Below are 72,089 nucleotides of genomic sequence, written 5' to 3'. Positions count from 1 at the left end.
ATAATTTTCGGAAAAAAAATTGACATACTTCACTTTATTATGAAAATAAATCCTACTACTTCTGTTCTTGGAATTTTTATGCTTGAAAAGAAAATTTGGGGCATATTTCTCAAATCATCGGTTCAGTACTAGATGTAGTCTTTCCCACGGACAAGATACCTAATATTTACAACGCCTTAATAGTTAAGAGTCGAGATACCGCAGGTCAACTCTTAAATAATATAGAAAACAATGGATCAATGGATGATTAGCAATTGAGGGGAGGCTCTATTTATAATTGAGTTCCTCTAAATCCAACGTTGTAGCTAAATTTACATCGATGGACGAGACGAAGCTTATCCCTACAATGAATGATTTACAAGATTTACATAATCAAATCAAATTTAATCTTATTAGATATTATTCCCCTCAATCTTCTAATATTAGTTTTCTTAATTATCAAGGTAGCCTACTTTTTTATATCTACTTTATTAGGCTACACAGGCTTCTCCATAAGTTCTTTGAATCAAGTCAATTCTCGTAAGTCAAATGATCATTATTTAACTGAAAGACCTTTATGGGATACATTTTGTATGATGATCACGAGCTTTAAACTACTACCCACGATATAACAACATGATTAATTTATATCATCCTATTTTAACAATGTTACAAAAGGGAATCAAAATGTATGATTCGGGTACCCATTTTTTTTAAAAAAATACTAATAAAAAATATATATTCAGCGTATTCTTAACTCTTAACAAAAACTTTCAAATTAGCTTCGCATCACATGAATGCGATTTTTATTTTTAAAATTTTGACGGATGAAAAATAAGGTAAGATGGCATGTTTGATGTAAGATTTTACAAGATATTCTAGATTTTATTATGGTAATGCAGACAATTAGAAAAGTATTATAGATTTGTAATTTATTATTTAATTTATGAATGGGGTTTTCTCACTTTCTCCTCTATTTTCTTTTTATAGTGAAATAAATATTAAAATTATACATAAATTTTGATTTAATATTTAATTTAATACATGAATTTTAATTTTGTAATTGTATATATTAGACTTTTCTTTTTATTTAATTATATATATTTAAATAAATGAATATATCAATTTTTTATATTTAATAAGTATAATTATTAATGTAAGTAGTATATAAACTTAAAATGAAATTATATCATTAACGATGTTAGTTGTTTATAAAAATTAAATCAAATCAAAATGTCAATATTATGCATTTAGGAAAATTTATATATTATCCCTTATATATATATGTATATATATAAATTTTAAATATTTTATATGAATTTTAAAAATTTCTAAATAATTTTTTACTAATTTTTAAGTTTTTTTTATTTTAGATGTTTTAGATAATTGTAAATAATTTTAATTATTTTTCACCTGTTCAAAAAGGGTCAACGCTAGAAATACCAAAATTGATCCCTAATTGCCAATAAAAACAATCATTTAATTGGGAAATAAAAGAGTATGAGAAAACATAACAAAAAAATCAATCAAACAATAAAAACAAATAAGCAAGAGAAAGAAAACACCTCACATTACGATGCACCTCTCACCATTTGCTTTTGATTAGGCCTCTCTTGGTGTGCTCATTGGACACGTGTCAATGGTCAACATTAGGATTATAAAGCTGATTACAGTTGATATTAATGAAGACCTTTGACCCCTCTACGTTTTCTTTATGCAAAATATCTTGACTTGGGTCTACGGGCCCACTCAAGATACCCAATCTAGAAAACCATATTATATAAGACGTAAATAGTGATGAAACCCAATACACTCTAGAAACCCTTACGTATGAACTAATTTATTTGGGGTTAATACACTCTAGAAACCCTTACGTATGAACTTCTTTATTTGGGTTTAATTTCTACTTTTCTCCTTCAATTTCTCTAAAATTATTTACTTAATACCTAAACTTATATTTCATCACCCAAAGGTTGGTATCTCCACACTAACATCATTATTTTGTGCTGATGTCATACTGATAGCCAATCTGATTGACACATCGTAGCCTCTCAGTATGCCACATACAAACATAAATTTAAAAATATATTAAAAAGATCTTTTTCACATTAAAAAATTGAACTTGAACAAATGGTTGTCTAGATACATTTGGATCTGGACACCTATTTTATCTAGATTCATTATAGGTGTATTTTCTAATTTGTTTATAAAATATTAGTTTTAGGTTATTATTTTAAATATATGTAAAATATAAATTTATAAAAATATAAAAAATATACAATTAAAAATATATAAAAATCTTTTAGTATTTTGAAAAATATAAAATATATAAATTAATAAAAAATTATAAAATTATAACAAATATAAATATATGAAAGAAGTAAAAGCACGTCTACAATAAATCGGACAAATAGTTGTCCAGATACATTTAAATCTAGACAACTTTCATCGGGTTCATTCTATATGTAAAAACTTTTTATATTTTTATTAATTTTCATATTTTTTAAAATTTCATAATAATAATATAAATAACTTGGTATTTTACAAATAATAAAACATATAAACTTGCTACAAAAATTACATCTGGAATGACTCTGGATAAATTGATGTCCAAATTTAAATATATTTGGACAACCATTTGCCCATGTTCAATTTTTTATGTGAAAAAATTCTATTTTTTATTAATTTATATATTTTTAAAGTTTTTTAAATTTATTTTTGCCATGTATACTAAAAGGCTACCACCTCACACCATCATATTGACTATTAGTGCCACATTACTATGAATTAGCGATGTTAGTGCGAATATACCAACTTGGGTGACAAAATACAAGTTCAGATACCAACTAGGTCCCAAAAAAAGTTCAAGTACCAACTAAGTTCTTCTGGACAAGTTCATGAGACAAACTATATATTAACTCATTTATCTTCACTCATTATGTGAAGTGAAAAAGAATTATTTTGTAAAAATTATAATAAAAATAATTATGTAAAAAATTAATAGAATTTTGGTTGAAATGATAAAGTTGAGATTTTACAGAAATTAATGTACTAAGTTTAAATCTTGTTTTTGAGTTTTTTTTAATACAATGCTTACGAAGGAAAAATATGCTTAGACTCGTTTGAACCCACATCCTCTTATTTGTTGCAATAATAACAATGTCAATTGAGTGAAAATTCAATCGATAACTTTTTAGACTTATTTCGAGTTTAAATTTTTTTTAATTATATAAAAGAAAGGGTTGAATATAAAATTAGTACCTGAACTTGTCCACTTATCTCAGATTAGTACTTATGGTTTTTTTTGTCCCAGATTGGTACTTTAACTTTTGTTCCGTCAACTAAATCGGTACCTAAGTTTAACATCCAAAGTTTAGGACACATGCAAAAATAATATTCTGACATGTGGCATTAATAACATCATGGTTATGTCATCATTAAAAAAATTAACAAATAAACCTTTTTTTTTTTTTACTTTTCTCCTCCCTTATTTTTTTGACATTCCTTTTTTTGTTTTTTTCCTTTTTTCTTCCTCCCTCAACCCAAGTTGTTCCTTTTGTTGTCGGTAGCGGTTAGCCTCTTTTTTGGCCTGAAAATGGCACCTGAGTGATAGTCAACAATTTTTTGACTTCTTATAAATCAACTGCAGAATCTGTCATCTTTTATTCACCTTTGGTTCTCATGTTCGTTTCGTCTTATCTACTTGCAAAAATAGTTTGGGTTTAGAAATCATCCTCTGATTCTTAGAGAATCTATCTTAAACTAGTAAGCCTATTTTGTATCCAATCCCATTAAGATTCTATACCTCGGTCTTCTTTCTGGGCTTGTGAAACTAATTTTATTCAATCTACAAGGTTTTGCATTGTGACCTTCTCGACCCAATTTCAAGGTTTTTATCTTCTGCCATGTTGCAATGGCTTGTGGATTTCTTTTTCTTTAGTGATAAATCAATGGCAATAAATCATATTTTATTGGATAAATCAATGATGTTGCTGGAAGGGGGAGATTTTACTGGATGGTCTTGTGGGTTTCTTTTTCTTTAAGTGTTTTGTTGAATGATGCAGTGCAAAGTTTTTTTAAGTTAGGTTGAATCATATTCGATCTCTCTATATATATTTATGAAAAAGAAGGTTGTAGTTTGGGAACTAAGAAAAAAAAATCGTAGATGTTTAGATTCTACCACTCTTCCCTTATATATGCAATTGCAGTGGGTGATTTTGAGAAACTGAACCAAAGGCCTATGTTAAGGTTTGCTAAACTTCATGAGATAAATCAACAGCACAAGAAAAGATTTCTTCTGCTAAATTAATCATCTACAAGAACTATCTCAACATTTGAACTGAACATGTACCCATTAATGAATTGAACAGTCAACTTCAAGAGTATCAACAGAAAAGAAAAATTGAAAATTTGGGTTTTTTTTTCTTGTGAAACAAATAGAAAAAAATAAATAGAAGAGAAGGGTTTTAAGGTTGAGGAAGGAAAAGAGTGGTGGAAAAAAATGTTGACTGTCACTGTCAAACAAGAAGAAGAAACTTTGGTTGACGGGAACAAAAAAAAAGAACGTTAAAATATTTTGGGTAGAAAAGTCAAAAATATATATTTTTAATTTTTTAAATTATGACAACACCATGATGTCATTTATACCACATGTAACAATATTATTTTTCCATGTGTCCTAAACTAAAAAACGTTAGACTTAAATGCCAGTTTAGTTGACGGAACAAAAGCTCGGGTACTAATCTGGGAAAAAAAATCATAAGTACCAATCTGAGAGAAGTGGAAAAGTTCAGGTACTAATTTTATATTTAACTCAAATTTTAATAAACTATAGGATTCACTCATTGTTGCTTGAGCTACCTTTGGGTTTCAATTCTTTATAACTTATGGGAAAAAAATTAAAAAATGTTTTCTCCAAGCAAACATCAAGAAATTGATTTGATGAAACTGAAAAATATTTTTCCTTTTTTATTACCCCAATTATAATTTCCTAAAGAATAGTTTTTATCTTCTTTTTTTTTGTTAATTTGCTTTCAATTTTTATTGGCTCATTCATTGGATTGATTTCACTAAGATGATGGGTGATTGCAAGGTGGAGATGATAAATGATGGCATGCAAGAATTTTATGTTGAGTTAGATGGACCAAAAGACAGTAAATATTGTTTATTTTCTCTTCTTCATTTTCAATTCATTTCTATGATGTATCTTTATAGTTCTGCTCAAAACTTCATTTTCTTTCTGGGTTTTCTCGTTCTCTAAGAACTTATTGGATTCAAGTGTTTGACTATTTTGTCCAATTAATTATTCTTATCTAAGCTGCCAGTTTTTTCTTGTTTGTTTATTTAGTTCATTGTATTTTTTGGATAAGATGGGATTTGCTTCTGGACATTTTTAGACTAAGATTCAAATGAAGATGAGTACTCTTTTCTCACTGATTATCCAATATTGGATGCGCAAAGGTCCTTACAATGGTGGTGTGTGGAAGATAAGAGTGGAACTCCCATCTGCTTATCCGTATAAATCTCTACAGTTGGCTTTGTAAACAAGATCCACCATCACAATGTTGATGAAATGTAAGTTTTGTGAATGCCTTAAAGTTCTAAATTTAGCTTATTTGGCTTTGATTTAATGGTGGGATTAACTTGCATGAGATAAAAAAAGAATGATTAATTATTAGTTAAATTATTAGTTTGTTTAGATGTCAACAATCAGACTTGGAGCCCCATGTTGGGTAAACCTTGCACATTCTTTGTTTGCTTCATTCATTCCTGTTTTGAAGTTGCTGTTATTACTCTCAGAACATGGTAATCAATCTCGTGATTTTTAATTTTAGATATGGTGAATGTGTTTGAAGTGTTTCTTTCGCAACTTCTTCTATATCCTAACCTACGAGACCTATTGAATAGAGAAGCTGCTTCGTGCAACTTATGAACAACAAGTGAATAAGCATAAGCTTTTATGTTCCATATTTATGCGTATCTTTGCCTTTAGAATGCCCTGCCGAGGTAATTTTCAGTCAATGGAGTTAGACCTACTTGGCCCATTTTTATGGCCAAACAATTTCACCTACTTCCTATATTCTCTAATATAGTTTTTTTGATGGACTCAGCTTACTAGTAATATGTTGTGGCAAATCATTTATCACATCCTTTGTATGATGTGATTCTTATTCTTTGAAAGTATGATATATGATTTGCAAAATCATGCATTGCTTTTCTTCCATTATTTGTAATTTTAAGGATTCAATCATTACAATATTATGACTTTTTCTTTTTCCATTTCCCAGCATATTACGAGAAATATGCCAAATCAAAAGATGTCGTAGAAGTCCAATGATGACGAACAGAGTAAAAATGGATACATTCCATCTGAAGACGAGGAAATTGTCGAAAAACCTGATCCTTATTCACACTATATGTCTACCTTGGAAATTCTATGTATTGTACATTGATATTCGCAGCTCCAGGAAAATTTGAAACTTGACAAAATTAGGGGCATGGCGAAAAATTCCTGCCCCTCTTTTTATTTTCCATGGAGGTTAAGTAAATTAACTGACTGTTCTTTATATATTTCAAGTATTCATCCATTATTGATACTAAATGGCAATTTTCATATGTTCTTTATCTACATATATCAATTAAACTTATTTCAAGTCTTTTACAATTTACTTTTAAAGATGCTAGAAAAACCATATACATGGAATATAATTTTTCTTGAAATTATATTTTTTGTTTACACTTTTCATTATCACAAGAAAATCAAGTTCGATAATAAAAATTCAAGAGAAATTGAAAATTGAAAAATCAATTCCTACTACAAAATAACATCTTAGACTTATACAATATTTCTCTTTAAAAGATAAACAAAACAAAACAAAAGTTAAACCCCTCTTTAACCACTATATTACCAAAAAAAAAAATGAAGTTACTGAGTGGGAGCTCTATTTAGAATAAAAAAGTTGAATCTTGAGTTATTGATGTCCCAATAAAAGCCAATTTCATCGCCCAATTTCAGATCCCTTTTCTTCACAAAATATGTAGTCTAATATTTTATGAGCACATTGGCCCCTTTGTTCCATCGCTTGAGTTTCATGTAATGTTAGCTATTGGTATCACAATCCTAAACCAATACCGGTAATCCTTGTTGAATTTGGGCTAATTGATCGGCATTCCAGTGCGACAAAAACATGAGATTCCACCAACTCCGATGGCAATATCAGCCTTGACAGGTTTCTGAGCTCACTTTTGTAAAGTTGCTTCTTGATGTACCATAGATCATCATGGGCATGATACCTCAGTTCAATATCAATCTCGACTCTATTTCTCTTGTTTTTATCGGTCAAAAATTCTGAGTTCCCCATTGTTTGTCGCTTGTTGAACAATGTCAAAGTAAGCTCTCAATTGATCTTCTTATTCAGGCTGTTTAAGTTATGGCGGTCGTTACATTCACTGACTCCATACAAAAGTGAAAGAGATAACTCTAATGAAATATCATCACTAGTGTTGGCTTCCATCGGTTCTGATGAAAAAGCATCGCTACTATTCTCCATGCACGTCATATTTCATACATCTAATTTCCTTATATCTTGAATTAGAAATTTTCCTTTATCAGTTGGAGTAGTTCCAGTGGGCATATTATCAATAGAAGGAGAAGATTGTAATGATAGTTCGGTATCGGCATCCCTAGATTCCAACAGAAAATCTTTGAAAATGTTTATCCACATAGGTTCTAATTTCTCGTAATGAATTTATTATCTTTTGATACTAGTTGATATTATTGACGCAGACAACGAAAGTGACAACTCCAATGAAATAATGTTATCTTCACAATCTAGGTTTTTTTCTTTGGCCTTATTGGTGTCATCCACATCCATGGAATTCAAAACAATGAAAGGATTGTTGTCTTCCATGGATGAAGCATGTAACAGCCCGATTTAGACCCTAATCGGAACGGTGGTTTCGAGACCACGAATTCGAGTCAGAAAAATATTTAAAAATTATTTTCTGTGTTTATTTTGTGTGTTTTTATATGTGAAATTTTCGTAATTTAATTTTGTCGTTTAGGTGTCTGATTAAATAAAAGAACTTAATCGCGTAAAATAAAAATTTAGTGGTTAAATGTGAAAGTGCCTAATTGTTGTTGTCTTTGTTAGTGGTGGTACTTATAATGCAAATAAACCTTTGAAATTTTGCATGGACACATTCGTTTAAGAGTGGGTGAATTATAAATAGTTTATATTAAGGTTAAATTAGTAACTTATGAATAAAATGTTATAATATAAGATATATTATAAAATAATAAGACAAAACATAATGCGTTTATATTTCCTCATTGCCGAATATCAAAATAACCAAAGAAAAGAAAAGAACAGAAACCTAGGTTCGACCATATTCAAGCTTAATCAAGGTATGTATCTAGCTCGGTTTTTGATAATTTCTACGTTTTTGAGATCGTTGCTTAGTAACCTTCAAAACCCATGCTTTAATTTTTGATTTTGATGAATATTTTGAGTTGTGCCATTGTTGATAGCTTGTGATTTTTGTTGTTTGATGATGAAATATGAAATACATGTTTTAGATTAACATATTTTGTATTGGAGTTTTTGATGATTTTGAGTAATTAGGACTTAATTGCAAAAAAATAATAATTTGAGGGACTAAAATGTGAAATAAATGAAATATATGGGCTTGTCTGAACACTAGGAATATTCGGCCAAATATGGGTACCTTGAAATTTTGCATATTTTATATTTTGTGCAATAGGGATTAAATTATAAAAATTGTAAATATCAGGGGTAAAATGGTAATTTGTCCATTTATGTGTTTTTGGACTAAATTGAATGAAAATATAGTTGAATGAGCTTGATTTGAATATGTTTAGATCAAGAACCAAAGAAACCAGATTTGGACTAGGGAAAAACGAAAGTTGTCAACTAGTAGCCCTGTCCCGTTTCACGACGTCCGAGGTAAGTTTATAAGCAAATAGACGTGTTAAATTGTAGTTATATGTAAATATTATATGCTGTTTTGTAATGTAAAAATATGCATAAGCTATAGCCGAATATACATAAGCTTGATTATCACATTTCTGAATTGGTTTTGACTAAGTTACGTCGTCCGTAAGCCCCGAATGAACCTTAGGAATAGTTAGGATGTCATGACATAGGATTCTGATATGTGTGTGCGAGTAAGACCATGGTATTGATATGTGACTTTGATATGTGTTTACGAGTAAGACCCTGTCTGGGACAGTGGTAACGATTTGCGGCTACATGTAAGACCACGTCTGGGACATTGGCATTGTACAATTTATGTGATTATCCGAGTGTCCTATCCAATTTCGAATGGTTCATCGGGTAAAGATAAGTCTAGTTCGAATATGTAAACTGAGCTAAATTGCCAAGTATGAGTTAGTTTGATATATGTTAAAGTTAAGGTAAGTGTGTTTTGCCTATTGCACATTATTGAATGAGATTTAATTTTATGCAAATGTGTTTATGTGTATTCGGCCAAATGACTAATATATGTGTACATGAGACTATATTATAACCTTTTAGTTTATATATTTACGAGCATGTGAATTAGGTATTTAATGAATATTCGGTCTTGAGGGTTGGATAATAATTTGTTAAGTTTTGGCTATAAAAGCACTCGGTTAGAGTGATAATGAAATTGTATATACATGTATATGATTTATGTGTATGCAACATGAATTCACAGGTGCCTGAATTTAATATGAATTGATTTAATAATCCAGTTTAATTTAGTTAAGTTGAATTAGCCATTGAGTTGTTTAATTGCTTATGACTTACTAAGCTTTGGTAGCTTACTCTTTGTGTTATGTTTATTCTATTTTATAGATTTTGAAGTCAAGCTACAAGCTCGGGAATCGTCAGTCAAGTTCATCACACTATCTACTGCTTTGGTACCATAAGCTAAACTTAAAATTATGGCATGTAATAGCTGGTTTTGGAGTTGGTTATTTTGGGAATGAATATATATTCAAGCCATGTGAAAATGGCTAAATGATTAAGTTGGTTTTGGAATGTGTGTTGGTTGTGATAATTTCTCCACTTGAATTCGGTTTTGTATGTGTAGGGTATGAGCTCAATAGGGCTTATATGTTGTGAATGAATGAACTTTAGTTCAGCTGTTGTGTGATATGTGCGTTAAAATAGTTGATGGCTCAGGTAGTATCTATAGGTGATTCGGTCATGGTTTTGCATGAGTATAAAATATATATATATATATATATATGGAAATAGTTATTATGTTTTATTAAGGTGCTATTATATGTATTGGAAATGGGGATTGGGTTGATTTTGTTACATGTATTATAAGTTATGTTCGGCTATGATGGTATATTAAAGTATAATTAATCCGTTTTGATAGTATTATATAAAGTGATAAATAATAATGAGTGGAAGTGTATTGGTTAAATAAATATGATTATTAAGTGACAAATGCCGTATGTGGTTTGTGATTAGTTTTAATGACTAAACAATGTGTTTGTATCATTAAGGTTAAGTATGTCTTTGGTATATGAGTAAGTGTATATCATATATGCATATGTATTGTTTTGGCTGAATAAAATGGTAAATTTTATATTAAGCTTATATTAAGGATGCAATCATAATATACACATTTATCATGAATACATGTACATTCGGTCATATATTTTTTTTTATGTATGTCACTAAGTTAATATGAATTATGGTATTTACATTAAGACATGCGCACTTGACCTTTGTATTTGTTTAATTTTGTATGTTACTATGTGTCTTGAATGTGTGCAAGGTGTTTACACCTGTGAGTGTTACTTATCCTGTTATGTGGCTAAATAAATATACTAACTAAGTGCAAGTTGAGAACGTGTATAATGATTTACATGTATTAACCGATAAAACTAAGAAATTAAGTGAGTTGGTTTATAACCTTGTAATTGTTTCAAATAGAAATAAATTGTAAATCATATGGGATAGGAACAAATTTCATGATGATGTCACAGATAGGAAATTGGTGGTGCAAGTTATATATATTTTATACTGTTACTTGTGAATGTTTACCTATTTATTTTTACATTTGATATAAAATGACTAAATTTAAAAGTTATATTAATTTATGGAAATGATTAGAGTTAACTCTTATGACTTGACCGAATGAATAATTATATACTTATGTATTTAATTGATGGGATTATATTTATTTCTATAATGTTTTATGACTTTATTCCGGCGACGGATACGAGTTAAGGGTGTTACAAAGCAGCTAAGCACCGAACAATTAACTTATTTTGTTTTAAGTAACCGTTAAAACCCTTGTTTAATGAGAAATTTATAAAATAAAATAAAAACAATAAAAAATTTCTCTCATCAATCCCAACTCTAGAATCTAAACTCTTTACCTCTTATTCTCACTTTCTTAAAAAAATATGAATTTATATAATTAAACAGGATGGAATCTTTTTCCTACTAGGAAAGTAATTTGGCCTCCAAGTTTAATGTTGTCGCCACTCTTAATTTTTTTTTTCACTAATGAAACTATTATTTTAGGTTTGAAGGGTTTTATTAATTGTTAGAATTAATTCTCAATAATAATAAGCTAAGTTTGCAATGATAGAAAACAAAAATTTTGATATTCATTCTAACGCCTTTAAATATGATTTTTCGTACAATGTTGATGGATCCAAAACTCAGTACCATGGATAATGTAAGATCCTATCATTACGAATTAAAGGAGCCGATAAATTTGGCTGGTCCTCAAAGAGCCAAGCTCATCGATTTTGTTTACGACATCTTTAGGAAAGAAGCCGAGAATTGTGATTGCTTGCAAGTTAATTTTTCATTTTATTGTGCTATAATATAATAATTTAAAGGTTTCTTTAGTTGTTAAGCGTTAGGTTTCGTTAATCTTAAAATGGTATTGTTTGGTTACAGTGTTTCACGTTTGTCTACCGGTTAGAACACGATTGATATCCAAGATAAGGAAGGGAGCCAAGATATTGCTATTAAGCAAACCTTAATAATTACGATGCAACACTCTCAGTTTACCAGCTAGTGGAAAATTCCTATGATTATCTAGTTTTCGAGAATGAACCTCTCTATCATATCAACTTTCGTACCCTCAAGTTCACCACTCCAAGTTGTAAGTATTTTTTGGTTTTCTAAACCGAAGTTTCTTTTGAATTTGGTTGATTGGAACTTACACTATTATTCTTGGAACTTAGACAATCTGAGTGTTTTTTTTTTTCACAATCTCAACAACATGATCAATCTCATTGAATAATGAGTAACTTCATTTTACTCATTGATAATATTACCACTATAATCATATTCAATAATAACAAATTTACAAGACCTATCCATCACTTAAAAAAGTTACATGCCTTGTAACCATGAAGGCATTAATCCTACAGCCAAACCAACATCAAGTTGGCTTTCTAATAAGATTTGCAATCACAGTTTCATTATCACGAAGATGATCATAGAATAGTACTACAATTGAACAATCTGAAAACATTAAAAGAAATAAAGAAAGAAAGAAACAATCTAATAACACAATATCAACTTAGCCTCCTCTAAACAGAAAAAAAAAGGATAATATAGTAAAAATTACTGATAAAGCATTGAAGCTCGGTTAAGAACGGAAAAGTTGAACCTTGAGTTAGCAATGTCCCAGCAAATACTAATTTCATCCTTTTATTTTAGTTCTTTCCTTTTCACAAACTGTGTTATCCAATTCTTGATAAGCACGTTTGCCCCATTGTTCCATCTTTTGAACTTTATCTCATGTTCGGTGTGTGTATTGCAATCTAAAATCAATACGGGTAAGCCCTCTTCAATTTGGGCTAGCTGATCAATGTTCCAATGCGACAAAATATAAGACTCCACCAACTCTAATGGCAATATCAGCCTTGACATGTTTCTGAGATCATTTTTGTCAAGCTTCTTTTTGATGCACCATGGATCACCATGAAGCCTCACTTTAGTAACTATCTCAACTTTGTTTCTATTGTTCCTATTGGTCGGTTTCCCCATTGTTTGTTTCTTCTTGGATGTAAAATTATCACTCGTAGTTGCTAAAGTAAGGGCGTCATTGATCTTTAATTTATGATTATTGCTACATCCACCGGTTTCAACCCCAAGGGGTTTATTCATTGAAAAAGACAATTCAACAAGATATAAGCATCGGTTGCAATATCGCTCTTCTCCAAACACATCATGTCTAATTTTCTTGTATATTGATCACTGCTTTCTTTGTAGCAAAACACTAGTTTTCTCTCATCTGTTTTGGTGGATATATTACCAACGGTAAGAGACAACTCTAACGACATAAAATCTCTACTAGTCTTCTCCATCCTATTTTCTAATTTATAGTAATGAATTTCTTGTTTTCCCACATCAACTGATGATGTTACACACGACCACGATGAAAGAAAAAATTCAAATGAAACATTGCTCTATTCACAATCGGGGACATCCATGAAATTGAAAAGAATGCAGAGCTTTTCATCTACCATGGTTTAAGCACCGACTCATTTGTTTTTGTTTCCGATTACTACTAAAAACCTTGTTGAATTGAAATTTATAGAAAAGAAAACAGCAAAAGGCTATTTCTTGTTGGTCAATCTCAACTCTAAAATTTAGCTCTTATTGTTAACTTTCTTGAAGATGTATTTAAGTTTATATAAAGATTTCAGAATAATTTTGAAATCCTCTTTCACAAGTAATTCTTTATTTACTGCCGTGTTTCACTTCTAATTTCAAGAGAAAAGAGTTTTATTAATTAAAATTATTTTCTTTGGGTAATATATTGGTGGATATGCTATTTTTTTTGGTGGATTTGATGTATATAAAAAATTTGAAATTAAAGAAACATTTAGTATCTGGGTATTACTTCGTTATAATGCACATGTGAAATAATTCTTAATAAAATTAATTCATAAAATAAATTTTAATTGAAATTTTGGAGTTATTAAATACCTAGCATTATCTATACGTTCAATAAATTTAAAATAGTTATTTTTTAATATAATATTGAAGATAAAAGATGAAGATTACATAATTTATAATTTTACATATTATAATGACACTTCATTAAAAGTTTGTTAACAAACTAAAATCTTAAAAGTAATTACAAATAATCAAATTTTTAATAAACGACGGGATTCACTCATTGTTGGTTGAACCACCTTTGGGTTTCGATTCTTTATAACTTTTGAGATGCACTCGTTTTTCCTTTTTCTTTTCTCTATCAAACACCCCTCTCCAAAAGGAATTTTTTTTTTAAATGTCTTCTCCAAGCAAACACCGATAAATTGATTTGATGAAATTGCAAATTCTTTTCCCTTTTTTATTACCCAAATTATAATTTTCTGAAAAAAAAGTTTTTATCTTTTTTTTTTTGTTTATTTGCTTCCAATGTTTATTAGCTCATTCATTGGATTGATTTTCACTAGGATGATGGGTGATTAAAAGGTTGAGATTATCAATGATGGCTTGCAATGATTTTATGCTGAGTTCAATGGGCCAAAAGACAATAACTATTGTTTCTTTTCTCTTCTTCATTTTTCATTCAATTTTATGATGTATCTCTTTAATTCTACTTAAAACTTTATTTTCATTCTGGGGTTTTCTCATTCTTCTAAGAAGTTATTGGGTTCAAGTAGTTTGTCCATTTGGTAATTGTTGTTAGGTTTTCTCTTTTGAAGGTTTTGATACTTGAAAATTAGAATATATATCGATCTATATGAGTGTATTTTGTCCAATTAATTCTTCTTATTTGAGTTGGTATTTTTTATTTGTTAGTTTATTTATATTATAACATTTTTTGGACAAGGATGAGATTTGTTTTGGGGCATTTTTAGACAAAGAGTCAAATGAAGATGAGTACTTTTTTCTCACAAATTATCCAATATTGAATGTGCCAAGGTCCTCACAATGGTGGTGTGTGGAAGATAAGATTGGAACTCCCAGATGTTTATCCATATAAATCTTCATCGCTTGGCTTTGTAAACAAGATCTACCGTCCCAATGGTGATAAAATGTAAGTTTTGTGAATGCCTTGAAGTTCTAAATTTATATGCTTTGGCTTTGATTTATTGGTGGAATTAACTTGCATGAGATAATTAAGAATGATTAATTATTAGCTAAATTATTTTTAAAACTATGAGTTTCAGGTAGTTTGTTTAGATGTCATCAATCAGACTTTGAGCCCCATGTTGGGTAAACCTTTAATATTATTCGTTTGCCTCATTTGTTCATATTTTGAAGTTGCTTCTATTATTCTCAGAACACGGTAATCGATCCTGTAACAGCCTAAAATTTCAGTGGTGTTGGGACAGTGATTCGAGATCACTAAATCCAACGAATAAATTAGAAAAATTAAATAAAAATAATATTTAGAAGTGAGTGAGATATTAGAAATTTTTTTAAATAGGTGAAATTAAAATTTAAGGAGAAATTGTTAAATAAATTGAGTCGAAAACGGGGTATCAAGACCTCGATTTCGTAAAACCGAGTCAAAAATATTTTTATAAATATTTATGGAGTGTTAGTAATGTGGTATTAAAATTTCATTAGAAAATTTTAACATTTGGGTGGTCAATTAAATAAAAAGGACTAAATTGAAAAAGGTGTAAAAGTTGCTAAAAGGATTAAATACTCAGTTGTCAAATAAGGAGGGACCTAAAGTGTAAATAATCCCAAGGGAGATATTTTGGTCGGCACAAGCAGACAAAAATCAGAAAAATTGACGAAATAAGGGCAAAATTGGAAAATTACAAAATTAACTAAATAAAGATAGGACTAAAGTGGAAATATCTAGATTTCTCTTTATTTTCTTCATTCTCATCAGATAAAAATGCCATAGGAGGGTTTTCTAAGTTAGTTTTTCATAATTTTTGCATCAAGTGAGTAAATTCTTGCCTTTTTCTTGTAATTTTTGTGTTTTTAAGACTTTTACAACTAGGTCGTACTATCTAATTCATTAGTTTTTTATTCTATGGATGATTTTGAAAGTTACCATGGATGAATGCTGAAAGTTTATGATGAATTAGCATGAAATTGAAGTTTTAATTTGGTTGTGAGATGATTTTATTAAGTAATTTTAATAGAAATTAATGTTTAGGATCTAATTGTGAAAAATGTTGAAATTAAGGTTTGGTGCTAAAATTCTGATTTCCAAAGGTTATGAAGTAGTTTAAAGTGATAGAATAAAGTGTTAATTGAGAAAAATCAGCTCAATTGAGAGGTTAATTAAGCAGGGACTAAATGTAAAAACTGTAAAATTTGAGGTAAAAGTGTAATTTCAAAAATTGAAGGGCATAAAGTATGAATTGAATTTGAATTGAAATAGATGCTAATGAGTAAATAATTTTATATTTTAGATCAAGAATCTAAAGATAAACGAGGAAAAGGAAAAGTTGTCGACTAGTCCCTAAAATGGTACAACTTTTACAAATTGGCTCAGGTAAGTTCATATGGTTGAATTGTGCGATTATTTGTTAAGTTAGAAATGATGTGATGTCATCTACATGTTGCTATTGTATTGTTAATAATGTGAAACATTATAAAGATCAGAATGAAATTTCAAATTGAGGAAAACAAAGGATTGAGTACGTTCATATTGTGACAAGTGATGAATTGACAGATAAGATAGACCATGGTTAATCCATGGCATAGTTATGACACATAGGTATGGTATTATCCATGCTGAGCTATAATACGTAGGTATGGTATTTTCCATACTGAGCAATAATACGTAGGTATGGTATTTCCCATACTGAGTTGTAAAATGTAGGTATGGTATTAACCATACTGAGTTGTGAATTGTGGCACAGAGTAAATGACGTACTCAAATTCGTAAGACATTCCTTAATTTGACAAGTGTTAGTAAGTGAGAGTTGAAGTTAAGTGCTGGAATATGATAGTATATTTGATATTAAGCTCAATTGTATGGACTCATCATTTGAGATTGTATTTGGCAGGGATTGATTGTATAATATTGTTTAATGAATTGCTTGTGAATTTTTGGTAAGGTTGTTTTTAAGGGCCTATGAACTTACTAAGCATTCACAAGCTTACTTTGTGTGTTAATTACTTATGTAGATTTACGTGATATCGGTGGATCGGATCAACACATCATGATATCGGTGTTAATTACTTTGTGTATTCTAAGCATATAAATTATAACCCTTAATTATTTTTGTACAATTTTTAATAATTTTCCCAAATCGAAACAGGGGATTTCGTAATCATTCTGACTCTGTCTCACATCAATTCAAATATCTCATAACATGTACTTCTTTTGATTACACCGTTTCTTTTATATGAAACTAGACTCAATAAGCTTTAATTTCGTATTTTATTTAGCCTCTAATTCGATTTCCATAATTTTTGGTGGATTTTTAAAGTCGGACTGCTGCTGTTGTCCAAAACTATTTCAATGCTACCTCTTCATAATTATCTTTAAATTAGCTTTTATGCCAATCAATTTCTCTTTCCATATTCATTAGGCCACAATGTGAAGGGGTAAACATATCATGTCCCAATTTAATTCGACTTAAAAGCCTCATACATAATCATCAATCAAATTTACGACATAATTACCCACCATAGGTATCGACCTATTATTTACAAGGTCATCACAAAGTCATTCTCATAAGTATGACTTACTCATTTACATTCTTACCAAAAGTCTAATATGCATCGAGCTCATCACTCATGAATTTTTAGTACATACCTGTACCCTTTCAATATGATCATAAACATAGCTTACTCATTTTCATAGCTAGAACTTACTTGTATCATTCTTACCATCAGGGCAACATAACTAGACTCATATCTCATGAGTTCGAATAAGAACGTGTACCACTCACAACATGATTATATCCTTCCATATCATTATCATGAGCCTTAAAATAACCAGTGAGCCCTTTTGGAATACTAATTGATATTCGATAAGCCTCACACAAGAGGGTGAATTGCCGATGCCATGTCCCAGACATGGTCTTACACTGGCTCACATGTCGAGGCCAATGCCATGTCCTAGACATGGTCTTACACTAGCTCTCGTCTCAATGCTGAGGCCATGTCCAACATGGTCTTACACTGGCTCTCATATGGTGGTCGAAGCTATGTACTAGACATGGTCTTACACTGGCTTAAAATCAACATCGATACTATGTCCAACATGGTTTTACACTGGCTCTCATATGGTGGCCGACGCCATGTCCAACATAGTCTTACACTGGCTCACAGTCAATGCTGATGCCATGTCCAACATGGTCTTACACTGGCTCTCATAACATAGCCGATGCCATGTTCCAAACATGGTCTTACACTGGCATACGAAATGTTGGCGATGCCATGTCCCAGACATGGTCTTACACTAGCTCACATGTCACCCCAAATGTCATGGCATGGATATCCAATCTATTCCTCGGTTCAATCGGGACTCTACTACATTAAATTTCATCATGCATTTTCAATCATATTATGCAAAATTAATCATTCAACGCATAAAAATGATAAAGTTGCCTTTTTTACGTACAACTTACACGTTTCAATGGAATATCATATTCCATCCAATTTCCAATGTATTCAATCATCACATAAATGTTATTTAACATTTGACATCACTTTCTCATACTCAATACCATCAACATATAATTTAATACAATCATAGCAAGATAGATTTCAAGTATATTAACAATAATATGGATAACATGCTTATTTAGTCACACGAACTTACCTCGAATGACATTTCGGCTAATTATTCCATTTTAGTCCATAATCTCGTCCCTTTCGATTTAAGCCCGAATCTCGATTTTCTTGATCTAAAATAATAAAATCCATACATTTAATCATCATATTAACCAATACATTTCATAATTTATACTTTGGTAAAATGACTATTGTGCCCTTAAACTTTCACAAAATTTATGATATTTCCCTTAGGCTCGTAAAATGATTTTTATCAAATTTTCTCACTAACCAAGCCTAGCTGAATTCTTTTTATACTAGAAGCAGCCCAAAATTTCAATTATTTCTCACACTTATCACTCATTTTATAAACTTTACAAAATGGTTCATTTAATGTGTTTTCATGAAAATCCTTTCAAAAAAGTTGTTTATTAAACAACCAAGATTCATTTTATTTCAAAAATTTTCAGAAAATATTACAAATTATCTCATGAAAAAAACCCTAAAATTTCAACCATTTTGCAAAATAGTCCCCTTATTGATCCTAAAAATGCAAAAATCATCAAGAAAGGCTATCTAAATCACTTACTTGCAAGGAATATAAGTGGCTGATATTTTTGAGCTTTCAAAACCCTCTATTTGCTTTTATTTTTGGTGGAGAATAAGATGAGAAAAAGATGATATCATTCTCTCTTTATTTTATTTTATTTCTGGACAATTTAGTCACCAAAACTCACCTAACTTTGACAACTTTCTTCTTTTTGTCTCTATGGCCGAAAACCACTAATTTAAAGGCCTATTTTCACTTTAAAGACTCCCAATTATGGTTCTCTAGCTATTTAACACATTTGGCTACCAAAACAAAACTTTTGTCCTTTATGTGATTTAGTCCATTTTTTCAATTAAGCTCACAAACACTAAAATTAATTCACCATAATTTTTATGCACTTATATAATCATGCTATGACACATAAAATAATATTAAAAATAATTTCTCAGACCTCATATTTGTGGTTCTGTAACCACTGTTCCAACTAAACCCAAAATCGGACTGTTACACGAGTTGTGAAATGTAGGTATGGTATTAACCATATTGAAATGTGAATTGTGGCACTGAGAAAATGACGTACCCAAATTCGTAAGACGTTTCTTAATTTGACAAGTGTTGGTAAGTGATAGTTGAAGTTAAGTGCTGGAATATGATAGTATATTTGATATTGAGCTCAATTGTATGAACTCATCATTTGAGATTGTATTTGGCAGGAATTGATTGTATAATATTGTGTAATGAATTGTTTGTGAATTTTTGGTAAGGTTGTTTTTAAGGGCCTATGAACTTACTAAGCATTCACAAGCTTACTTTGTGTGTTAATTATTTTTATAGATTTACGTGATATCAGTGGATCAGATTAACATATTAGGAAGCACTATCCAGAGTCACACCGGTAGATTTTGAAAACAACTTTCGATTTATATGGCATGTATAAGATAAAGCTGAAATATGTAACTTCGAATTATAGATTTATGTATGTTTGATAAACTGTAATATATACATATTTTTCCCCATGCTTGGCATATTTATGGATGATTTTTCCTTGGTTTCATTGAATTCGATGCTTCTAATCCTTTAAATTCATGTTTTATACTTAGGCAAGCATTAGAAGGCGAAAAGAGCAAGAAACGGACCAAAAACAGACAAAATGGGCCTAATTCAACATGGCACACGGCCTAAGCACTTCCACACGGGTGATCCACACGCTTGTGTGTGACACACGGGTAGACCACACGCCGTGTATCATGGTCGTGTCGACACAAAACCAAGTCAGAATTACACACTGCCTGAGCACCTTCACACGGGAGTGGCACACGGTCGTGTCCCTGTCGAGCCTAAGTTTAATTCTACTCAGAAAAGGCCAATTTTGGGCTAATTTAGGCATTCCAAAGTCTATTTAAAGACCCTAGAAGAGGATTAAAGGGGACACGCAGAGTTGAAAGCAGAAAATACTCAAGGACAGCCTTCAGAATCACCTTAGATGTAGGATCTACATCAAGACTGAAGATTTCCATCCAGTTTCCTAGAAGTTCTTTGGGTTTCTTTATGCTTTTTTGTTTTCTAAACTTTGAGATGTTTTCCATTATTATTATGAACTAAACTCCCTAAATACCTAAGGGAGATAAAACCTAAGACGGATCTTATTATTATTTGAGTTATATGATAAATACTTATTCTTATTTTTAATTGTGAATTTAACCATTGCTTTAATATTTCAGGAAATTAATTCAGGCTTTTGATGTGCTTATTTAGTGGAGCAAAAGTCCCTATTTAAGAGTAAATCATCCATAATTAAGCGGAGTTGCATGCAATCCTAAAGATTGGACGACATAAATCTGCCGGATTAGAGTCAAATCTAATAATGGAATCCATAGATCGAGTTAATGCGACAATAGGGGTTTTAATTAGAAAGAGATTTCAATTAATCAAACTAGAGTCAGTTGTTTTTAGTCTCGAGAGAGATATTAACATAAATCAAGGATTTGTACGGTTTAAGGCAAGTGAATAAATCGTCTAACTCAAAGGTAATAAGTGAAGTTTAGGTGGATTCTTCCTTGGGTATTGTCTTCTCCATCGGTTTTCTAAAAAATATTTCCAACTTTAATCTCTGTCGTAACCTTAGTTAGTTACATAGTTAATTTTAGATTTAAAACATCCCTTCCATTCTTAGGCTAGATAATAAAAAGATAGTAATTACTATTACTTTTAGTCCTCGTGGATACGATATTTCCGGTTTCACCACAACTATACTACTGTTCGATAGTTGCGCTTGCCTTAGTTGAATTTTTAGTTAGTTTTACATCCATCAATGTTGAATATCTATGTTTTGAAGTTGGATTTGGTAGGATAATGGATGAGATTATTTTGATAAACTTAGGTGAAGAAGTACGGTATTAAAATGGTTTATGGAAACTTAGATTTTTAGTTGAATTGGTTGCTTGATTGGGACATATTGGTATACTTGAACATTGATTGCAGATAGATTATAGAAAGGGTGAGAAATGTGCTCTTAAAATGGCCTATTATCATCCACACAGGTAGACACACGGACGTGTGTCTAAGCTGTGTGTGACACACAGCTTGCCCCATGGGCATGTGTTGTAGCCATGTGTCCCCCGCACCTTGAAATTTAGAAGCAGGATGCTTTGAATTAAGCACACAGATAGAGACACGTACGTGTGTCTCAACCGTGTGGTTACATGGTCTTAGACACGACCATGTGATTTAGCAGTGTGAAACCTGCACTTAAATTGTAAAATTTAAAATAACCACATTGCCTAGCACACGGGCTTGTGACTTGGCCGTGTGACTTCAATTTGTTTATAAGATATAAGTCAAAGAGTTACATGGGGTCAGAACATGGGCGTGTGTAACCACATGGCCTGCCCACACGGGCATGTCCCTAAGCCATACGGGCGTGTGAGCAATGCATGTATAAAATTTTTTTTGTAGTTTCATGAAAATTTCTTTGAGACTCTAATAAGTTCCGACTCGATTCTAATGTTCATATTGAGCCTCGAGGGTCCATTTAAGGGATGGTTTGAATGTTTTCATTTATGAATGATAAATTTGATTGGAAATGATTATACATATCCAGTTATCATCGGTAATACTCTGTAACCCTGTTCCGACGACGAATACAGGTTATGGATGTTACAGATCCCATGATGTTTTTTTTTAGATCTAGTGAAAATGTTTGGTATGTTTCTTTTGCAACTTTTTATATATCCCAACTCATTAGATTCATTGAATAGAGAAGCTACTTCGTGCAACTTATGACCAACAAGTGAATATGCATAAGCATTTATGTTCCATATTCCATGTGTATCTCTGCCTTTGGAATGCCCTGTCGAAGTAATTTACTTGGATTTCTTTGTCCTTGCAGTTGGAAAGGGGAGGTTTTAGTTTTAAAAGTCGACCATTTTCAGTCGACATAGTCAGACCAACTTGACCCATTTTTGGGGCCATACCATTTCACCTACTTCCTCTACTATTTAACATAGTTTTTCGATGAATTTAGGTCGCTAGTAATATGTTGTGGCAATTCATTTATCACATCCTTTGCATGATGTGATTCTTGTTCTTTGAAAGTATGATCTATGATTTGCAAAATCATCTTGTTCTTTGAAAGTATGATCTATGATTTGCAAAATCATACATTATTTCTCCTCCATTCTTTGTGATTTTAATTATTCTATCATTGCAATCTTATAACTTTTTGCTCTTTCCTTTTCCCATAATATTTTCAGAAATATGCCAAGCTAGAAGATGTTGTAGTAACAACAACAGCAGAGAAGTCTAGTGATGAAGAGCAGAGTAAAGACAAATACACTGTATCTAATGATGACAGAATTTTCGGAAAACATTATCCTTAGTTACATTATGTGTATACCTTGGAAATTTTATATATTGTACATTTATATTTGTGACTCCAGGAAAATTTAAAACTTGACAAAACTAAGGCCTGCCGAGAAATTCCTACCCCTCTCTTTGTTTCCATAGAGGTCATGTAAATTAACTAACTGTTCTTTATATATTTAAGCATTCATCCATTGTTGATACTAAATGGAAATTTGTATATGTTCTTCATCTACATACATCAATTAAAATCATTTCAAGTCCTTTACAATTTACTTTTAAGGGTGGTAAAAAACCATATACAAGGAATATTATTAGTTTTTGAAATCGTTTTTTGTTTACACTTTTAATTATCGTGGTAAAATCATATTCAAGAATAAAAATATAAGAGAAATTTAAAATTTAAAATCAATTCCAACTACAAAATAACAAAATAACATCTTAGACTTTTACAATATTTCTCTTTCAAAGATAAACAAAACAAAAAAAAAATTAAAACCTTCAATAAACACTATATTTCTCCAAAAAAATGGAATTACAAAGCGGGAGATTTATTTAGAATAAAAAACTTGAATCTTGAGTTATGGATGTCCCAGTAAAGACAAAATTCATCACCCAGTTTCAAATCCCTTCCTTTCACAAAATTTGTAGTCCAGTTTTTGATGAACACATTGGCCTTATTGTTCCATCACTTGAACTTCTTGTAATGTTAGGTATTAGAATCACAATCCTAAACCAATACCAGTAATCCTTGTTGAATTTGGGCTGATTGATCAACATTTCAATGCGACAAAACATAAGATTTCACCAACTCCAATGGCAATAGGAGCCTTGATAGTTTTTCGAGATTACTTTTGTAAAGTTACTTCTTGATGCACTATGGATCATCATGGGCATGATGCCTCAGTTTAGTTTCAATCTCAACACCATTTCTATTGTTTCTGTCGGTCGAAAATTTCGGGTTCCTCATTGTTCGTCTCTTCTTGAACAATGTTAAAGTAAGCTCTCTATTGATTTTTTTTTAAGTTGTTCAAGTTATGGATGCCACTACATTCACCGACTCCAAATGAAAGTGAAAGAGATAACTTTAATGAAATATCATAACTGGCGTCAGCTTCCATTGGTTCGATGACAAAGCACCGTTACTATTCTTGATGCACATTATATTACGTACATCTAATTTCCTTATATCTTGAATTAGAAGTTTTCCTTTATCAGTTGGAATAGCTTTGGTGGTTATCAATAGAAGGAGAATATTGTAACAACAGTTTGATATCGGTATCCCTCGATTCCGACTGAAAATCTCTGAAAAAGTTGATCCTCGTAGGTTCTAATTTCTTTTAATGAATTTATTCTTATTTATTGCAGTTGATATTGTTGACGCAGATGACGAAAGTGACAACTCTAATGAAATATTACTATCTATATCTATGGAATTAAAAACAATGAGTTTTTTCTTTTTTTCCCAATTGGTGTTGTCCACATCTATGGAATTAAAAACAATGAAAGGTTTATTGTCATCCATGAATAAAGCATCCAAGTACGGAACAATCAACTTATTTGTTTTAGGAAACTGTTAAAACCCTTGTTCAATGAGAAATTTATAAAAATGAAAACCTTGGAGCCCCATGTTGGGTAAATGTTACACTTTTTTTGTTTGTCTCATTCGTTCATATTTTGAAGTTGTTGTTATTACTTTTAGAACATGGTAATCGATCCCAACCCATAAGTTCCATTAAATAGAGAAACTACTTCGTGCAACTTATGAACAACAAATGAAAAAGCATAAGCTTTTATGTTCCATATTCCCTGTTTATCTTTTCCTTTAGAATGGCCTGTCGAGTTAATTTACTTAGTTTTCTTTGTCCTTGCAGTTGGAAATGGGAGGTTTCAGTTTTAAAATTCGACCATTTTTAGTCGACAGAGTTAGACCTACTTGACCCATTTTTGTAGTCAAATTATTTCACCTACTCATTATAATCTTTAATATAGTTTTTCGATGGATTTAGCTTGCTAGTAATATGTTGTGGCAAATCATTTATCACATCCTTTACATGATGCGACTCTTGTTCTTTGAAAGTATGATCTATGATTTGCAACATCATGCATTGGTTCTCTTTTATTATTTATGATTTTAAGGATTCAATCATTATAATATTATGACTTTTTTTTCTTTCCATTTCCTAGAATTTTGCGAGAAATATGCCAAGTCGGAAGATGTCGTAGTAGCAAAGAAGTCCAATGATGAAGAATAGAGTGAAAATGGATACACTCAATCTGATAACGAGGAAATAGCCAAAAAACTTGATCCTTAGCCACACTATATGCCTACCTTAAAATTTCTATATATTGTAAATTGATATTCGCACCTCTAGGAAAATTTGAAACATGAGAAAACTAGGGCATGCCTAAAAATTCTTGCCCCTCTTTTTGTTTTTCATGCAGGTTATGTAAATTAACTAACTGTTGTGTATATATTTCAAGTATTCATCCATTGTTGATACTAAATTACAGTTTGCATATGTTCTTCATCTACATATATCAATTAAACTCATTTCCAGATTTTACAATTTACTTTTAAATATTGTAGAAAAACCATATACATGGAAATATAATTTGTTCTTAATTTTTTTACACTTTTCATTATCAAGGTAGAATCAAATTTGGTAACAAAAATTCAAGAGAAATAAAAATTTAAAACCAATTCTTACTACAAAATAACAAAATAACAAAATCACAAAATCACAAAATAACAAAATAATATATTAGACTTCTACAATATTTCCCTTCCAAAGATAAACAAAATAAAACGAAAGTTAGACCCCTCTTTAACAACATATTACCAAAAAAAAAAACGAAGTTACTGAGTGGGAGTTTTATTTAGAATAGAAAATTTAAATTTTGAGTTATTTATGTCCAGTAAAGACCAATTTCATCTCCTAGTTTCAGATCCCTTCTCTTCACAAAATTTGTAGTCCAGTTTTTTACGAGCACATTAACACCCTTGTTCCATTACTTGAACTTTATGTAATGTTGGGTAGTGGTATCCCAATCCCAAACCAATACTAGTAATCTTTCTTGAATTTGGGTTAACTGATCGGCATTCATGTACAAAAAAACATGGGATTCCACCAACTCCGATGGTAATAATAGCCTTGACAGGTTTCTGAGGTCACTTTTGTAAAGTTGCTTCTTGATGCACCATGGATCATCATGGGCATGATGTCTCAATTCAATTTCAATCTCGACTCTATTTCTCTTGTTTCTATCGGTTGAAAATTTCGAGTCCCCTATTGTTTGCCTCCTGTTGAACAATGTCAAAGTAAGCTTTCCATTGATCTTCTTATTCAGGTGTTCAAGTTATGGTGATCGCTACATTCACCGACTCCATATGAAAGTGAAAGAGATAACTCTAACGAAATAGCATCACTGGTGTTAGCTTCCATCAGTTCCAACAAAAAAGCACCGCTACTATTCTCAATGCACATCATATTACATAAATCCAATTTCCTTTTATCTTGACTTAAAAGTTTTTCTTTATCAGCTGGAGTAGTTTCAGCGGACATATTATCCATAGAAGGAGAATATTGTAACAATAGTTCGATATCGATATCCTTCAGTTCTGACTGGAAATATTTGAAAATTTTGATCCTTGTAAGTTCTAATTCTCGTAATTAATTTCTTGTTTTCCCATATCAATTGATATTATTGACGTAGATGACAAAAGAGACAATTCTAATGAAATATTAATATATTCACAATCCGGGTTTTTTTCTTTGATGTTATTGGTGTCGTACACATTCATGGAATTCAAAACAATAAAGGGTTTATCGTCTTCCAAGGATGAAGCAGCCAAGCACCAAACAATCAACTTATTTGTTTCAGGTAACTACTGAAACCCTTGTTTAATGAGAAATTTATAAAAAAGAAAACCTTAGAACCACATATCAAGTAAACCTTGCACATTCTTTGTTTGCCTCATTTGTTCCTATTTTGAAGTTGTTGCTATTACTCTCAAAACATGGTAATAGATCCTGTTATATTTAATTTTAGATTTGGTGAACGTGTTTGAAGTGTTTCTTCCGCAACTTCTTCTATTTCCCAACCCATGAGATCCATTGTATAGAGAAGTTGCTTCGTGCAACCTATGAACACAAGTGAATAAGTATAAGCTTTTATGTTCTATATTTCATACATATCTTTGCCTTTAGAATGCCCTACCGAGGTAATTTACTTGCATTTCTTTTTCCTTGTAGTTGGAAAGGTGAGGTTTCAGTTTTAAAAGTCAGCCATTTTTAGTTGATAAAGTTAGACCTACTTGACCAATTTTTGTGGCCATACCATTTCACGTACTTCTTATATTTTTTAATATAGTTTTTTGATGGATTCAACTCGCTAGTAATATGTTGTGGCAAATCATTTATCATATCTTTTACATGATGCTATTATTGTTCTTTGAAAGTATGATCTATGATTTACAAAATCATGAATTACTTATCTTTCATTTTTTGTGATTTTAAGGATTTAATAATTGCAATATTATGACTTTTATCTCTTTCCATTTCCCAGAATATTGCAAGAAATATGTCAAGCCGGAAAATGTCGTAGCAACAGTAGTAGAAAAGTCCAGTAATGAATAGCATAGTGAAGACGAATACACTCCATCTGATGACGAGGAAATTACCGAAAAACCTGATCCTTAGTTGCACTATATGTCTACCTTGAAAATTCTACGTATTGTACATTGATATTTGCACCTCAAGGAAAATTTGAAACTTAACAAAACTGGGGCATGCCTAAAAATTCTTGCCCCTCTCTTTGTTTTCCATGGAGGTTAATTTTAAATGGTAGTTTACATATGTAATTCATCTATATATATTAATTAAACTCATTTCAAGTCTTTTACAATTTATTCTTAAAGATGTTTTAAAGATGCTAGAAAAACCATATGCATGGAATATAATTTGTTCGTGAAATTGTTTTTTGTTTACACTTTTCATTATCATGATAGAATCAAATTTAATAATAAAAATTAAGATAAATAGAAAATTTAAAAACCAATTCCTACTACAAAATAACAAAATAAAAATATCCTAGACCCCTATAGTATTTGTCTTTAAAAAGATAAACAAAACAAAACAAAAGTTAAACCTCTCTTTAACCACCATATTACCTAAAAAACGAAGTTAGTGATTAAGAGCTCTGTTTAGAACAGAAAACTTGAATCTTAAGTTATAGATGTCCCAGTAATGACCAATTTCATCACTTAGCTTAGATCCCTTCTCTTCACAAAATCTGTAGTCCAGTTTTTGATGAGCACATTGGCCCTATTGGTCCATCACTTGAACTTCTTGTAATGTTGGGTATCGGTATCACAATCCTAAACCAATACTGGTAATCCTTGTTGAATTTGGGCTAACTGATCGGCATTCCAATACGGAAAAACATGAGATTCCACCAACTCCGATGGCAATAGCAACTTTGGCAGGTTTTCTAGATCGCTTTTGTAAAGTTGCTTCTTGATGCACCATAGATCATCATGGACATGATGCCTCAGTTCAGTATTAATCTTGACTTTATTTCTTTTGTTTCTATCCGTTGAAAATTCTGAGTTCCCTATTGTTTGTCTCTTTTTAAACAATGTCAAAGTAAGCTCTCCATTGATGTAACACCCCTCACTTGTATTCAATGCCGAAATAGGGTTACGGAGCATTACCGGACTAAAAACACATATAATTGTATTGTTTTCAAACATTGATTTAAATCATACAACCAACATTCAATTCCAATCAATTTGTCCCTTATAATAGCCTACGAGGCCTTAAACATGCTTTTGAAGTGGTTCAGGACTAAACCGATAACATATGAAAATTTTGGAAACTTAGGAAAATTTCAAACATATAGGGACCATAAGCCCGTGTGAATAGGCCGTGTGCCTCACACGGTTAGTAGACACACCCGTGTCTTAGGTTGTGTGGAAACTGGGCATACATACTGAGTTGCATTACACGGCCAAAGACAAGGTCGTGTGAAAACTAGAGAGTATACTGACTTATGCAACAGGCTAAGTCAGACACACTCGTGTGCCAGGCTGTGTGCCAATTAAAGGGTATACTGACTTGTACGACATGGCCGGTCACACACCTGTGTGTAAGACCATGTGGAGCATACTGATTTTATTTTAATTCAACACCAGGAGACACACGACCGTGTAACATAACTGTGTGCCACACGCGGCCGAGACACACGTCTGTGTCTCTGCCTATGTGGACAAAAAATAGGCTACTTGCAAAGCCGTTTTGCCACCCTATTTTCACATACATGTACAAGCATAAAATTTCATCAACTCATAACTCAATAGGCATCCATTCCAATTCCTTATCATTTTCCGCTCTTTCGAGCTATGAACGAAGCTTTTCACGAGTGATGGACGATAAGCTCTATTGAGTGAAAGCAAAGCTCGACGAGTGAAACAGTAAGCTCATACAAGCTGAGAACAGTAAGCTCCAATGAGCTGAAAATAGTAAGCTCTTACAAGCTGATATACCGGTAAGCTCATTTGAGCTGCAGTGAGTCCAGAACACATGCAAGATCTCGACCTAAACGGTAACCTTAGTGACATGTCACTTGTATCCTACAAATTCATACAGTTCAAACGGGGCTCGATAACAATCTATACCAATAAGGCATTCATATTCTAAGTATATCAATTATATACATACATTTCAAATAATTACAAGTACTTAAAAGTTTGATTCTAATTATACGAACTTACCTCGTATAGCTTGGATAGCAAATATCGGCTATTCGTCAACTTTTCTTTTTCCCCGATCTAATTTCGATCTCAGATTATCTTGATCTATATATTATCAAATTAAGTACATTTAGTATTCAATCTATTCAATTTAGCCCATAATTCATATTTTAGCAAATTTACACATTTGCCCCTAAATTTTCACCATTTTTACAATTTAGTCCTTATCACATAAAATTGCAAATTCATGCAATTTAGTACAACCCATGCTTAGCCAATTTTTAATGGAGCCCCTAGCATCCCATATATTTTATTTATTCACATCTTTAACCACCACATTTCACATTGTCACAATTTAATCCCTTTTTGACATTTTTGTCAAAAATCACTTTACAAAACTAGTTTAACTATCAACAATTATTCAAAATCCATCATCAACTATCAAATTACTCGAACATTCAACAATGGAAACATGAAAAATCTTTAGAAATTTCAAAATCTAAGGTACAGGCTAGCTAGAATACGAAGTAACGATTACAAACACATAGTAATCATAAAAAACCGAGCTAAAACCATACCTTAATTTACTCATGCAATTGCCAAAACTTATTCTCCTTCTTTAATGGTATATTTGGCCATGGATGTTGAAAAATAAGAAATATGATAGCTTATTCATTTTTTAATTCTTTTACATTTTCTATTATTAATCAATTTACTATATTAACCTTAATAATAACTTTTAAACATTAACTAACCTTGTTCAAAAATGTCCACTCCATTATCAGATGGTTTAATTATTATTTAAGGCCACCATATTTAAAAACCAAAGCGAAATGGCACCTTTAACTAATAGAACATGCATTTTACATTTTACGCGATTTAGTCCTTTTTACCGAATTAAGCATTCAAATAGTAAAATTTCTTTATGAAACTTTCACAGAATAATTCTATAATGCTGCAAACCTTATTAAAATAATAAAATAAATATTTTAATTTTGGATTTACTATCCCGAAACTACTGTTTCGATTTGACTCAAAAACGGGCTATTACAATTGAACTTCTTATTCAGGCTATTCAAGTTATGGTGATTGCTACATTCACCGATTCCCTATAAAAGTGAAAGAGATAACTCTAACGAAATATAATCACTGGTGTCAGCTTCCATCAATTCTGACGAAAAAGCATCGCTGCTATTCGCGATGCACGTTATATTACGTACATTTGATTTCCTTGTATCTTGAATTAGAAGTTTTCTTTTATCATTTGGAGTAGTTTCGGTGGACATATTATCGATAGAAGGAGAAGATCGTAACGATAGCTCTGTACCAGTATCCCTCGATTCCAACAAAAAATCTCTGAAAAAGTTTACCCTTGTAGGTTTTAATTTCTCGTAATGAATTTCTTATTTTTCGATACCAATTGATATTGTTGACTTAAATGAAAGAGACAACTCCAATGTAATATTGCTATCTTCACAATCTAGGATTTTTTTCATTTGTCCTATTGGTGCCGTCCACATCCATGGTATTCAAAACAATGAAGGGTATGTTGTCTTCCATGGATGAAGTAGTCAAGTACCGAACAATCAACTTATTTATGTCAAGTAACTGTTGAAACCCTTCTTTAATGAGAAATTTATAAAAAAAGAAAACAATAAAAAAAATTTTCTTTCCTCAATCCCAACTCTAAAATCTTATCTCTTTACCTTCCATTCTCACTTTCTTAAAAATATATGAGTTTATATAATTAAACAGGATGAAATCTTTTTCCTACTAGAAAAGTAGTTTGACCTCCAAGTGTAATGTTGCCCCCACTCTCATCTTTTTTTTTTTTTTGACTAATGAAATTGTTATTTGATTTATGAATGTTTTATTAATTATTAGAATTAATTCTAAATAATAATAAGTTAAGTTTGCAATGATAGAAAACATGATAGAAAACATAAATTTAGATATTCATTCCAACGTCTTTAAATATGGTTATTAATGAATTTTATATTTTATTTACCGTTAATGTTTCATTAGAAGAGAATAATGCATTAGGAGAATAATTTATAGGCATGATTATTTATTTGACACTTCAATTTTACAAAATAAATTATTTTAATTCTCAATTTAATTTTTCGTCTTTTTAACTTTTTAACTTGCATTTTTTGTAAAATAACCTCAAAATTGATAGAAAAACTAACTTTTTAATTTTGCAGATGTGGCATGCCAACATTTAATTAATTTTAAAATTTTAAAAAATTTAAAAATTATATAAAAATTATAAAACACTACTTTTAATTTTAAAAAATTAAAAATTAATTAAATCTGACATATTATCCACGTGGCAATTCATGTAAAGTTAACAAACGTTAATTTTTTCATCCATTTGAGGTGATATAGAAAATGTAAGTTTAAGGAATAAAAGTGGCGAAAAAGTGAATGGAGAATTAAAATGATATTTTTATAAAGTTGAAAGATCAAATAAATCATTATACCTAAATTATATTAGAATGATTTGAAAAATTAAATATTTTAGCCACCAATAAAATAATTCCCCATCATCAACTTTAAAAATGTGAAAGTACTATCATACTAATCTTCATATTCATAACCATCTTTTTAACTTTAATTAAATTATTTAAAAATAATAAACAAACAAACATGTTTTCTTCTTTAATAATTTTCAAAATTATTTTTAGTTTTTTTAAATTTAATCAAATTTTATTTTTATGTAGTCAAATTTTTAATTTTTTTAATTTTTAATTTCTAGACACCTAATTTTTCTTTTTCAATTTTTAATTTTCTATATTTTCATTAAAAAATAATGAAAATTCCACGGTTTGGTAACACTGCGGGTGGTTGTAATTATTTTTCGATTTTTGCAAACTCTTTTTCTAGGTTTTTAAAAATATTTAATGATTGGCTTTAATTTTTCAATTTTCTATTTCTGTATAATTTTTATTAGTTTTTCTAATTTTTAATTACTGTTTTCAACATTTTTAAATTTTATTTTTACTTTTCTTTTCCACATATAATTTCAACATCTTTGCATTTTTCCTCAAAATTTTAATTATTTTTAAGTAATTTAATTAAAATTGAATTAAATTAGAATAATATCATATATAATTGAGTGTATAATAATTTTGTATGTCTTTGAAAACTATTGATGTATCACTATTTTATTGTTGTCTAATAATTGTATATTTTAGGATGATCCTACTATAAGCTATTCCATGTAATACGTAAATTTATACATGAGTAGACTTTTCGATAAATAGTTCATGAACAATTAAATTTTGTTCGTTTATACTTATTTATTAAGCTAAATAAACCAAAAAATAATAATAAACAAGACGTTTAAGCTTGCCTTTTTCTTGAACAATCACATTATAGATTTTGATCATATCTACTCTTTTTGACATAATGCTTAGAACTACCCATATCTCCTTCTTAACTCATAAATAGGAGGATAATGCATTTCAACACACTTAAATCCACATCCTCCTTGTTGAGATTCATGAAAACTATTCATGTTGACTGAAAAGTAACCTTTTATTGATATTAAACCAGATATCAAACTCTGATATATATACACAAGCTGCCAAGACTAGTTACAACAACCTTAACTACCATAACTATTACTGCTAACTACTAACTGTTTTAAACTGTTAACTGCCACAACAGTTTTATTCCTTAACATGTCCCTATCTCCTTAATCTCTGATGTTTGCTCATGTTTTGCAACTATCTTAAGACACGATCGAAACTTTGAAAAAAGAGAAGCTGACTAAGGCTTAGTAAAGATGTCTGCTGCCTGCTCTTACGCTGGAACATGTCTAACAGTTAATGTTCTTGCAGCAACTTTCTCCTTAACGAAAAACAGATCCAACTTGACATGCTTAAATTTTGAATGTAATACTAGATTAGCTGAGACAGCAACAGCTCCAGCCAGACAGTAGCCTTCCTGTTCAAAGAAACATGTAATTCAGCTAAAAGTGATTTAAGCCAGACTATCTCAGTGACCATATGAGCAAGCCCTTTATATTCTGCTTCTGCAGTTGATCTGGAAACAATTTATGCTTCTTAGACCCCCAGGCAATAGGATTGCCCCCAAGAAATACACAGAATCCTGTTGTAGACTGTCTGTCATCCACATCAGACCCCCAATTTGCATCCGAATAGGCAACAAGATCCAAGGTGATAGCTGGAGTGAAATGAAGACCATAATCAGCAATGTTCTGGAGATAGCGCAGGATGCGTTTCACAGCTTTGAAATGTTGATCAAGAGGTTTGTACATGAATTGACAAACTCTATTTACAGCAAAAGTAATGTCAGGTCTTGTAATGACTATATACTGTAGAGCCCCCACAATACTCCTATACTCAGACTCATTCTCAATTGCACTTCCAACATATTAAGATAAATTAGTTGAAAAAGCCATGGGTGTAGGAGAACCTTTTGCTTAATCCATGCGAGCCCTACTTAGAAGCTCAAGGATATATTTACGTTGGCTCAAAAATAAGCCATTAGTGGTGGAAAGAACTTCAATACCAAGGACATAGTTGAAAGAGCCCAAATCCTTCAGAGAGAACTTAGTATCCAAGGTGGCGATAAAGTCATCAATACTGCCTTGATGATTTCCAGCGACAATGATGGCATCGACGTAGACAAGTACATACAGGAGCACACCCTCAGTCTTTTGAGCAAAAAGTGAGCCATCAGATTTAGTTAAAACAAACTGAGAAGCAAGAAAAAAATCCCTTAGCTTTGAGAACCAAGCTCGAGGAGCATACTTAAGGCCATACAGAGCTTTCTTTAGACGACATACCAACGTTTGATCACCAATCTTCTGCTTAAAACCTGGAAGTTGCACCATATAAGTCTCTTCTGACAAATCTCCATTGAGAAAGACATTGTTAATATCAACTTGCCTTAGTGACCAACCAAACTTCACAGCCAAGAACAAGACTACACGAATTGTAGTAGGTTTTACAACAAGGCTGAAAGTTTCTTGATAATCAATACCAACTTCCTGCAGGTACCCCTTGACAACTAGTCTACCTTTGTAACAAGCAATTGTGCCATCCGAGTGTCTTTTAACTTTGAATATCCATTTGCAGCATACAGCCCTCCTGTTGGCAGGTAAGGAAACTAAATCCCAAGTTTCATTCTTTAGTAATGCATCATACTCCTGCTAAGCTGCTAATTTCCATTCTTTGTGGGCAAAAGCCTGCTCAATCATCACAGGTTTAGGAACTCCTAGCTCAGCTGAAAATAATTTAGGTTTGAAAATCCCATTCTTGGATCTAGTTTGCATAGGATGAGTGTTGACAATAAGAGTTGACAAGTGAACAACGGACAAGGGATTGCTAGAAGCCAGCCGAGAGGTAAATGAGTCAGTTGACGAAACACCAGTAGGAGAGGGAGGAAGGGACGCTGATCGACTGCCATCTGTATTGATACCAGGTGATCTAAAATGCAGAGAAGTAGGCTGTATAGGAACAGAATCTGAAAGAGTAGGAGAAAAATAAACTGGTCTACTGGTATCTAACATTGCTGCCAATTCTGGTTAAGGGAAAGAAATGTTTATAGGTGAGACACCAGTACCAGACTGTGGAAAGGAAGAGAAGACAACAGGAACTCGAGCCTGTTGATGCTAAAACTGTGAGTGAGCCCGAGAATCACTGCTTGAGCTAGAAGAAGCAGCAAAAGGAAATGAATCTTCATCGAACACCACATGTCTTGAGACAAAAACCTTTCCATTATCATTAAGGCATTTTTATCCTTTATGAGCTGAGCTATAGCCAAGAAATACACAGGGCTTGGAACGATACTCGAGCTTATGGTTATTAAAGGGTAGAAGATAGGGATAACACTTACAACCAAAAACCTTTAAAAATATGTAATTGAGTTGAGTGCAATGCAACACTTCAAAAGGTGATCGTCCTTCGAGAAGAAGTGTGGGAAGCCTGTTAATGAGAAAAATAGCACTAGTAAAAGCATGAGCCTAAAAAATCAATGGCATGCTAGATTGAGCCATCAAGGTCAGACCAGTATCGACGATGTGCCTATGTTTTCTCTCAACCAGACCATTTTGCTCAGAAGTGTGGGGGACAAGTCAGGCGATGATGAATTCCAAGCTGAGACAACATATTTGAAAAAGATCAAAATTCGCCACCTGAATAGTCTGAAGAGCCTTAATGAAACATCTAAATTGAACAGTAATAAATTTCTGCAAATGAAGAAACTTTTCAAGAGCTTCAGGTTTGCGTTTGATGAGATATAGCCATGTGAATCTAGAGTACGCATCAACAAATGAGACATAGTAGTAAGAACCTTCAGATGCCATAGGGGCAGGTCCCTAAAGATCAGAAACTATGAGCTCAAATGGAGCCGAATATACAGTAGTAGATGAAGAAAATGAAAGCTTATGATTGTTTCCAAGCTGACATGCTGAACAAATAGTACTCAACTTACAACTGTTGGAAACAACATTACACATCTAAAGAACTGTTTTAGTAGTTTTATTACAAGGATGGCCCAAACGTTTGTGCCACAACTCAAAATTAGAGGAACTAGAAGCTGGAAGTCCCAAACAAGCAGTATGAACAGTGGCTGGAGTTGAAGAAACAGACTTGTACCCCTGAGTGTGAGAAAGATCAAACTGATATAAACCATTATGAATGCGGCCCACCAACAGGATGCTCCCTGTCTTGGTATCCTTCATAAAACAACGAAAAGCATGAAACTCAAAGTAGACTTGGTTATCTCCTGCAAATTGAGCAACATACATTAAATTTTTACAAATGTCAGGTACATGCAAAACATTTCTTAGATGAAAGACTTGACTATTAGTTGTAAAAGAGCTGAAGGCAACATGATCCACTGGAATTGATATGCCATTCCCCATAAAAAACTTGTTGTTACCTGTGTACTGAGTGACATGTTGCAAACTTTTCAGATCATTGGTTACATGATTGGAAGCACCGAAGTCTAGATACCAAATTTTTGCAGTTGAGGAACTCGAAGAAAACTGCCCTTTAATAGAAACCTGATTAGCTTGCAGACCAGCGTCTTGTGCAGAACCTTTCTAAAAGCAACAAGGATGACCACAAGAAGAAAGATTTTAGAACTGATGAAAATGTACCTGCATGGACTGGTTAGAAATTCCTTTAAAAGTCTCATCGAACTGATAAATAACACCGCTGGACAGTATAACCAATGCGTCCACAAAGTTGACATTGAGGCTTATTATGCACAAATTTCCTACCTCGACCTCTTCCGCGAGATGATCTACCATTGCCCCTGTAGTGTGGCCTGATACTCCTATCAGACTGACCGCAACTACTACCACCAGAATCATGATACTGAACAACATTAACTTGTAAAGACATGGTAGAAACTAGATCTGGTTGTCGGGTTTCACAATCAGTTAGCATTTCAATAAGAAGTTCAAGAGGAATACTCATTACAGATGCTACAATACGAATTGACTCAGACTCCACTGGCAAGCTTGCAAGAATGATACTAATTTATTCTTGCTCAGAAAGAACACTACCAGCAGCCACAAGAGTGTCACACAGATTTTTAATCTTGGCCAGATATTCTTTAATGGTCAGCTGACCTTTTTTTTTAGAATAAAGGGAATGTCTCAAAGTAGAAATCGTCAGAGTAGACTTAGAAGCAAAGCGAATAACAACAGTACTCCATACATCAAAGCTAGATCGAGCATCAGTGAGATGAACAAGAACATCATCACAAATGGTGGACAAAAGCCAGGAAGCTAACAATTTATCTTGTTGTTTATGAAACAAGAAGTGAGGATTGGGGATAAGATTACCATTGCTATCAACAATCGACTGTGGAGGAACACTAACAATGCCAAGAATAAAACTATACAGCCCATAGCCTTTAAGGATCAACAAAACTTATTGTTTCCATAAACGAAAATTGTGCTCTCCAAGTTTTACAGTGTCATGTTTAGGAAATTGTTGAATCTTTTTCAAAACACCAGGAGTCGAACTAGGAGAAGAACCACCTGCTGGAACACTTGAGTTGATGCACTGTCGATTTTCATCATCATCACCAGAAACGACCTCTGTTGCCATGAGAGAACACTAAAAATAAATTTTTAAGGCTTAGATACCATGTTGAGATTCATGAAAACTATTCATGTTGACTGAAAAATAATCTTTTATTGATATTAAACCAGATATCAAACTCTGGTATATATACACAAGCTACCAAGACTAGTTACAACAACCTTAACTACCATAACTATTACTGCTAACTACTAACTGTTTTAAACTGTTAACTACCACAATAGTTTTTTTCCTTAACACTCCTACATTAGCAACAATGCCTATGCCAATCGAGCTAAGACTCATTTGACGTTTAAGCTTGTTTATTAAGTGAACCGAATGTAAACAAAGTTTGGTTGGTTTGTTTGTTCATAAACAAACACGTTGATGTTCACTTAAATCTCATTTAATAAATTATTTTAAGTGTATTTAAAACTCATTTACTATTCAGTTATCGTATAATTAATAATATTATTATAGTTTCAAGTGCTTATTCTATTTATATTAAAATTATTAATATTCATATTTAATTATTTTATATCTAAAAGATAATATGTATGTTTATTTATTGTTTGTTAGTTTATTATTCATTAATATCATTTGTAAATGTGTTCAATTATATGTTCATAAACTTTTCAATTAACTTACAGGAAGAAACACAAATTATTATATAAATGACCACAAACATTATTTTAAAACTTTTAACGATCACGAACCAAACATTAAAAAACTTAAAAATAAATAAACAAACATGAAAATAGGCTGGCTGGGGGAAGAGAGGGAGGGAGGGAAGGAGAGGGGGATAATTTTTATTTTAAATAATACTAATATATTTTTATTTAACTTTTTCAAATTTCTAGTCAAATTAATATAAATTATATTTTTAAAGACACGTGCCACTTCTTGATTGGTTGCAAAGATTTTTTTTAACGGATTTAATGAGAAGGGTAACATTAGTTATATACCTGACTTAACCAAAAGAAAAAAGAATCTAATTCAAATAAAGAGTATAGTTTAAGGGCCTCTTATTGGAGGCGGATCAGTTTCGAGGGAATGGATACTCTAAGATAGACAAGAAAAATTGAATTTGATTAATTCAACTTATAAGATTTTGGAACAATTAGAAAATTACAAAAATGAAACCATTTATTTTGAACAACAAAGAGCGATTAATCAAGTCCGACAACGGGTTTTCCAACAAGCTTTACAAGGAGCTCTAGGAACTCTGAATAGTTCTTTAAACAACGAGTTACATTTACGCACCGTCTGTTTTTTCTGTCTTATCGCATCCATTTTCTTTGAATTCTATTTGAATATTGCTCGTGTATAAAATAGAAATTCGTTGATATTTCAATAGATTCTTTTCTTTTCTTTTCTTTTTTTTTTTTGTTATACTCTAGTCAATCAAATCTGTTGAATTATTGTTCAATTAAGCCTTTAATTATTTATAATTAGATTTTTAATATTGAATTTTCTTCTCATCAACATAACTTTTTACGTGCTATAAAAATTGATAATATCATGATAAATAATTGGAGTGCATTTAATATTATTAATATGACGTATTTACTTATTTAAATTTAATTTTAATCACAATTTAAACTTTTTTATTTTAATTTCATACATATGACATATGGTTAATATTAATTTTGAACACTACATTTCATTATTTATTATATGTTATTTTTAAATGTATAATTGTCTTCTAAATACATAATTTTTACAAGCATACCTGTACGATAAATTTTTTATTTATTTTTATATATTTTAAATATAATATGTTTAAAAATTTCGATTAATATTTACTCATAATTAATAGATGGGTATTTGTTCATAATACAAAATAAATTAAATATAAAAAGTATCCTGCGGTTCTCAAGAGTAAAATGGATGTTAGATACGTTCATTACTACTATTTGTTTTAGATTTATATTTTTAATTATTTAAAATATATAAAAATATGAAATGACGAATCTGTTATCATTATAATATTAGAGGTTAAATATAAAATTAGTATTTAAATTTATTCAGTTTTTTAAATTAATACCTGTAATTTTTTTATCTCAAATTAGTATTTGAATTTTGTTCCATCACCTAAATCGATATCTAAGTAGTAATTTGAAAAAAAAAACTATAAATACTAATACGAAAGAAGTGGAAAAAATTAGGTATTAATTTTATATTTAATGTTAAAAGAAAAAGGTGAATAAAGGAATTAAATATAAAAGGGCAGGAAGAGTAGGTGTAAGAGAGAGGGATTAAAAATTGCATGAAAATGATGAAGATACAAGTGGACGCGGTGTGATTGGCGCCGCCCCCACAGGCTACGCACGTACATTCCCATTTCTTACTACAGAATCTTCCAATTAAAAATCGAGTGTCCCACACGTTATCTTACCTTTCTTCCAAATCAATCTCTAAATTCCAGGATTTTGACTCAATAACGGTCCTTCACCATCATCTTTCCTCTATAAATACTCTTTAGTTTTTTTCTTCCCAAAATCATTGCGCCACTTATTCCAGAGATAACTTCACGTCCAAAAACCATGCAAGCTACTACTTCTTGTCTTTCTAAGTCCTCAGCTTCAGCTCCTCCACCACAACATCGCTTCTCCAGCGACCTAATAGGCGGGAGAAAGGGTTTGGGAGGGGCAAAGACGGCAAATGTCAAAGTAATGGCTTCAAAAAGATCATCAGGGCCATCTAGTCACAATTTCGACGGGAAGCTAGTGGATGAGAGCATGATAGTGTTGAGAAAGCGAATTCAGGAGATGCAGAGGGTGGAGAAGAGTTATGAGCCTCCCCAGCATTGGATGGAGTGGGAGAAACAATACAAGAAAGAAAAGTACGACCTCGATGTTTACCAAGCTGTGGGGAGCTTGCAATCCAAGCTCATGGAAACCAGGCCTGCCGTTGCTTTGGGGATGGCTCTTCTTCTTCTCTTTACCTTACCAACTTCAATCGCCGCACTTCTCTTTCATCTTATCCCTAATTCCCTATGATCATATACATCTAAATTTGTTACTTCTAATTCAAAATGTTGCAATCTTCATACTCTTCTTACAGTGGTTCATCTTATTATAATTATTAGAGTTTTAAGATATTGAGCACTCTAGTTAAATTTAGTGAGTTCAAATTTTATTTTATATGTATGGGTTTTGTTGTATTATATTTTAATTATTCATCAATTTAAATTATATATTAGTATGATTTTATTTTATAGTTGTTCATGCATACATGTATAATCATATTTTATAAAAGAACTTTCGTAAAAAGAAAATTTTCCTTATTATTTTAGTCTTTTAATTTTTCAAATTAAATCTTTGTTTTAACGAAAGCGATATTGATATTTAAATTGAATATTAGTAGCAACTTTTGCAACATTATACTATAATTTTTATTTAAATTTTAACGTCTAATTATATTTTGACCAATGTGCGTGGACAAAATATATTAAAATTGGAATCCAAGTAATTTGAGAGTGAGGTTTTATGCATATGTGATAAATTTAAAGCTGTCTGAGGCATCCGAGACCGAGATAAATGAGTAGTTTAATTGATGGCAAAGTTGAAGACGGGATGAGAGATGTGAGTGTGACCGACAAATGATTTGATAGAGTAATTGACCTCAATCCTTGGAACTTGGGCCGGAGTCGGTGATGCTATTTTTTTTATTACTTATCTTGATTTGTGTTTTTTTCTGGGTATTAATTAAATAGTAATTTAGACGGAGTTGTAAGTTTTGTAGCTCAAATCTAGACCTCGTACCAAAAAAAGAAACTACCTATTCAATCGAACCTATAAAATGGGTCAATCACTAATTTTCAACTCCAGAATTTTTATTTATATCAAACAATTTATATATTTAGCCCAAAGCTTAAATACTCAAACATAAAGCCCAAGAATCAAACCCATGTGAAGAAGACCAATGATTCTGACCCAAAAGCCTTGCCTCCCCTATGGAGAATGCTTTGCTTTTTTTTTTCCCAAGCGTTTTGGTTTGGAGCTAGCTTTTCTTATCAAGTAATTTCCAAGACAACTTGGCTAGGAAGGCTTGCTTCATATTAGCAACTCGTCTAAAACTCAAGCTTCCATGTGATTTAGGTGGAGTAAGAGCTTCCCAATTATTTCAATGATTTTTCATCACTATGCTACCACTAGAAGTCTTTAGAAACTTTAATCAATTTGCGCATAAATGTAGTCGGGCGCTTTAAAGCATGACAAATAGTAAATGAAAATACTTGACATCTTAGAATGCAAGTGTGTAAAAGTATAAGGAGGACTTAAAAAAGCCACCCTTAATCTTAGCCCTTAAGGTTCTCCTTATTGAAACCAAGATATTTCTCAATATTGTTAGGCCTATAGCATTGGAGTTTCGAGAAGGGATGAAACCCATGGCTTGCTGTACTATGGAGTATATGGTTCCAAAGGAAGGAACCTTCTTTAAAGAAGACCAACCTGTGAGAAAGTTTATCCCAATCAGACCTCTATTCCTAGGCAGAACGTTCTGCCGTCTGGTACTCTCAGCCTCCACGACTACTAAATTTCAAGCTTTGGTCTGCCGCAAGACAGGACAAGCATTTGGATCAAACTCTCATTGGCACCAAGATTCTCCAAACAAATGCTTTATTTGAGTCGCAATTAAAGTTTAATTTGAATGTCATAAAAATATACAAAGTTGAGGACTTATCTGGAGACATGCCATGCCGATTATATTTTGACTTAAATCAATTTATTAGCCAACATGAAACAAATGGTAATATGAAGACTTGGTCAAATCTATAACAATTCCATCAAAACAACAGACATCCAAAGAATAATTAAAATTTAGTTATTTGTATTATCATAATAGTTGGCATACATCCTAAGTCCTTTCCTCATTTGCCTAAAACAGCAAAACTTGAGAAACCCAACCTTTCTCATTATCATCATCGTAAATCGATGTATGCTAAAAAGCAATCCAAAAATCTATCCTAAATAGTATATGTAAAAAAAAAATAGTTAAAAGAGTAATTTAAATAGTTAAAAGAGTAATTTTTTTCGCAGTTTCTACTTGTTCTTGATGGTGATCCCAAGCTCACCTGCAACAATAACAGTCGTAGCCATATCAAGAAACATGCCATGTTCAACGACACCAGCAATCCTCAGAATAGCATCGCTTGCCACCTGCAAATCCCCAATGTCTTTCTTCAAATACAAATCCACAATATAATTCCCATTATCTGTTACAAAGGGTTTCCCTTTAGAATCATTCCTCAGCTTGGCCACACAACCCGAATCTTCGAACAGGTTTTGGAGTTTATTAGCTGTGAATTTCCAGCAAAAGGGGACAATTTCAACAGGCATGGCTAAGCCACTCCCTCCCAAATGCTTAACCAATTTGGATTCATCAACAATACAAATAAATTTCTTACAAGTCCCTTCCACCATTTTCTCTCTTAACAGGGACCCACCTCTGCCTTTGACGAGATTAAGCTGTGGGTCCACTTCATCGGCGCCGTCGATTGCTAAATCGATGGTGGAATGGTGGTCGAGATCCGAGAGCGGGATGCCTAAAGAAACAACTTGCTCTTGCGTTTTCTTGGAGGTGGGAATTCCTACGATGTTTTTGAGCTTGCCGAGGCGAAGCAACTCACCGATGCGATCCACGGCGTGTTTGGCTGTCGAACCAGTGCCTAGACCCAGAACCATTCCTGATTCAACGAACTCAACGGCTTTGTATGCGGCAATTTTTTTCAATTCGTCTTGGGTTAGGATGACCGGTGGAGATAAAGAAGGAGGCCTAGACAAAACCTCCACAAAAGAAGCTTTTTCAGACCAAGCAATTGCCATTTTGTGTGTGTGGGGGGGGGGGGTTATTGGGGTACTAAATAATAAGAAAAACAGATAATAAATGATTAAAAAAATAAAAAAAATGAATCAACAGAAATCAAAAGATTAGCATTGTAAAATACAAAGTGGAAGAAGAAAAAAGAAAGTGGGATTTGATTGTCTCCCGTTTGTTATTTCCCTCCAGGAAATTGATTTAGGCGAGGAGAGGAGGCGTATGGAAAACAGAAAGGGGCGTGTTAGGTAGTTATAAAGGCGGATGGAGGAAAGGGGATCCAGTCCTGAAAGTCAAGACCCAGGCCACACAAATAAAATGGATGGTGGTGCTCTTCTCTGATTTTTTACTTTTCAGTTTGCGGATCAGATATTATTGGACCCCTTTTCAATAGAATCTAATTTCAATGCTTATCTTTAACTTTCTAAAATCAAGGGTGTTGTTTGTTTGAAGAAGTGGGAACTTGCTTTTCAATACGATTCTCCGCATATTCTCAACCGTTGGATGAAATTTGGACGGTCTGTATTGTTTCTCCAATATCTTACTAACAGCATTGTCGTTGTCTTCGGCTTCTTTTATTGTAATATATGCAGGGGCAGATAACATATCACGTAGTTTAGGTTTAAAACATAAATAAAAGTGTAAAAAAGCTTTGGTACGCATTATACGAATTTCTTTTTTATTATAATTCCAAACACAGTACTATATAATAATCTCCAAGATATAAATTAATAGAGTAGAATAAATTTAATTATTTTAAAAATTTTGTAAAAGAAAAGTAATAGCATTGTGAAAATTATATAATTCAATAAATTAATTTAAAATATGTGATCTTATATTTAGATTGTAAAGTTACTTGATTAAAAAAATTCAGAAATTCAAAATAAGTTTTAATAAAATTTAACTTAAAGTTTTTTATTTTAATAATTAATCTTTACAAACGAAGTTTTAAGGACGCTTAATTTTTTAAATTAATAAGTTTTCTCAAAACAAAGGTAAATAACTAGGTTCACTAATTCTAAATAAAAAAACAAATGATTTTAAAATTGGTGTAAAATACGGAAGTTTTTCTATATCATTTCAGTGGTCGATGTAGTCTTTAGAATTCAACCATAACATTTAAGACAGGATTTGAGAGGTAACAAATGGTTTTAAAGTAAAGATGATTTAACCTAATTAAACGGTCAACCTGACTTAAGCTTTGAATAGAAATTTTAATCTCGAAACTAATCAATTCAAATTTTCTAAAAAAAACCCGTTTTCTATTTATTCTTATTTTATAATAAATATATTTAAACCTGTTAAAATATTTAGTATAAAATAACAATTTTTATAATGTTTCAAACAAGAAGGTCTTTTGAATGGGTCAGGCTAAGTCTTGGAAGTGTCAATCGGGGCAGCTTGTAATTATAGGGAAAGAAATGGGCGGATGGGTGGGTATTTTGTCGCCTTCAATTCTAACATAATTTTTTATTTTTTTAGATTTTGCTTGTTATATATTTATAATACTAAATATGTGTTGTTATAGAGATAATCGTTATAAGTTTATTATAAAATTTATATTGTGAATTTTATTAAATAAAGAGAGTGAGAATTAAATCAATAAATATATAAGAAAATTTTACCGTTATAGCAAGATACTATTATAAAAATGGTTGTTATAGAAAAGATTATTGTATATTTAATTTTATTTAAGTACTAAATTGAAAAGATCAAGATATTTTAAAGGGCAATTTATGCATTAAGCCTAAAACTTTTTACCTTTGAATTTTGACTATTAATTTTAATTATTTGCGCAATATGTAATTACATGCTCAAAATAGGTATATTTAAATAAAATAAAATAAAATAAAATAGGACTACCTTTTTTTTTTAAATAATGAACGTATCATTTTGAAATAAAAAAAAAACTATGATTAAACTCATAACAATCATTTAGTGGGGTTTTATTTTCGACAGCCAAATAAAATAATGAAGATGTTGAGTACAACTTTTGTCTTGAATGGTCTTCCAATATTAAAAAGATGTGATATTTGGTCTTCTCATGGCAACTTGAATGGTCCATAAACAAAGTTTCAGTGCCTAAGCTAAGCTAAGAGAGGTAGGCATCTTCTTGGGAAACTCATTTGTTATAAATAGTATTAAAGCGAAGGGAAGAAAATGTGGAATAAAAATAGCCCAGCCCAGGCTAGACTCCACCATTGGGTCTTGAAAGTTGAAAGCCGCCTCTACAGATTTCAAACCTTGGAATAATTAATAATTCTAATTTCTCTAATTGAATTTAATTTATAGTAAAATAACTTAAAAGTTTTATAAAAAAAAAAATATTATTATTAATATAAACTCCAAACATTCAAAAGAAAAATCAAACCTAGAGTATGACAAAAATCCCTACTAAACCAAACTAAACTAAGCTCTACTTTTACTCATGTGAAATAAATAAAACATATAATGCCCTGCATATTTTACCGCATTTTAGATATATATAAGCTACACTTGTTTAATAGTTGATCTAAAGTCCACATCAAATTTGAAAAGATTTGAATATGGAAAACAGTTAATTTAAAATATGAGTTGAACTTAGATTTTAATATCTAAAATCTGAGGTTGATCAGACTTAATCTATTTTTAAATTTATAATATGATTTTTAATATGTATATATTATAATTTATATCATATGAAATTAAATATATAGTAATTTAAATATTATAAAATATATAAAGTTATTAAATATTAAATAAAATAATTGTATTTTTAAAAATAAAAAAAATCTGGGTGACCTTGAGAAAACTGTAGACATATTTCTATAAAACTAAACTTAAATTAAGTAAATATGAATGATATTGATATAATAGATCACACAATTTTAGTACAAAAGTTAACACTTAGTATACTGTTTTTTTAGTGTTTATTTGAACTTAAATGAACAGCCGCCCCCAATAAAAAGAATATTTAAATTTTATAGATAAAATTTCTTGTACCATTTATAGTAGATTCCCACTGTACTCATCATATGAAGAGACTACAATTTTTCATATCTATACATTATGTGCACGAACTCTTCCTCTTGTCGACATCTGTCCAAAAACAAATAAAGTTTCTTTTTTGAGACTTCAAAAAAAAATTGATATACTTTGAGATTTAATCCCTAAAATATGTTCAAAATCTATATATCTATATATACACGCACGTAACATTTAAATTTAATATGAATTAATTTAAATTAATAAATGTGATTGTAAGATACAAAAGAGAAAATTGTAGTCGTTTAGTTAAACCATGTCATAGACTAAATAAAGTGTGTTGGTAACTTAGAACTTGTTACACTAGTTAATAAAGATAGAGAAGATGTATCTTCTCTTCCCAAATTTTGCAGCTATTAACAAAAGATTTAGCATCAAGTTTGTTAAGAATAACATAAGGTGTAGGAAAAGATGTTCAATTGTACCTTGTTGTAGTTGGAATTTATGGTTTGAAACGTTTTATTAATTAAATTGACCAAAAAAGATAATGTGAAAAAAAGGAAGTTGTATTAAGATCTAGGAAATCATTTTCGATATAATGCCAATATTAAAAGGATTAATGTTCCATATTATGCAAAAGATGTTGGAGAAACTGGTGTGAGCAAAAGGTCAAAGACAAACTGCCAACAAATGGCGGTCAATGATCAAACGAAGGAGAAATGGATGAAAGAATGAAGTGAGAAATGTTCAAAAGTTTATTTATCAAATGCACCGTTTCATTTATGTTCCAGCCAATGGGCTTTTATAGTTATTCAGAAATTGGGCCTTGGTTAAATAGATTTTAGGTGGCCTTTGCTTATTTATAGTGTGGGAGTTGTTTTGTTTTGTTTTGACAAATGGAGGGAGTTGGTTTATTATGAAAATTTTGGTTTTTTGTGGTGATGTTATTGTAAACAAATACAAAATAAAGGTAAGTTGTTTAATGATGGTTCGATTGTTGTTGTTGCTACTGTTAATGCTAACTAGAAGAGAGAGGTAGTACTATTAAAGTTGAGACTGTGTGAGATGAATGTTGCTGAGAAGATCTTTTTTTATCCCTTTTTGTAGTGGATATCAGTGATTAACGAAATAAATTTTCATGGGAAAATAAATTAATTGTAAAACAAGTCAGTATTCAATCAAGAATTAAAGAACAATGTCATATTAATAATATATTTAGATGAAGCAACCAAATTTGAAATACATATGACAAAACTTGTATAGAAATGAAGATTATAATGAAATGACTTTGGAATTGGTTTAGAGTAGTGGAATTTAAAAGCTCATTTCATTGAAAGGAAATCAATCAAGAAAATCATAAAAACGAAAACCAAACACCTTTAGCACAATTTGTCATTCCAACAAGACATGAACATAATTTATCAAAAAGTATCTAAATTGCTTTTTTTTTATATTAAAACTGAAACATCGGTTAAATTTGTCACTTAGTTTAAAACATAAGACAGGAGTCGAAAAGACAAATATTTTATCCAAGAGAGAAGAGCAAGGTACATAAAATGCATATTGTTGTCGTGTATTCTACCCGAGAAAGTCTTACCTTTTTCAATTTATTTAACCAATCACCAAGTATTGTAATCAAGTCATTTTCAAGAAAAGAAACAGAAATGAAAAGAGTTAAAACTGATGAACACCAACCATCAAGAATACTTTCTTTGTCAAAAGGTATCTCGTCGGATATTGTTTCCCAATACGCTCAACAAGGTGTAGACACATTTAAAAGTTTACTACTTAGGTTGGCTTATGAAATGCAAGTAGAGGTTAACCGAATTTTATCATTTGTGGATGTTTCTTAGTTCAAATGCATGTTTATTAAGTGTTTGAAACATCATATATAATGAGTAGAGTTGTAATAAATAATGAAGATTTTTTGTTTCTCTTATATAGTTGGTTGGTTTCTAATTGATTAAGAATTTCTTAAAATAACCGTAAAAATGTGTTTTCTCTTTCTCACTTGTGATGACTCATTTGCAATTTAGTCCCTGTATTATAATTAACAGCTTTCTCAATTTAATTGCTCGATAATTCAATATTATAATCTTATACTAGATACGTCAACTCTTCAGTTAATAATTCACTAGTTTAATTTACAAAATCTATTTTAAAATTGTGTTTTCCAATACTGTTTAGAATCAGGTCGTTACAACATATACATAACTATTATTGAAATAAAATTTGAATTTAACAGTTAATTTGCTTGAACTGGTTCGATTTGATTAGGTAAGTCAGTTTTAATAGCTAACAACAAAAGATGATATACTATTTCACAATATAATAATATAATATATAACTATGAATAAAACTATTAATACATGTATACAACTATTATTATATTATAGAAAGCTTCAAAATATATTTTAAAAAATCAATTAAAACAACACAAACTTTTAACTCAAAAATATTCAAGCTTGAATTGATCTGAACTCGAAATAATCTAAACTTAAAAAGAGCTCGACTCGAATTTGTCACAACATATTTGTTTGGCACTTATACTTAAAAAATAATTAAACCATCGTAAAATAAGAGCTTATAAATTTATTTAAAAATCAATTAAACCTTTCACATAGACACATACAACAGTTTTCATGTTAAACATAACGTGAAATAATAGGTTAAATGTTATTATAAGAAAAATATTTGAAAAGTTTAATTAATTGCTAGCTTTGAAGTAATAATTGAAATGATTGCAATTTTCAATAGATTTTATTTAACATTTAAGTCTTAATATTTTATAATGAACAGTACTTTAAATTAGGTAAACAGTCCGACAAATAAAAAACCTAGCCGACTACTTAGCCCGCAGCAGAGCAAAGCAAATAAAATAGTTTTGTTTATCAGAACTATCTGAAGTCTCCACAAACCTAAACAAAATACTCAAAAACACAACAGATTTAATTTGATTTTGTAATCTATAATCAATGTTTATGTCATTGTTATTTAAATGTGTTTATAATTTAGTTAAAAGAATTTTTCCTTTGGTTTTCCTATTTTACATTTTTCATATTATTTTTAGTATTTATTAAAACCATTGACTGCTGCTCTCAATTGGGTTAAAAAATTATGAAAAACATCTTTTTGTAATTAAAATCTTTTATTATTCGAGAGTATTTTAATCATTTTATTTTGATGTATTTTATACATTTATTTTAATATATACAATTTATTATTTACATCAGTCGTATAATTAGTTTCAAACTGTTTATTATATATCTTACTTTTAAACAAATATTTATGTTTTAAATTTCCATTTCTAGTTTGATTAATTAGGTGGTTGGACCATAGTTGAATTAAGAATGGATAGGAATTAATAGTGTTTTCCCATAAAGAAATGGAAAAGAATTTGCCTTATTTGGGATTCAATTTAGAAAGAGAATGTTAAATGGGCCTGGCTCAACTTGAACAAGTCTACATCTTAGTCCGCCAATATTGACCCAATATAATTAAGAAAGAGTGCAAAAACCTGTACTCGTTTTTAAAATATTAAAACGGGAAATGCGGGGTGGTGGCTCAAGAATCTTCCTCCTCCCTCACCAAAATCATAACAGAAATGAAATCCCATATATAATGACTGAAACACCTCATTCCAATGCATGCTTATTTACCTCAAAACCCCATACCTTATTTTTCACAGAAACCAAAAAAGAAGCTCCTTTTGCTTGAAGAAAAACGATCCCTTTCTTGTAAGTTTCCTCTTTTCTTTTATGCTTTAATGCTCTTGTAATCGTAAAGCACTCTCTCTTTTTTGCCCCCTTTGTTATTGCTACCTTTTTCCCTCCCATTCCTCTTTTCCTTTCTTTTTGTCTTTTTGGCTTCTTTGGGTACTTCCCTTTCTTCATTCTGTTTTCTTTAGAATGTTCTTGGATGTATTTTCTTCAATGGCTTCATGCCAATTTGTTTGCTTTTGTGGGTTTTCTTTTTCTAAAGGCATTTGTATTAAGTGCCTGTCAAAAAGCCCCTCTTTTTCTTTTCGTCTCTCCCTTTTCCTCCTCTGCTTAACCTTTTCAAAAAAATTTTAACTTTTTAACTTTATATCTGTATTTGCTCCAATATGTCGAGCTTTTGATGCTGTTCGTTTCTGAGAAAATTTCTTCTTAACTTTCTATGAGGTGCTTTTGTCCATACTTTATTACATGCACTTGTTAGGGTGTCCCCAATTCTCCTGGTTTCAGTTCCGCAGTTGAGAGGGGCTTTATATGAACTTAAATCTTATATACTAACACCTAAATTTTGAAAGTTTTTTTATTGTTTCTAATAATTTGTAGTTGTTGTTCACAGCAGGAAATTAAACAAGAGAACTTGATCAAAACTGTTCCTGCCTTGTCTTTGGCTTGTTTAAAGCTGATTGTTGAGTTTTCATTTTTGTATCTGATTATGGGGGATCATTTTGTATTACTAGTGGACCGGTTGATAACTGAATCCACATTGGAAGCTGCAATTGAAAGCAGGAACCGGTCTTTTCAGGCCACTGCACCAGTGGTTGATGACACTAAGGTATTCAACTCTTCTCCAAAGTTGAATTTATCCTCCCTGGGGGGAATTGTTGAATGTAGGATATGCCAAGATGAGGATGTAGACTCGAATATGGAGACCCCTTGTGCTTGTTGTGGCAGCTTGAAGGTTAGTTTGGTGCTTATTTGACTATACTTTTTTCAGAATTTGAATATATCTGTAATGTTATGTATATTAAGATAACCACACAAATTTTTCACTATAATGATTTGCAGTGTTCTCATGGCGCCGCACTTGATAACATAAGTGAAACTTTTGCATGTTTTATAGATAAATTAGATCACTCTTTTAGAGTTTCTTATTATAATTATATATCTTAGCCTTACACATATACATATATCGCCTTACTCACTCATATGAGCACTTTTGTGTTGCAAGTTGCACCTCATGCAATATAAGGGTTCTAGTGCCTAGAGTGCGCCTTGCAACTTTGACAACATTTTGTTTCCAATTTTAGGTAAATGATGTGATGAACTTTGTGTAGTTTTTGCTCCTTAGAAGTTTGAATACATCATCAGTTTCAATCAGGCTCCTATATCCTTCAATACTCATTCATTTTCAGTAAATCTTTTTAAAGAATCCAGTCTAGGGGAACCTGTGAATATGCATTTCCTTCTGAAGGGTTTAGCTAGTTTGATTAGTTGAAGCTTGATTTTTCTACTAACCCGTTTTATTTTTATTACAGTATGCGCATCGCAGATGTGTACAGAGATGGTGCAATGAGAAGGGCAACACCACCTGTGAAATATGCCATCAGGTACCATAATTTTACATTCACGACCCAAGGTTCTTGTTAAAGCATTTTTTTTCCCCTTCTAACTCCAATTTCTTAACGTAGTATGGAGCTCGAATTCTTCATTGATATATAGTTTCTTACCTAAATTTATGTGATCATACATCTTCTGCATTACAGCAATTCAGGCCAGGTTATACCGCGCCACCTCCCTTGTTTCATATTGGGCGTATTCCAATGAACTTCAGGTAAGTTTTGTTTGAAATTTAACTGTTTTAGGTATTAACTAAGAACTTCTAGTCAGATTAAGAGATTTTAAAGTGCTTCATTTTTCTCTAGAGTTTTATGAATAAGTAACCTTTATGCCTCTTTTTTTTTTATTATGAAATCAGGGGCAATTGGGAGATATCTAGGAGGGAGTTAAACAATTCTGGCTTTATAGCAGTGGTCTCAACAGATCACAGCTTACTGGATTCTCGCTATGATGAATATTTAGCTTCAACTACAAGAAGCTTAACCGGTTATCGTATGGTTGCAATACTTGTAAGTCTCTCTCCCTCTCCCTTGGTCTTTTTTTACTAGTTAGATTGACATGGCATGCCGCTGCTTATCAATGTCCGACAGATTTGGACACGCTTGACATATAAGAATTGTATGATATTATAGGGAAACATTACTGCCATATCATATTGTACTCATGCTTTAATCTTTAAAAAGAAAAAAAAAAAAAAAAAACAAAGTATTGTGTGACTATATTTATGTTCAAGTTCTTTTTCTAATTCGTTGTGCTTTTAATCCGCAGTTCATGCTTCTTTTGGTTTTACGGCATATTCTTCCTGTCCTACTAAGGGGAAGCGATGACTTCTCTTTCCCATTATTTATCGTAAGCCGTCTTTTTCCCCCATGCATTTAAAGAATACCATCAGATTCTTTACTTTTTAGACTTATAAACTTATCACTTCTTTTGTTTTACAGTCGATATTACTTCGGACCATCGGAATTATCCTGCCAATGTATGTCATTTTTAAAACAGTGACTGCCCTCCTTCGCTGCAGGCAGCATCAGGTGAATACTTGCCATTAATTCAGCTTGTATTTCCTACTGTTCCGGTTGGTTGTCTATTGTTTGCTTATCAGAGCTACGTTTTTTTCCCGTTGTTCCATTAGGAGACACCAAATTCATTGTTTGCTGAATCAGAGGAAGAGAATGAAGTTGCTATCATGCAAACTCAGCCTCACATAGTTAACATACATTGAATTCCGACATGGGTAAGATACATCTCTGTATCTTCAGTCGGTGAAAAAGAGTTGAAAAGAAGGGGTTGATATCAGGTAATAATATATAACTTGTTTCGCAGATAATATTAGCAATCAAAGAAATATACATTAAAGCCAAGAAATCCAAACAATGTACAGTGTATATATTCATTGTGCAGTTTATAAAAAGAACAACCACAAATTCAAGTGAGATTTGCTTACTTGTACAGAAAATAAAAGAAAAACAGATTGTATAAATATATCTTTCTATTTATTCATTTATTTTAAAGTATTGGATATTAAAAGTTTGCTAATGATATAAACAAAATTTAAAATGACAATTTCAACTGATAACTAACTATTGGACTCAGAAGTTGGAGCCCATAGACATAGAAGATAGTACCACGGAGGCTCTTGTGATAAAAAAGTTGGGTAAATTAATTTTGTAAGTTAGATTCATTTTTGTATCTTTGGTCTTGTTGCATGGTGTTTATGAAAGAACATAAACTTGTTTATTTTCCAAGGCGTTTCATGGAGTAATATCGATATCATTAAAGTATCAATTAGTTGGGCAAAGCAGTGTTTTTTTAACACCCAAAGGTGGGATTCATCGAAAGATTACAAGTTTGACTTTGATCGCTCATTAGGAGAAGGTTTAGTTTGATTAGGTTTTTTACACCAAAAAAATAAAGTAGTTATCTGTGATGTGTCATATTTATTTCATGTTGATACATAAGGAGGAATTTTTAATAAAAGAATCAATTTAATTTTATTATTTAAGGTACATAGATTAATTTACTTATTCTTTGAAGAAAAAAATAAAATATAATTTAATTCTTAATGCAAGAGCCTCTATAATATTTTTACCAAACTAAACCCATACCCAATACCCTCTCAATAAACATCCTTATCCTCAATGTATTGTTTCATAAGATTTTATGAAAATACCCACCAAACCTTCAGAAGTTTGTTTAACATTATTATCCTAATTGATTGATTTTTTATTCTTTTAAATCAGAAATTATACTATTAAATTACTTGATTCATTGTTACTAGAGTTTAAAACATCAAAAAGAAAGAAGTACTAAAATAAAACCAGTATGTATTTTTAATCAAGTAAGAATCAGTAATTATTGATTTTCAGTGAACTGATGTTAAGCAAACAAATACATTTATTTCCATCCTAAATTAACCATAATTCTTATAGTACAAATTACAAACCAATATATTGAAAAGAAGCAAATGGATCAGAACTGAGGTGTGGGATGGCAAGGTAATGAATGGCCGAAACTCAAAACTCTAGTTCTTTGCACTTGATTCCGGGATGCACCACTCTTACGGATCTAAAATCAACCTTCATCGGCTCTATTTGGGCACTAGCATGTACCATCCATGTAATTGACCAACAAATCTTGAACCATGCCGCGATCTGGCATCCTCCCTGCTGCACCGTATATGGGTGCTAGACCTCCGCTTATCGGCCCTGGGTTTTCTTTCACCTGAAATGGAACATATATATAAACGAACCGAATATTGATAATTCAGCAAATTCTCAACTACCGATACTACAAAAGTTTCTCTAACATAACAGTAAACATTACAAAGACAAAAAAGAAAAAAAGATGCTTACAGTTTGTACGGCTTCCCTCAAATCCTGGAGGAAGGCATCAACTACTGGTACATGTTGAAGAGTGACACAGATATGAATGCTGTTTCAACCACATCAAAGAAAAGAATCAGTCCTGATAATAGAAATTGCTACCAAGGTAACAGATTCTAACTTGAAGACAAGTATACTAGTATCTATGAAAGTATCTAAAATTCACAATAAAATAACAAATTTAATCAATCATACTAGAGGCCGACCAGAGGTACAATTCATCTCAAATGACTAAGGGAAGTCAATTCAATGCAAAAGCAAAGAAAGAATGAGGTAAACAGTGGTCACCTGTTGGGCCTCTGCAATGCATTTAAATGCCAACCTTTACCAGACATGATATCATTGACTTCAAATATGTCCAGAACAGCAGATCCAAATGCCACAATTGTCATGTCTGGGTTCCCAATGATGAACAACTCAGGAATTTCCTTTATCCTACCATTTGAAATAGCTGTTATTCTATATATCTCAATATAAAAGAATTCAGCGGAAAATGTGAAATGAATTCAAACCCTTTCTGAATCATCTTCGATACTTCCATGATTTTTCTGGTGTTCTCCAAGTAACCTATGCATTTTCAAGGAAACAATAATCAGCCAAAAACCAGAACCCCTGAATAATCTAACAACAGTGTAGATGACAATTTGCTAGCTTCAGGCATTGTGGACTAGAAAGGAATTTTGCTACCTTGTTGTCCCAGAGACATCATTGCTGCCCAAGCTCCAGCAATTACTCCTCCAGGCCTGCTTCCAGCTATGGTTGGAGACACATAAAGCCCACCCGACCACTCAGTAACTGTCCATGAAAAAAAATGAAACAAATATAACTACCACATTTCTTACGTAAATTAAGAATTAATTCTAGCATCTGAAAGATAATATCAACACAGTATCTGCTCTCTTTCAAAATAATCCTCCCTGTTATACCAAACTAATGCTTTCCATCTCATCTTAAATGTTTAAAATGGCCCCGAGAATCAGAAATACTATCCTAGAAGTGATCTGGCTGCCTCAGTTTTCTGTTTGAAACAACCCTAAGATTTTCCTATCCCCCTTCTTTCCCATCTCAAGCATATTTCTCTTTTTCCTTTTCTTTGACAGTAGAGATTCTACTTACCAGCTACAAATTGATGCTGTTAAAGAACAGTCGGCCAAGAAATCCAGCATAATATTTAGTAGCCACCAAGCAAAGATGACATGAAAAGAAAACATCATAAGAACTTGATCAGAAGTGTAAGGTTAGACAAATATCTGAAAATAAACCTTGCTGACTTATCTGATTTTATCACAAACTTAATCTTGACACTTCTAATCAAGTTTATGTTAATACAATGTACATAGTCAAAAGGCAGAATCAAAGCAACAAAAACAGATAATATGCACTGGAGAACTTGTACAGAAAATTGACATTTGTCAGTAGAGACATATACCTCCAAATCACTAATTTAAAGTCTTTACTTCAGCAGCTAGATATAATCAAATAATAGAGCCCAAACAATGTTCAATACTGTTCAAAGAGAACTGTTAGATACCTTTCTAATGTCATGATTTCTGTAAAGAACTACACTCGTTCCTTTAGGAGCCAGCCCATATTTATGCACATCCGCTGAAATTGAAGTTACTCCCCTAACAGTGAAATCAAATGGCGGAATTGGGTACCTGAGAAAAACATATAACCAATCAAGTTTTAGCCAACATTCCTGTGATAGAGATGGAATAGAAACAATTATATTAAGAGCTTATGCTCCCGATAATACTTTCTACTCCAATTCAAAAACAAAACACTAACATTTCCAAACAAGAATTCATGTATCAACGGGAGAAAACCACTACCAGTAGTCCATACAAGGTATCCGCTACTTAAGATAAAAAATTGGAAAAAGAAAAGGTAAATTGATACTATCATAGTGAAATAATGAATAAAGTGGCAGCCCCAATTATATAAAACAGTTTCCTGATAAAATTGCACCTGATAGCAGGTTATGCAGATCACACAATCAACTCAATGGCATAAAACACACAAGTTGATAAATTCATTCAAAGGAAAAAATAATGTCAATAAAAGTGAACACACTTATCCAGAGTAAGAAAACCTTAGCGCATTCAACAACTGCATAGAAGAGAGAAATACTAATCTCTTACAGGGAAAAACACAACTTCTTCAGAATAAAGTGAATAACCAGTTATTCATTGAAAACTAGAACTACTAAACAGGTTGGTATCATTTTTTAAAAAGTTTTGATGACTCAAATAAACAGTTCCTTAATGAGAGAAGCCAGTACCAAATCAACAATAGACAACTACCCTCTTCAAAGAACAAGAACCGAACTTAACAAGGACAAGATGACTACCACAATTCCAATATCTTAGTCCATGTTGAAAAGAAAATAAATAATATGATCTAATACAACTGAGAGTTCAGCAGCACATACCCGAGTTTAAGAGCAAAAGGCAACACAAAGCCACCAAGACAAAGGTCAACATGGAGACAAATTCCATAGCTATCAGCCAGTTTACCAAGCTCCTGTGAAAAGGATGCTATATTTTATCAGAAAGGCTCCCAAGTAAAATATAACATTAACAAATTACATTTAAAAGCTTTTCCTACCCTGATGAAATTAGTGGCTTACCTGAATAGGGTCAATGATGCCATGAGGATACCCAGGTGCAGATCCAACAATCTGCAGAATCATAAGATTTTTGTCAGGCCAACTTACAACAAAGACCTTAGCTGCATATAAGATTACTGAAAATAATATAGGCATGCATACCAAGATTGTGTTTCTGTTAATTTGTTTTCTGATTGCTTTGACATCTGCTTTAAATTCTTTATTGACAGGGACGCGACGGAGTTTGATGTTAAAATATTGTGCTGCCTTGTCATATGCTGAATGTGCAGATTCAGCTATTATCCTATAGTTTGGAATCGAATAATTCAAATTGATAAAATTGGGATTGATAATAAATTAATGAAATAATTTTAAGTAGATGTCAGGAAAAGCTTACATTTCTGGCCTTGTAATTCCCTTCTTCGCCTTCATGTAATCCCGAGATGTTTTCACTGCTAACAATATGCTCTCAGTTCCTCCTGATGTCATGTTTCCACAAACTTGTCCTCCAGAAGCCTTCTCTTTACAGCCAAGTAGATCTGCTGTCATAGCAACCACTTCAGCCTCAAATCGCGCCACACTCTGAAACACATCTAAATGTAATGGGTTGGTATGTGCAAACCTGAAAATAGTCAACAGCACTTTTTAAAAATGTGTAGCTGAAAGTGGAGAGGGGTAGACATGATTTCCTCAAAGTAATAAGAAAGGATATAAATTTTTAACTGACGCAAATAGAGTATTTTAAACACTCTTTTTGGTAACCAAGATAGTGTCAGGTAATTATCTGAAACTTCCAATCCAATCAAATGAGTTCAAAGCATTGCAAATAACAACACACCAGAGATGTTCTGAGGAATTTTTTTTTTTTTTTTAAATTGAGAAATTAGGGTATCTTACTAACATCGAGCATGCCTCATTGATCAAAGAAAAATGTCCTTCAGATTCACTTCCACCAATGTAGCTGGACAAAAGTAAACCCATAATTTATCAAGCTCAAGCACAATTCAACAAAAACTGATTTATATTTAAAATAACAAAACACATAATTTTTCTCTCAGACAAAATTGTAAACATACACTGTACCGGAGCATTTTCCTTTCCAATCAGCGTCATTGCTCTTTACATCTTTCATTTCCTCTATAACACCCACTCCTAAACCTGTGGTTGGCAACTCTGTCCTCCAGTGTTCTTTTTTGGATTTGCTACCAGATTGTAGCTTATCCACAACCTGCATTATTCAGACCGGTATATGTAACAAATTATATTCATCCAAAATTTCAAGACAAAATTTACTAAGACCTGACTGATTGGAACATAAAATCCACAAACAATATTTGAAAAACAAAATTGCATGATGCATCTAGAGCAGATATTAGTATTCCAGTTCTAGAAGTAAGAACACAAGTGTCTCTACAACATGTTGAAACAACAATCACAAGCGTTCTCTAATTCATGTTATAATGAATACTTATGCACTTCCGCAGAATTTCATCCAACAGGAGTTTAAAATATAATAGTTAAACGATGTAAGAAACACTTCCACCGAATTCACTATATAATCAATAAACAACATCCCTGATGGTGTCATTCAGGCTTTGGCTATTCTACACCAATATTCCAACATTATTTATCTCTCTTTTGCTCTTACAGTTTAATGAAAGCAGCACTCGTGCTTAGTTTAAACAAATACACAGTAGCACTCATGCATAGTTTAAACAAATACACAGTACATTTCCATCTAGACAAACACCAAAAAAGCAAAAGAGTGCTACACTACAGTCTCACAACCCAAACTGCAAGCCCTTTTTTTTAAAATTCTATTTATGAGTTCCCTTATTAAATGCACAAAAAGTAGGTAAAAAAAATTATATCAATCAGAGAGAAAATTCTAAATAGCGCCGGCGACTATAAAAATTCTAAATAGCGCCGGCGACTATAACTGTAATACAAGAAATGAACTAATCATTCACTGATATAGAGTAAGGCCCTCTATGATGCCAAATAAAAGAAATCAAACAAATCCAAGGAACCGTACCATACTATAAAATGCAAGCCATTAATGTGTTTTCAGATATCCACAAACAATAGTAGCGGCCAGCGTTGGAATTTTTACAGCATCATAATACTACTACACTAACAAATGCTTTGAATGCAACTCAGCGGACGCGTATTAAATGCTTCCAGTTATTCCTGATCCAGTTACAATATATTCTTTCATTCATTGCCCAAACAAAAAGAAAAATAAATTTCTATTGTTAGCAAAGAATCAAAACTAAGCATTAATCCGCAAGCACGAATAAAACTGAGTGTATAAATCATTTTTAAAAAAATCAATAAATATGCCTTAAATTATAAGAATATATATAATCTGACCTTTTGTTTCTCTGCATCAATATAACTCTGAACACCAGGAACCAACCTTTTTTTTGTAAAAAAGGTGTTTTTTTGCAAAATGGAGAACAAATTGATTAGTCAATGAAAATGAATATTTCCGCTCTGAAACTTAAATAAAATAAAACATATAAATTTTAATAGATTACTTGATGGAACGCATGAATAAGGCTAAGACCGTAGCTTTGAGGCCTTTCTCGTGAATAACGGAAAGGAGCGAGTGAAGTAGACGGGCAATAAATAAAGTGAGCAGAGGGGCGAGAAGCAGAGCCAAAGGTTCGAATTGTGAAAGGAAGAGATTGGCAGAAAGTCTGAAGCGAACTAAGAATGAATTCAACCAAGAAGAAGAATAATCCATCTTTGTTTCCTCCTGAAAAATTTAGGAAGAAGAGAGGAAATGTGAAAGGGTTTATAATGTTGGGGTTGGTAATCGCGTGCAAGGCACGTCCCTTGTGTTTTGGCGGGGGTGGAATGCGTGACGTTGCCTCACTTTTCCTTCGACTTTCCTGGTTCCTCCTACAAAACTAAATTATTCCTCTAATAATTGCAATCATTATTTTTCTTTAATTTATTTCATGAATTATTCTAATCAAAATGTTTTAACCAGCAATGTTTGAGCATGTTTTCAGAATTGCATTTCATCATCTATTATTATTTATTTATTTCACAAATTATTGAACTTGGAATGTTATTCTACCTAAAAAATATCATTTACTTATTCTCACTTGAGTGTGAAATATTATCCAATAATCCCATGACATTTACATAAATATTTTTAATAAGTTATATTTCAAGAGTTTAAATTTCATTCAAATATAGAAATAAAAATGAGATAATATCAAATATATTATTTTAGAAGTTCGACTTATACATACTATGATTTTAAACGTGATAACATCGAACTGTAGAAAAGAAGGGGAAATAGAGCTTCTGATTGGTGCAGACAGTGTAAACAGAGAAAGTCATATAGCATCTATTTCGAATAGTTAAGTGACCAAAACGATAACTTATCTATAATTTAGGAACTAATGGTGAAATTTACCCCTTTTTATTTTGAAGGAAAGGTCAGGTGGGATTGATGATATACTCAATCTCTAATATTTATAAGATATAATTTACAATTTCATCCTTGAAGTATACTTATTATCCAATTTGGTACTTTAAACTTTTTTTTTACCCAATTTGATACCTAAAGTATTGATTTGTTATGGTTTTTGGTCCAACTTTTAACAGAAATAAAAAAAATCTGGCGGCCAATCAAATAAAGCCACGTGGCTTGATCTATATTTTCATTAACTATTTTTTTGTTAAAACGAAAATATATATTATTAATATAATGTATTTCTTAATTATTTTTTATTAAATTTCTTTTACAACCCTTCTTGATCCTTCAACAAAAACCCATTTCTAAGAAAACCCAGATTTGCATTTTCTTCCAGTAATTCTTGTATTCTCCACTTCTAATTTTACCACATATCATATATGTAGCATCCCAAAAATCTCAAAGGGCACTAATAGTAGTGTTGAAAAAAATAAATAACAAAATTTCCCAATAATGATAGTAAAGTCAAAATTTGACATTAGAAAGGAAAGCATAAATAGTAAATTTTCAATAAAGATTAAATTGGAAATTTGTGAAAGATGGACTAAAAGTACAAATTTAGTATTTTAGAAAAAGGATAAAATTTTAATAAATAGTTTTTATGAATGTGACATGGATATGAATTGACAGGTGGAGTAGAAAAATTATATATATATATATATGGACTAGATTGAGAAGTGGTGAAAATATAGGGACTAAAGTGTAATTTTATCATTTTTGAGAAAAGGGCTTAATTGCCATTATGTCATGAACAAATAATATCTATTTGATGGGAGAAATTATGACCATTGGAATAAAATCATGTGATTAAATGTGAAGCATTTATTGATTTAATTAATTAATTATTTCAATTTAGTTCATTTTTATTGAAACATATTGTTGAAATTAAAGTGAATTATCAAATTCAACTCTAATTCAAGAGTGTCCTTTCATATGAAAACAACCATGGATGCTTGAAGATGAAGATGGAAGTGAGAGAAAGATTTGGGTAAGTTGTTCAAATTATTATATTATTTTTATTTGAATGTATAATTTGATGTGAAATTGTAAGAATTAAGTGTGTATAATTATGTTATATGTTCTAAGTGATGAAAGTATCATGTTTATGTATGATGTGAATGACCTTATGAACAATTTGATGGATGATTTTAAGTGATTAATTTGATAAAATTGAAATAATGACTAAATTGTAAAATTTTAAAAGTTCAAATTATGAGAATTTTGGTGCATAAATTAATTTTTATGATTATGGGATATGAGACTTCAAAAAGAGAACATTGATTGATAAGATTCGAGCTTATAGGGACCAAATTGTAAAGATTTTAAAATCTAAAAATTTTGGTAAAAGGGGCTGATTGTAAAACATGGAAATTCTGGGCTGTTTTTAGAAGGAATAAAAATATGTTTTTAAGGATTAAATTGTAGAATAGTGAAAATTTGGATTTTAGGGACTAAAACGTAAAAATTATAAAATTTGATTTTCAGAGACTGTATTGTAAAACTGTAAAATCTGAAGTATAAGGACTGATTTTTAAATTTTGAAACATTTATGTATAAACAAGGACATAATAATTATACAATTCATTCCATGAAATATTTGATAAATAAATGTGTGAAATTATATAATGGAAATTTGAAATTGGTTAGATTGGTTATGATATGTATGTGATTTTGAATATATGTTTGAGTTGTGTATACAAATTTATGATGAATTAAAATTAAATCTTAAAGCTATGAAATAAGTTCGAATGGTGAATATATATAATTCGATATCAAACACAAAGGTTGAAACTAAATCCAATAATGGTAAATTAAGTGTCATAATTTGTGATTTGAGATGCTTATGGATTTAATGGTTTGAGGTTATATTAGTGTGTTCGATTATTTAAGTTCAATCATTTAAGTGTTTTAAACTTATTCATTCATTATTTTTAAATTCAGATTTCTTCTAATTTGTATCTAAAAACAAATAGTTGTAGCAACAAAGGAGTGAAAAGAAATTTAACCAAAAATTTAATTAAGAAATACATTATAAAATAATAACGTTTTGATTTAAAAAGATGTTAGCTTTTGAATATATATATATAAAGCCCGTGGTCATCAATTTTTTTAAACGTCTGTTAAAATTTAGACCAAAAAGGCAAAACTATAATCCACTATTACTTTTTAAGAAATAAAAATATTTAAATACTAAAATGAAAAATAAATATACTTCTAAATTAAACTTATTTATAATAATACCAATGAATAATCAAACAATTTAACCAACATACATTTATATAAAATTATGTTATTAATGCAATAAATTTCGCTCAACCAATTCACAAACTATTATATATTTTAAAAACTAGTTTTTTCCTTGTAATGCACAAATTATTATATATATATTTTTTTTTTTTATAAAATTTGTAATGTTTTATTAATAATATGGTTTCTAAATTAAAATATAATATATATTTAATTTTAATTTTAAAAACACGACAATTGATATTTAATTGAATTTAAATAACCATATTTTGAAATTACTTTTAAATTTAAATATTATAATACTATATTGTGTGAAATTGTATTTATATATGTTCTAACGTAATATTAATTTTTAATTTTTAATTAGTGATTTATAATTCAAAATATATATTTCAATCCTAATAGTGTATTTAATTTTTAAAAATATTGATAAACTTAAAAGATTTTTTTAATGGGTTCTAAAATTAAAAGTGGCTTATTATGTAAAAATGTAAGTAGAATTATTGAATATAAGCAAAGTGGAAGACTTATTATGAAAACATCACCAAAAATATTTTATATTTGAATTTGATATTTTCTCTAATTTGGTACCTTTTTTTTTTTGATTTGGTACTTGAACTTGACAAACGCTTACAAAATACTCTAATATACTAACAAGGTTATTTTTTATGAGGTGGCAAAATAATCGATATATGACCGATATGTGACATATGACATGCTTTTTTTGTATTTTATGTGTTTAATTACTTTTAGTTTTAATTAATGAATTATTTTATTAATTAAAAATAATAAATCTCTTTTAATTCACTAAGTGTAGCTCAAGACCTATTTTTAACATAAATTTTTTTAATACTGACAATATTTTTATGGCATAATAAAAAAATTTAACACTATTAATATTTTACGTAATTTATATAACGTTGAATAAATTTAGATATTAAATTCATTCCAAATTAGGGTAAAAAAGTTATAAGTAAGAAAAAGATTGTGGAAGTCAATAAAAGTGATTAAATATGAGAAGATGCATAGTATTTATACAAATTTTGAGGAATGTAATAAAAGCGCGCATTTCTTTTCCCAAAGGCAAGGAGTTGAAACATGAAAAAGTTAAAAAACATGACAGCATCAGTTTCGATAAATCAAAAATGAAAGAAATTAAAAAAAAAAACAAAACAAAAAAAAACATGAAAGATATATCAAACATGTTTTCAAGCATTTATTAGTCCACGACGCATGCAGAAGCATCCTATCATACTTCCAACCCAAAACAATTTAATAATATTCAATTCTTCTTCTTACAAATGTTATTATACGTATATGAAAATTATAAAGATATATTTTGATGAAATTAATTATTAATAATACATAAAATATCTACGTTATTAAAATGAAAAAATTATATTAAATTATTTATCATAATTTTATCATCAATTTTAAATTAGTATCAAGTTAACTTATAATATCAACTCAATCAAATACATTTTTAATATATATATATATATATATATATGATGATGAGATAACAATGTACATAATAAAATTAAAATGTATAAAAAATTAAAATAAAGCTTTAACTAAATGGTATACTAAAGATTTTACTAATATAATTGGCATGAATTCAAATATTACCGTGTGCATATTTTTATTGGATTTTTAAAGTGAAAAGATTAAAATACCTCGGATAATATTACTTATTTCAATTATAGAAACACATTTCCATAACTTCCTAATTAAGTTGGTTACCCGATTGAAGGTGACACCATATCAATTAAGAGTTTAAATAATAAGTATAGATATACAACCGAGGGGTAATAAAATGTGCATAATGAAATTAAAATATATAAAACTATTAAAATAAAGCTTTAATTGCATGGTAAATTAAAACTTTTACTAATGTAATTGGTGTGAGTTTAAATCCCACTATATGCATATTTTTATTTTTTAAAGTGAAAAGATTAAAATACCGTCAAATAACATTATTTATTTTAATTACATAAGTGCATTCCCATAACTTCCTAATTGAGTTGGTGAACTGGTTCAGAGTAGAGGTATCCATGAGCCGAGCCCAACCAAAATTTTAGGCTCGTTTGTTAGACTCAACCTGAAAATAGGTCTAAAATTTTGCCCAAGCTGACCATACCATATTAATTTTTTATATAAATTTTTAAAAATATAGTACATCAAAAATACTAAAACGTGAAAATGAATACTTTCTAACAACTTGAAAGTAAATTAAAAAGAATATGTATAATTAAATAATACTAAGATATGTGCAATTTAACAAGCAAATGTCTATAAAATAGTAACAAAATTAACAATAAAACAAAAGTTATATAATATTAAAAAATAACAACAAAATAGTGGCAGCCTAATAGTGAAATAGTAGAAAAATAGTGAAAAAAAAAAGAAAATAGCAACAAAATAGTAAAAAAAAGTTTTTTTTTTGCATATTTGGGCCAGGCCGGGCCAAAAAGTCTTACTTGAGGCTTGGCCCATTTTTTAAATAGGTCTTACTTTTTTGCCCAAGCCTATTTTTTGAGCCTATATTTTTACCCAAACCCTCTCACTTTTCGGGTGACCCGGCTCATGGACAAGTCTAGCTGAGAGTGACATCGACTCAATCAGGAGCTTAAATAATAGTATAGGTTATTATTATTATTAGAAATCTTATCACACGTGTACGCATGTGGAAACAAAAAAAAATTGAACACAAATATGCATTTAAAAATAACATACAACAAATAATGAAATGTAAGATTTAAAACTAATAATAATAATAATAATAATAATAATAACACATATACAATATGTACGAAATTAAAATAAAAAGGAGTTTAAATTGTGAGTAAAAGAAAATTGAAATAGGTAAATACATCATATTAAGAATATTAAATGCACTCCAATTATTTATCATAATATTGGCATTTTTATAGCACATCAATAAGTCATCAAGTTAGTAAAAATAAAATAAAATTAAATATCAAGTTGACTTGTGACACCAATGCAATTAGTGACATTATCTACATATGTGTATGCCCACGCCACCAAAATTTGGTGAGCGAAATAATTTTATTTTAAAAGTTAAAATTTTTAAAATTTTATAAAGAATTATTTTGGTGTGGTGGTAAATAATTTGTTTATAAATTCATTAAACACGAGTTTAATTTTTAGATATGTCAATTTTAATTATTTTATTTAAAAACCATATAAAAGTATGAAAAGATAAAAGGAGAAACAAAATCATAATAATGGTTATTTAATAAAATATGTATTAGTCATTTTCTAACTGAATTAATACTCAATTAACTCGATTTTATTAATAATGTAAAATATTAAAGAGAAAAATAGGAATGGATTGGTATTTTTGGCTGGTTTTATTATTATAAAATATTATAAACAGGTAAGTCGAACAATCTTTTAGGGAGGCGAATGAAATTTTAATTTTTATAATCTATATTTTTATAATTTTACTATTTTAAGAGTGTAAATAATAATTTTATATTTTAAAAGGCCGAGCCGCCCATACTAACTCCCTCTAGATTTGCCGGTGATTATAAATTTATTATGATGTCTGATATTGAAAATTCCAAATAATAGACGGATTTGGATACCAGAAAGGTGAGAAATAGAGTTGAAAAACCAAATATTCTATTTTCTTTGGATTTAAAAATGGTTGTACAACCAGAATATATAAATGGCATTCAATTTTAAAATAGTAAATAATAATAATAACAACAATATTTTACTCAACTAGTTTTCTTATTCAAGTTATTAAAGATCTAATTACGTAATCACAATAATTTCAATAATGAGATATTTTAAGAAGCTATTAGGTAAAGCCACCCCATTATTATTACTCAATTATCAAAATTTAACATTTTAGATCATTCATTTTTCTAATTGATATACTCCTTAATTTTAAATAATTCAATAAATTTTATCCATCAATTTGATTCTCAAACACATAATAATTAAATCTCAATAAACTTATATGTAAATTTATGATTTTGATAAACTCAAAACTCAATAAAATTATGATATTTCAATTTAGTCAAATCTAGTTAAATTAAAAACTAAACATGTCAAATTTAAATCTTGTTACAATATAACTAATTCCATGCTAGAGCACATAAATTTGAAACTATGTATATTTGAAAACATTTTCAAAGAAAAAAAATATACTTTAGTATGATAAACTTGAATCATTAATTAACTTATTTAGGTTCCAAAATTATTATTTTAGAAAATTTTTAAATTTGTAAATTTGAAAAATGGGGGCAAAACTATAAAATATGAAAAATAGATGAGGTGTGGAAAGCCCTAGACTATGTGGAGGGGGTACACGACCGTGTAGCTAGGCCGTGTGGTATTGACAAAATCAACCTACAGGGGAGACACAGTCGTGTGGAGGGTCTTAGGCCATGTGAGAATAAAAAAACCTAAGGTTTCAAGGGAACATAGCTATGTATGGTCCACATAGGTGGCCTTCATGCCCATGTGGCAAACCGTGCGACCCTATCCTAGGCACGATTTTTATCAGATTCACTTGTAAAAGAACACACACCTTTCACCAAGATTTCAAGCAATGTCCCTTAAGCTCAAATCTTACGTTCAAATTTGGTTCAGTGCACCCGTAACGGGTTATTCAAATGAAATTTACACTCGAATTAGTAACAGTTTTCAATATTTATCAAGATTATCAAAAGATTCGATGAAAAATCGAGAACGATCACTTTAATTGATTGCAAGATTATCATTAGATAGAAAATTTTATAAAGATTCAAGATCAACTTCGGGATTTGAGGCGTACTTATCGCTTCTTGGCAAAATTGAGGGTTTCTAACAACGATTATGATTCCGGTAAGAAAACGAGTTAATATTAGGAATAAATTTTGATTTGGGAACAAGAATAATTTTAGTAATGGAATGAAAAATTTGTTGAAAAGAAAAGGGGAAGAAAAGAAAAGAAGAAAATAAAGGGAAAAGAGGGAGAAATCAAATTGAATTAGAAAAAAAATCTAAATCCTAGGGTAATTAGGAGAAGAAGGACTAAATTGCTAGGTTTTCAAACTTTTAAGGATTTGCATGGTAAATTACCCATATTGTCGAAATTAAAAAGAAAATGAGAGAGGGCGGCATAATTAGAACTTAGGAGCACATAAGAGAAGAGAGAATGCTTAACCATTGGGTTGCTACCCATACTTGTTTATTTTCTACTTCATTTAATATATATTATAGAGTGACTTTCATCTTAATTTGCTGAAAATTAAAAGAAAAGAAATGGGAGAGAAGTGGATAGAACCTAATACCTCTAAGGAATGCATTAACAACTTAACCATCAAGCCTATTCAATTATTGGGTTATTTATTTAATCTAACCCCCTATATTTTGGGGCGTTACAAAAATAAGCTAGTCCTGTTGTGACGCCTACACCCAAATCCGATGAACAGGTCGAGTGGGGTTGTTACAAAAGATCATAAGTACTAACTTGGGAGAAGGTGTCAAATTTGAGGGGCTAAATGTATATTTGAGCCTTATAATTAAATATAAACACATATAATATTATTTATTATTTCTTGAAGCTCGATCTCTCCCTCGAATGAACCATATAGCCAAGAGAAGCCATGAACTAGAATAGAAGAGCTTGCCCCATCATGAGTAAATATTTCTTAGTAGCCTTATTAGACCGTACATATTTCTTGGTATATCCAGATAATGGGTAGGAGCATAAACTGAAACATTTTGGAGCTACAAAGATAGTTATTAAATCGTTAGCACCGCATAAAAACATTCCTCATAGAGTAGCTGTTAATACGAACAATAGAAACTCTACTATAGCCATTTCTGTGCATTCAGTGTGCTCTACGAATAGAGGAATACATAGAATTGAACATAGTAAAACAAGAAATTGAAAGATTTCATTGAAATTGTTCATTTGGAAATTTCCTGAAAAGCTAATCATAGGTTCTTCTCTCCATTGGAGCAATAGGGCCGTTGTACTCATTACTAAACTTGTTGAAGAGACGAAATATAACCAAGGTATATCTTTTTGATCAAAGGTTGAATCAATCATCAGAAGAAGAATTAGGCCAAAAATTATGATACATTCTGGGAAAACAAAAATTCCATCGAATAGAAGCAAATGAAAGGCTTTCATAAAAGTTCTCGTAGAATCGAGAATGAAGTTTTCATTCTTTACATGCCAGATCATGAATTAGTAACTGCATCCAATCTTCAAAAAAAAATCCCAAGTGTCCAAAAACAAGAAATTTGATTTAAAGATTGTGGGTTAAAATGATCCAAAAAAAAAAGGGACAAAATGAAAACAAAAATAAAAATTAGAAGCTAAATTTATGTTTATGCCTAAATTAAAAAAAGACAGAAAGAAAGAAGGTAAATTTTACCCCAATTTACTCTCATGACTCTTTAGGAGATAAAAATATCTATATAATACATAAATATAGATATACATTAAATAAAAATAAAAATAATAATATTTAAAATTTAAAAATAGATTAATTAACTTTTACAAAATACTTAAAATGGGCTTATTAAATTTTAATGCTTAAATTATTTTTATTGAATACTCTTACTAATTTTTATACTACTTTTTAAGAATCCCTTAAAAGCTAATTTCAGATAATATATAGATGAAAACATAATAAAAAAAGAAGAAGGAATATCTGTAATATAATATATATTCTACAGCTAGAATTTTAACAAATAAAGAAAATTGAGTTAGTTTAGAAGTTGACAAGTGAGGATTGGAATGATGTTGGTAGAATTTGTCCATAGATTCTGGTAATCAATTGGATTTCAAGGTTTTACATATGAAATTTGATAATTTTGTTCTAAAATAAATTTCCAACAATTCACACCCATGGAGATATATGAATTGGAAGTTTCCATCCTAAAAATTGTATTGTGATGAACATATTTTTAAATGAATCAGCTTTATAATATAATAAAATTAAAATTAATATAATAAAAGTTTCTCAATAACAGTAGATTCAGCAGATTCGAAGGTATAGAAAGCTACATTTAAAAATAAAAATAATTAAGCTTTAATTTTCAATTTTTTATATAATAAACTTAATTATAAACCTCTTAATCAAATTTGCATAAATTATTTCGTTTTTATTCAAATAAATTTTCAAGTGTTATAAATTCAAAAACAAAGTTTTTAAATGACTTAAACTTTCTACAAAATTTTTTTGAAAACCTTCAAGTCCTTTAAAATGTTTTTAAGCCACATTTTTTAAGGTTCATGATATGAGCAGCTCGACCCAATTCAAGACCTATGGTGGAGATGAGCTTAGTTTCTTTCAAGGCCCAATCATGAGATCCATATCCAAGTAGTTGAAGTCAAAATTTAACTTATTCGTTGAAGACTTTATCACGAAGAAATTTAGAGAAAAAGAGTTGAAGCTTTAAAATATTGGACCTTTGTAATACCCCTACCCGTATTTATTGCCGGAATAGGGTACGAGACATTACCGGAGTTTACGAATTAAATTTTTTTTTATATTCAATATAGCCCCTTTATAAATATTTAACCTTCCCTGCAATATTAAATCGAGACCAATCCACATCAACCAAATCAATTCAACATATTTTCAAGATAAATTCATGCATATTTATAAAATAACATCATCACATACCCAAAATCAGGTTTGTTAACCATACCAATGGCTAACTCTACATTCATTTCACAGAATCATTTAGTTTATTAGCTTATACATGCCATTGATTTCCAAAATAAAGTTTCTTTATATACCGAAATCCTGAGGTTGATAGATGTGATGTGTCTCCACCAAATCCGACCTCCGAGCTCTTAACACTACAAAACAGGAAAAAGGAACGGGTAAGCACTTCGTGCTTAGTAAGCTCATGTAACAAGAATTATACTTACCTAATATTTTCAATACAATACAATAAACATCCATATATCCATTCAATGCATTATTACCCTAATATGCACAAACTCAACATTCAAGTTAGTACAATAATTTCCATGTACCAATAATATATACTATGATTGATGAGCTCATCAATATCATAATTTCCATTTCCTTGTTATTTTTCCATATTTATCCCGTTGAATTTATCGGAATTTCGATGGATTTTCAGAGGTACACATTTATTGTACAATTTCGGGTCTGTCAATTCATATTCATGTGCGCATTTCCATTTCAGAGAGCACACTCCCTGAACCTCAACCTTGCAAATGGATTACCGGTCAAAGCTAAATCCTCGCAATATAAACTCATAGAGTATTGTCGGGATTACCACCAGGCTAAATCCTGAACGACAATTACTCTAATGAGCTTGGATCTGAATTACACCAAAGCTAAATTCAGACCCTAATTCGGATTACCCGTCCGGCTAAATCCATTTTACACATATTCTTCGGAGGACTATATCAGATAGGATCACCCGTCCGGCTAGATCCTTTTACCGTCAATTCCTTTTCGAGATCCATCGAATTTTCCTTTCATTCAACCGGATTTCTTCCCATTTTATTAAATATATCAATGTTTCATTAATTTTCATACAATGAACACTCAAATCATATTCACATTAATAACGTACAATCTCAAGCATTTAAGAATATAATTCAAGTTACACGAACTTACCTTGATACTTGTTTGTAAACAATAAAAATCTACTAATCCCGAACTTTTTCCTTTCCTCGATCTAGCTTCGTATTTGAATCTTCCGGATTTAAATAAATAAATTTAATTATCAATTTAATACATTTCATGTTCATATGCAACATTCTCTATAATTCAACTATTATTTATAGTTCATTCAAAGCTGTC

At 30.7% G+C, this 72,089-nt stretch overlaps 4 protein-coding genes across 10 annotated transcripts; 2 read left to right on the top strand and 2 right to left on the bottom strand.

The window, feature by feature from the left end:
• The first annotated feature begins 40,463 nt into the window (after positions 1-40,463).
• LOC108466766 (uncharacterized) lies at positions 40,464-40,919 on the top strand. Its single transcript, XM_017767135.2, has one exon. The coding sequence runs from the start codon at positions 40,464-40,466 to the stop codon at positions 40,917-40,919; it is 456 nt and encodes a 151-aa protein (XP_017622624.1).
• Positions 40,920-42,733: 1,814 nt separating this feature from the next.
• LOC108463953 (probable ribose-5-phosphate isomerase 2) lies at positions 42,734-44,188 on the bottom strand. Its single transcript, XM_017763982.2, has one exon. The coding sequence runs from the start codon at positions 43,746-43,748 to the stop codon at positions 42,966-42,968; it is 783 nt and encodes a 260-aa protein (XP_017619471.1). The 5' UTR covers positions 43,749-44,188; the 3' UTR covers positions 42,734-42,965.
• Positions 44,189-50,229: 6,041 nt separating this feature from the next.
• On the top strand, positions 50,230-53,564 carry LOC108466571 (uncharacterized). Of its 5 annotated transcripts, none has more exons than XM_017766950.2 (8): positions 50,230-50,441; positions 51,158-51,378; positions 51,956-52,027; positions 52,184-52,251; positions 52,396-52,546; positions 52,806-52,886; positions 52,979-53,068; positions 53,170-53,564. In XM_017766950.2, exons 1-8 carry the CDS (start codon positions 50,348-50,350, stop codon positions 53,257-53,259), a joined length of 867 nt encoding a protein of 288 aa, XP_017622439.1. In that variant the 5' UTR covers positions 50,230-50,347; the 3' UTR covers positions 53,260-53,564. The 5 variants fall into 5 exon arrangements, with proteins under 5 accessions (XP_017622439.1, XP_017622438.1, XP_017622437.1 ...); XM_017766949.2 differs by having other exon boundaries at positions 51,040-51,378; XM_017766948.2 differs by having other exon boundaries at positions 50,231-50,441; positions 51,037-51,378.
• Positions 53,565-54,362: 798 nt separating this feature from the next.
• LOC108461878 (sphingosine-1-phosphate lyase) lies at positions 54,363-60,439 on the bottom strand. 3 transcript variants are annotated; one of them, XM_017761853.2, is made up of 15 exons: positions 60,068-60,438; positions 59,901-59,946; positions 58,604-58,755; positions 58,429-58,488; positions 57,925-58,149; positions 57,690-57,831; positions 57,549-57,599; positions 57,351-57,442; positions 56,451-56,577; positions 56,036-56,051; positions 55,607-55,714; positions 55,432-55,486; positions 55,208-55,354; positions 54,890-54,968; positions 54,363-54,758 (listed from the first exon to the last, which is right to left on the bottom strand). In XM_017761853.2, exons 1-15 carry the CDS (start codon positions 60,274-60,276, stop codon positions 54,636-54,638), a joined length of 1,632 nt encoding a protein of 543 aa, XP_017617342.1. In that variant the 5' UTR covers positions 60,277-60,438; the 3' UTR covers positions 54,363-54,635. The 3 variants fall into 3 exon arrangements, with proteins under 3 accessions (XP_017617342.1, XP_052880906.1, XP_052880904.1); XM_053024946.1 differs by lacking the exon at positions 60,068-60,438 and adding an exon at positions 59,563-59,717 and having other exon boundaries at positions 59,901-59,918; XM_053024944.1 differs by lacking the exon at positions 55,208-55,354 and having other exon boundaries at positions 60,068-60,439.
• Positions 60,440-72,089: the final 11,650 nt, after the last annotated feature.

Source organism: Gossypium arboreum, chromosome 2, assembly GCF_025698485.1.
Source record: "Gossypium arboreum isolate Shixiya-1 chromosome 2, ASM2569848v2, whole genome shotgun sequence".
Taxonomy (NCBI): Eukaryota; Viridiplantae; Streptophyta; class Magnoliopsida; order Malvales; family Malvaceae; genus Gossypium; species Gossypium arboreum.
The sequence above is the reverse complement of the archived record's forward strand: the minus strand, read 5'-3'. Positions and strand labels throughout refer to the sequence as shown.

Excerpts from the sequence above, each read along its gene's own strand:
- LOC108466766 (XM_017767135.2), top strand. The coding sequence starts at position 40,464 with ATGCAAGCTACTACTTCTTGTCTTTCTAAGTCCTCAGCTTCAGCTCCT.
- LOC108463953 (XM_017763982.2), bottom strand. The coding sequence starts at position 43,748 with ATGGCAATTGCTTGGTCTGAAAAAGCTTCTTTTGTGGAGGTTTTGTCT.
- LOC108466571 (XM_017766948.2), top strand. The coding sequence starts at position 50,352 with ATGCTTATTTACCTCAAAACCCCATACCTTATTTTTCACAGAAACCAA. Across the intron at positions 50,442-51,036 it reads AGAAAAACGATCCCTTTCTT|CAGGAAATTAAACAAGAGAA; the intron begins GTAAGTTTCCTC and ends TGTTGTTCACAG. Across the intron at positions 51,379-51,955 it reads CTTGTTGTGGCAGCTTGAAG|TATGCGCATCGCAGATGTGT; the intron begins GTTAGTTTGGTG and ends TTTTTATTACAG.
- LOC108461878 (XM_017761853.2), bottom strand. The coding sequence starts at position 60,276 with ATGGATTATTCTTCTTCTTGGTTGAATTCATTCTTAGTTCGCTTCAGA. Across the intron at positions 58,150-58,428 it reads ATCAATGAGGCATGCTCGAT|GTTTGCACATACCAACCCAT; the intron begins GTTAGTAAGATA and ends GACTATTTTCAG. Across the intron at positions 57,600-57,689 it reads TTAACAGAAACACAATCTTG|ATTGTTGGATCTGCACCTGG; the intron begins GTATGCATGCCT and ends ATGATTCTGCAG.